The sequence below is a fragment of the Mixophyes fleayi genome, chromosome 6 (genome assembly GCF_038048845.1).
Source record: "Mixophyes fleayi isolate aMixFle1 chromosome 6, aMixFle1.hap1, whole genome shotgun sequence".
In the NCBI taxonomy this organism is placed as follows: domain Eukaryota; kingdom Metazoa; phylum Chordata; class Amphibia; order Anura; family Limnodynastidae; genus Mixophyes; species Mixophyes fleayi.
This window is the reverse complement of record NC_134407.1, coordinates 69,830,964-69,903,052: the sequence shown is the minus strand read 5'-3', so window position 1 is coordinate 69,903,052 and position 72,089 is coordinate 69,830,964. Positions and strand designations below refer to the sequence as shown.

Genomic DNA, 72,089 nt, shown 5'->3' with positions numbered 1-72,089 from the left:
GCAAAGGGATAAATCCAAGGGAACAGGAGCTAGGAACCAGGTAAGTTGCTCTGACATTCACCGAGTGTCAGAGTGAGTTTTATATAGGATGTCCAATTCAAATTCCCCGCCAAGAGTTTTGCGGTGTGACCGCCGAACCCGGTAAGTGTGGCTTCCGGGTCCGACAAAGCGGAGGGGAAGCAAGGTAAGGTAAGTTCCTTCACTTTGGTGCATAAGACTTTCATTCTATTAATGTAATCACTAGGAAAGCCAAATCTATTCAACACTTAATATAGGAATAATCAGTTTACTGTATCTAATGCCTTTTCCTCATCAATCCCCAGCAAAATGAGAGGGATCGGCATATTCTATAATATTAATCATTCTAGGTGTATTATCTCAGGAGAAAACACTGTTTGGTCTGAATGAATGAGGTAGAGTAAAAGGAGTCTCATTCTAGCTTAGCATATAAATGATTTAATAATTATAAATAATATAATCTATATTCAATAAAGATATAGACCTGTCATTTTTTATCTCTTCTATGGATTTATTAGGCTTAGGCAACACTGTGACATAGCTATGTGTTGGCATGTATGAGTGTTATCTGGTAAATCATTAATACCCCAGCCATTCATGGAATTGATAAAATTGAATCAAATTCTAAAGTAAAACTGTTCGGTCACATACTTTTTTCCACTTTCAGTAGACTGTATTGGTTCTTCTATTTATTTAGTTTTTACTACAATTGGATTATTATTTTTTCAGCTTCATTTAGGGTTACTGTTTTATGCCTGTTGTTGATAACTAATAATTAATATCCAGGTCTGCTGGGGAAGTCTGTTGTTTGTGAAGTCATAATATTCTTTAAATAAGTGGACTATATCTCTATCATTTCTCTGTACTATATCACATTAGAATCCACGATTCCCACAATATGCATTGATATATTTTTTGTCCTTGTAAGTTCCCTCACTTGTTACTATTTTTCAAATAGATTTTTCCATCTCGGCATTGAAAAGCTCCCAGCATTGGAGGTCGTTTCCTCACATTTCCAATAATAATATTATCTAGGGATATGTTATGTGTATTTTCTAGTGATGTTAAGGATTGTAATATTTTGCAGATTTCTTATTAATTTTTTGAGAGTTAATCTTAATGAATCCCCCTCTTATTATGCGCATAAGTGCCTCCCACCTTGCCAATGTTGGTGAATCTACTGCAGGTTATTTTCCTGAAATTCTGTGATCTTTACCATAATTTAGTAGCATACATCTGAATCTTTAAGTAATATATAATCCAGACGCCTCTGCCGTTCACAGTAGATACACACCATGAGCTGAAAGTGACAAATAACAGGAGCACAATCAGTCTAAGCTATACTAGAATACCATATGTATGAAAGATAAGCTTGATTAACATAAACATAATCTATAACTTGCGAACCCTTGAGAAAACAATGAACTCTTTATCCTTTGAATGTGTAAATCTCCAGACATCTATCAGTCCGTGGCCCCTAATTATTTTGTTACGTTTGTTCAATTGGCCGGTCTCCAAAGAGGATTTTCCACTTGAGTGAACCAGAGATGGGTTAATACCTATATTTAAGTCAGCCTCTATTAGTAAGATTCCTTGTAGAAAAAGCATTGGGTTTGAAAGTGCATTGGACACAAATTAATCCTGGGGGTAAATGTATCAAACTGAGAGTTTTCCGGCGGGTTTGAAAAACCATTCAAATTCTAGCTATCATTTATTTAGTACATTCTACAAAATGATAGCTAGAATCTGATTGGTTGGTCTAGGCAACATGTCCACTTTTCAAACCCACCGGAAAACTCTCACATTTACCCGCTGATCTGAAATGGTTCCTTATATGCAGGCTAATGTGTTTTTAGGGTAGTATATACCCCAGTTAACAAAAATATACCTTCCAAATTTGTCTTCTGTTTTTGTTTTAAAAAAAGTGGAACATATCTACGCATGAACAAGGTTACAACTCTTTTCTTTTTATATGTACTGTTGTGGGATACATGTGGAAAGTCCTGGTTACTTTGGTCCTTGTTCTAATTTAGATTGTGTTTCTTGAGCAAAACCTTATTTTACCTTTTAATTTGTAGAATGTGACTGTTATATAGTTTAAACCTACAGTAAGTATAGAGAGCTGCATTAGAGGTTACCATCACTCTTAATTAATGCCACAGTTCACAAAAGCACCATACTGTAGGGAAAACATACATAAAACTGCGGAAAAGTAGAAAATACAAATGTGGACATGAAAACAAAGTGTATGAAGGACCCTGCTTATGAGAGCTTCCATTCTAAGTGGAAGAGGGCACTTCTGAAACAAGAGGAGCAAGTGTGGCTCAGATGGGAGATTGGGACTGTTGTGAGGGTGCACTGGTGTGAGGAGTATCCGCAAGGATAAGGTAAGCTCTGATAAAGAGATAGGTTTTCAGAGGGCATCTCTAAAGGTTTGAAGGCTGTGGGAAAGTCTGATTGGGTATGGTAGGGAGTTCCATAAGTGGGTAGTAACACTGGAGACGTCACAACTATATTGCGTACCTGCTATTGTTGGCGCAACTCAGAGGAAGGTGCGGAATCTAATGTGCCCCTGGTATTCACCAGGAGCCCCCGCAAGGAAGTTTGGACTCCGCTGCAGGGACACGCAGGTCGCGGTCCTTCCAAGAGTCAACAGCGAGATACAAAGAGGTGTCAGACAGGCCGGGTCGGTAACGTTCTGGTAGTAGAGGTACACAAGGATATCCAGAATGGTGAGACCAGCCGGGTCAGTAACTTTCAGGTAGCGTAGTACAAAGGCAGAATCCAAATAGAGGTGGTCAAACGGTCCGGGTCAAAAGGTCACAGGCAGCACAAGGATGGTCAGGAACAATGCAGAAAACTGGCAATAAACACAAACGCTGGAGGCAGGAAGACCTGATTCTCTAGCGCAGGGGTCATGACAGGAAGTGCCTATAAAGCCCAGGGGACCAATAAGATTGTAATGGGCGGCAGCGCTAATCAGCTGCTGCCACGCTATCTAATAGCGTCCTGTTGCCTAGCAACGGGAAACGGGACGCACATGCTCAGACGGCCGCGCCGGGCGGCCGGGACTTCTGCGTCTGGTTGCCTGCGCGGGACAATGACGTAGGCGGCCGTCCCGAGGAGACAGCGGGACGGCGCCTGACAGAAGAAGACTTGTAGGCCAGAGTGAGAGGTGGTTACCAGAGATGATATGATATTAGAGATTAATCTGAACTAGCTACTCTGTCAGTCTCTACATTAGCTGCCTGTATTTCAACGAATTTAATATAAAATTCTTCTACTAACATACAAGGTGTCACGGGCACTAGGAGTCTTTACCCAGGGATCACCAGGTGATAGGCTTACCAGAGCAGTATAGGTGGTAATATGGTACTCTGGTAGCAGGGTGATCACGGAACAGGAAATAGCAGATGATGAGATGCTCAGGAAAGTCTATGACTAGCAGCACTGGCAATATGGAGGTAGTAATACACGAGGAACTGTATGGACAAAGGACACGTGAAGGTAGTCAGTGGTCTGCGGTAGCAAGTTGTACCACTGCTATAGTGAGGAGGAATGTCCAACAGAAACGAGGAGGTGATGAGAGTCAGCGGTCTGCGGATAGCAAGTTGTACCGCTGTCTGAGTGAAGGAATGGAATCCAAGTGGAGATATCCGGGGAGTCAGTGGTCTGCGTTAGCAAGTTGTACCACTGCTATGTGAGAGGATACTGGAACAGGTGAAACTGTAAACAGGAGTCAGTGGTCTGCCACTAGCAAGTTGTACTACTGAATATATATGTGAGGAGGTGCACGGGGAGAGACTGCAACACAATATATACACGGGCACCTTGACTTTGATCCACAGTAATATGCACAATATAAATGTATAAATGACTGAACAATACTGCCAATATAGAAAGTCTCTTGAAGTAGTCCAGCATAAGATAACACAGTCAATGATGGCAATAGACTCAGCGGACAGCACAGTCCAGAGGAGAACCAACACAGTCCAGCAAGGTATGCAATACACAGCACAGTCAATGAGAAGTATGCATACCGTGGTTCAGGAGGCAGTCAGACAGGAGTGCAGAGATACCTGAACGGCAGGAGGCCGGCAGGATGCGAAGTCCCTGGATGGGTGAAGCGGTGGTCTAGTAGGTGCAGCGCACGGGAAGGTAGACCAGCAGGGAACACAGGAAAGCGTGGAGAGCGGATCAGCAGTAGATGGATGAGTAGTGCTGAGGAGTAGCAGCAGCGGGTCTCTGCGGGAACACGGAGGTAGCCAATAGCAACCAGCAGGTGCAGTAACGATGGGACACGGGAGAGCAGAGTTGAACAGGCACTGTTGATCACGGAGAATAGCGGGTAGCAATAGTGGAGGCAGACTCAAGGAAACACGGGAACGTTGACAAGGACTGAAGACTGAAGCGCACAGAGGCAGCGGATAGGAATCAGCCAAACAGTCACGATGAAACACAGACGGGTTGCAGGTTGAAGACTGTAGTGCACGGAGGCAGCGGATAGGAATCAGCTAGCAGTCACGATGATGAAACACAGACGAGTTGCAGGTTGAAGACTGTAGTGCACGGAGGCAGCGGATAGGAATCAGCTGGCAGTCACAATCATGAACAGGTGAGTGGATGTGGTTGAAGCCTGTAATGCACGGAGGCAGCGGATAGGCATCAGCTAACAGTCCCAATGATACATAGTAGAGTTGAAGTGATTAGAAGACTGTAGTGCACGGAGGCAGCGGATAGGAATCAGCTCACAGTCACGATGATTCAGTAGATGGTAGAAGTGGTATGGGAACCACAGTAGCAGAAGTGGTTTGGAAACCACAGAGGTAGAAGTGGTTTGGAAACCACAGGAATCAGCAGGGCTGAATAAACAAGGAAACACAGGAACACCTTCAGAGACTCATGGGGAATGAGACTCCAAGATCAGGCAACGTGGTGTTGACCACAGGTGCTTAATATAGGGAGGTTGCCTGATCTGCCAATTAAGTTAAAGGAACATACACTGAAGGTTTGGAAAGGGCTGCGCATGCGCAGTCCCTCAGGATAGAGGACGTCCACGGTTCCTAATAGTCCGGGAAGAAGCACTCACAGTCCGGTGAGTGACAGTACCCCCCCTTTTAAAGGTGGGCACAGAACGCCTGGAACCGGGCTTGTCCGGATTTTTGGAATAAAACTTCTTCAGAAGGGCAGGAGCATTAAGATCTTCAGCTTTGATCCATGAACGCTCCTCAGGACCAAAGCCCTTCCAATGAACGAGGAAACGGAGGACTCCTCGCGAAATTTTTGCATCCAATACCTCAGTAATCTCGAAATCCTCCTCCTGATGAACTTGAACTGGCTGCGGTGCTGAGGAAGGAGTCGAGAAACGGTTGATGATGAGAGGTTTGAGCAAGGACACATGGAAGGCATTGGAGATCCGAAGATTCTTAGGAAGAAGAAGTTTAACACATACTGGATTGATAACTTGAATGATCCTATATGGACCAATAAAACGAGGGGCGAATTTCATAGATGGAACCTTCAAACGAATATTTTTGGTAGATAACCAGACACGATCTCCAATTTTTAGTGGTGGAATAGCCCGCCTCTTCTTATCTGCGAAAGACTTATATTTGTTAGATGTCTTCTTTAAACAGGTTTTGACCTGAGACCAGATATTTTTGAAGGTCTGACAAGCAGTCTCCACAGCAGGAACTTGGGTGGGCGGGAGGGCAGGAAATTCCGGAAAAGACGGATGGTGACCGTAGACCACAAAGAATGGAGTTTTGGATGATGACTCATGGTACATGTTGTTATGGGCGAATTCAGCCCAAGGGAGCAATTCTACCCAGTTGTCTTGGTTGGCTGAAGAGAACATCCTAATAAAAGTCTCAAGATCTTGATTGACTCGTTCCGTTTGTCCGTTAGATTGCGGATGGTAAGACGATGAGAGTGCTAATCGTATGCCCAAGGTTTTACAAAGGGCCCGCCAGAATCTGGAAACGAATTGTACTCCTCTATCTGACACAATCTCAGACGGACATCCATGGATGCGGAAGATTTCTTTAATGAAATGTTCAGCCAGAGTAGACGAGGAAGGTAAACCGGACAGAGGGACGAAATGAGCCATCTTCGAAAATCTGTCTACCACTACCCAAATAGTATTGTGATTCTTACTTGGTGGCAAATCAGTAACGAAATCCATACTAATATGGGTCCAAGGCTTGGACGGAATGGGTAGTGGTCGCAGCAACCCTGCTGGAGTTCTGCGGGAGGATTTGAACTGAGAACATAAATCACAGGAAGCAATAAACTCTTTGACGTCTCTCCTCATTGAAGGCCACCAGTAACTACGAGAGAGAATCTCAAAGGTCTTATGTTCACCGGCGTGTCCAGAAAAACGAGAGGCATGGAACCACGAAAGGATTTTCCTCCTCAGAGTAGGAGGCACGAGGGTCTTCCCAAATGGTAGCATTTTGGTGGATGAAGCAGCCAGAGAAATACATTTGGGGTCTAGAATAGCATGGTTGGGAACCTCTTCTACATCAGAGGACGTCACAAAAGCTCGAGATAGAGCGTCAGCTTTCTTGTTCTTAGCAGCTGGTTTGAAGGTTATAATTAATTCAAAACGGGAAAAGAAAAGAGACCATCTTGCTTGACGAGGGTTCAAGCATTGAGCAGATTGCAAATATGACAAGTTCTTATGATCCGTGAAGATCGTCACCGGATGGCGAGCTCCTTCCAACAAGTATCTCCATTCCTCTAATGCAGCTTTGATGGCCAGCAACTCCTTGTCCCCGATAGTATAGTTTTTCTCTGCGGGCAGAAGACCCCGAGAGTAGAAGGCACAAGGATGTAATTTTTGTTGCTCCGAGCGTTGGGAGAGAATAGCTCCTAAGCCCACATTAGAGGCATCTACTTCTAGGAAGAAGGGGAGTGTCACATCAGGTTGTCGCAGAATGGGAGCAGACGAGAAGGACTCTTTGAGGATTTGAAAGGCTTGGAGAGCCTCAGATGACCATTGCTTAGTATTAGCCCCTTTCCGAGTTAAGGCCACAATGGGAGATGCAATGGATGAGAAGTCTTGAATGAAGCGTCTATAGTAATTGGCAAAACCTAAAAAACGCTGGATGGCACGAAGAGTAGTTGGCTGAGGCCAATGTAGTACAGCATTTACTTTGTCTGGATCCATCTTCAGGCCAACTCCGGAAACTATATACCCCAAGAATGGAATCTGGGGTAACTCGAATGAACATTTTTCCAATTTACAGAACAATGAGTTTTTCCGTAGTCTGGAGAGGACCTCTGCCACATGTTGGTGATGAGAAGGCAGGTCCTGTGAGAAGATCAATATGTCGTCCAGGTAGACAACGACACATACATATAATAAGTCCCGAAAGATCTCATTGATGAAACCCTGGAAAACCGCGGGGGCATTACACAGCCCGAAGGGCATTACTAAATATTCGTAATGCCCATCTCTGGTGTTAAACGCGGTCTTCCATTCGTCACCGGAACGGATTCTAATTAAATTGTAGGCACCACGAAGATCCAACTTAGTAAATATCCGAGCTCCCTTGATGCGATCAAATAGCTCAGTGATCAGCGGAATGGGATACCGATTCTTGATAGTAATGGCGTTGAGTCCACGAAAATCTATACAAGGGCGTAATGATCCATCCTTCTTTTTGACGAAGAAGAACCCAGCTCCAGCGGGAGAGGTGGAAGGTCGAATGAACCCACGCTGGAGATTCTCCTGTATGTACTCAGATGTGGCTTGAGTTTCAGGTAACGAGAGAGGATAGACCCGACCCCTGGGAGGAGTCTTGCCAGGTAGAAGGTCGATCGGACAATCCCAAGAACGATGAGGAGGAAGACGTTCAGACTGAGCTTTATCAAACACATCGGCAAATGAAGCATACTGAGGAGGGAGTCCCGGGGAGGAAGATGAGATGGAAGATTGCTGTACTTTAAGAGGAATAACTTGAGAGAGACAACGATGGTGACATTCAGGCCCCCAAGACGTAACTTGAGGGGTGCGCCAGTCAATCTGGGGAGAGTGACATTGAAGCCATGGAAGGCCTAAGACAATCGGACTTGTCGTAACAGGAAGAATTAAAAACGAAATTTCTTCATGGTGTAGTACACCAATCTGAAGGGTTACTGGAGACGTACTCTGGGTGATGAGACCATTGATGAGACGTGATCCATCTATAGCCGTCACAGTAATGGGTGTTTTTAAAGTGATCACTGGTAGGGACCATTGATTCACTAGTGATTTAGAAATGAAATTTCCTGCTGCTCCGGAATCAATCAATGCCTGTGACTCAAAGGATTTAGTAGCAAAGGAAATCGTAACATCGAAAGCGCAGACTTTAGATTTCATAGACAATGGAGAGGACTCCAGGGACCCTAACTTCACCTCTCCAGAACTAGTTAGGGCCTGGCATTTCCCGATTTCTTAGGGCAAGAACTGAGCATATGTGTGGAATCAGCACAATAGATACAGAGTCTATTCTTTACTCTTCGTTTCCTCTCTTCTAAAGATAATTTGGAACGTCCTATCTCCATGGGAATCACAGAAGGTGAAACTGGACGAAATTGAGGGTTTAAACGAAGAGGTGCTTTAGCAGAAGTTGTTTTCTCAGATTCTCTTTCACGAAATCTCATGTCTACACGATGGCAAAGAGAGATCAAATCTTCTAGTGACGAAGGAAGCTCTTGGGTAGTCAGTGCATCTTTAATTTTATCGGAGAGCCCCTGCCAGAAGGCGGCAACTAATGCTTCAGTGTTCCACTGAAGTTCAGAGGCTAAGATCCTAAATTGAATGACATACTGTCCTACTGTATGGGAGCCTTGTCGCAAACGAAGAATGCTGGAAGCAGCGGAGGTCACACGACCTGGTTCATCGAACACACTTCGGAACGTGGAAATGAATTTGGCACTATCTTGTAGAATTGGATCGTTTCTTTCCCACAGAGGGGAGGCCCAAGCCAGGGCTTGTCCAGAAAACAATGAGATAAGATAGGCTACTCTGGAACGATGGGTAGAAAAATTTTGAGGTTGGAGTTCAAAATGGACTGAACATTGGTTAAGGAAACCTCTACAAGTTTTGGGGTCCCCGTCATATTTTGACGGAGTAGGCAGGTGAAGCGTAGGAGCTGTAGACACCTGGGATGGCACTGGGGAAACGGAGGAAAGCACAGGAGCTTCAATACTAGCTGTAACAGTCTGTCCAGATGTTCCTTGGGAGGTTAACGATTGGTAACATTGAAGTAACAGCTGTTGGCGAGCATCCTGTTGCTCCACACGACTGACCAGATGCTGCAGCATCTCTTTAGCGGTAGGTTCCGTATCTGGGTCTGTCATGGCCTGATCTTACTGTCACGGGCACTAGGAGTCTTTACCCAGGGATCACCAGGTGATAGGCTTACCAGAGCAGTATAGGTGGTAATATGGTACTCTGGTAGCAGGGTGATCACGGAACAGGAAATAGCAGATGATGAGATGCTCAGGAAAGTCTATGACTAGCAGCACTGGCAATATGGAGGTAGTAATACACGAGGAACTGTATGGACAAAGGACACGTGAAGGTAGTCAGTGGTCTGCGGTAGCAAGTTGTACCACTGCTATAGTGAGGAGGAATGTCCAACAGAAACGAGGAGGTGATGAGAGTCAGCGGTCTGCGGATAGCAAGTTGTACCGCTGTCTGAGTGAAGGAATGGAATCCAAGTGGAGATATCCGGGGAGTCAGTGGTCTGCGTTAGCAAGTTGTACCACTGCTATGTGAGAGGATACTGGAACAGGTGAAACTGTAAACAGGAGTCAGTGGTCTGCCACTAGCAAGTTGTACTACTGAATATATATGTGAGGAGGTGCACGGGGAGAGACTGTAACACAATATATACACGGGCACCTTGACTTTGATCCACAGTAATATGCACAATATAAATGTATAAATGACTGAACAATACTGCCAATATAGAAAGTCTCTTGAAGTAGTCCAGCATAAGATAACACAGTCAATGATGGCAATAGACTCAGCGGACAGCACAGTCCAGAGGAGAACCAACACAGTCCAGCAAGGTATGCAATACACAGCACAGTCAATGAGAAGTATGCATACCGTGGTTCAGGAGGCAGTCAGACAGGAGTGCAGAGATACCTGAACGGCAGGAGGCCGGCAGGATGCGAAGTCCCTGGATGGGTGAAGCGGTGGTCTAGTAGGTGCAGCGCACGGGAAGGTAGACCAGCAGGGAACACAGGAAAGCGTGGAGAGCGGATCAGCAGTAGATGGATGAGTAGTGCTGAGGAGTAGCAGCAGCGGGTCTCTGCGGGAACACGGAGGTAGCCAATAGCAACCAGCAGGTGCAGTAACGATGGGACACGGGAGAGCAGAGTTGAACAGGCACTGTTGATCACGGAGAATAGCGGGTAGCAATAGTGGAGGCAGACTCAAGGAAACACGGGAGCGTTGACAAGGACTGAAGACTGAAGCGCACAGAGGCAGCGGATAGGAATCAGCCAAACAGTCACGATGAAACACAGACGGGTTGCAGGTTGAAGACTGTAGTGCACGGAGGCAGCGGATAGGAATCAGCTAGCAGTCACGATGATGAAACACAGACGAGTTGCAGGTTGAAGACTGTAGTGCACGGAGGCAGCGGATAGGAATCAGCTGGCAGTCACAATCATGAACAGGTGAGTGGATGTGGTTGAAGCCTGTAATGCACGGAGGCAGCGGATAGGCATCAGCTAACAGTCCCAATGATACATAGTAGAGTTGAAGTGATTAGAAGACTGTAGTGCACGGAGGCAGCGGATAGGAATCAGCTCACAGTCACGATGATTCAGTAGATGGTAGAAGTGGTATGGGAACCACAGTAGCAGAAGTGGTTTGGAAACCACAGAGGTAGAAGTGGTTTGGAAACCACAGGAATCAGCAGGGCTGAATAAACAAGGAAACACAGGAACACCTTCAGAGACTCATGGGGAATGAGACTCCAAGATCAGGCAACGTGGTGTTGACCACAGGTGCTTAATATAGGGAGGTTGCCTGATCTGCCAATTAAGTTAAAGGAACATACACTGAAGGTTTGGAAAGGGCTGCGCATGCGCAGTCCCTCAGGATAGAGGACGTCCACGGTTCCTAATAGTCCGGGAAGAAGCACTCACAGTCCGGTGAGTGACACAAGGCCATCAACAAAATTGCACCGACATACATTTCCTCACTTGTCTTGAAATATCTCCCTACTCGACACCTCTGTTCTGTACAAGATCTACGTCTCTCCTCCACTCTCATCACATCCTCCCATTCTCGGTTACAGGATTTTTTCCGGGCTGCACCTACTTTGTGGAATTCCCTCCCTCGCACAGTAAGACTTTCCTCTAGTCTTCAAACCTTCAAGCGTTTACTGAAAACCCACCTCTTCAGACAAGGTTATGATATTCCTCAACCATCATCTTAATTTCCCTAGATTAGCCTATTGCCATCCTCTACACTGCTAACGCAAGACAACAACCTTCTGACCAACATTGCAACACACACAGCCCACTCAGTACTTTTACCTTTGCAGTCTGGCTGGTCCATTGTGCAATATGATGTAGCACATGCCCTTGTGTTTCTAACTCCCATTGTCCTATAGATTGTAAGCTTTCGAGCAGGGTTCTCTTACCACTCTGTCTATATGTATTACCCAGTATTGTATTATTAATGTTTGTTCCCAATTGTAAAGCGCTACGGAATTTGCTAGCGCTATATAAATAAATGTTGATGATGTTGATGAACATGGGCCTGAATAATTATGGAATGTAAATGCCGATACGAACCATATTTTGCATTAAAATTGCACTGTGCTTGTCCAGAAATGTACTATACAACTGATTACAAGAACATCCATTTCATCTTGGAGCGCAAAGGACACTCACGACAAGCTATGATTTCATGGGTGTAACGGGGAGGGGAATGAGTGTCAATGTGCAGTAAGTGTGTGCCAAGCTCGAGTGCACGCGACATTGCCCAATTCAAGCTATGAGCATCTCTAAGGTATGTTTTATTCAGTTGTACCAGCTACAGGTTGGGTGTAAGTACAGAGTGATAGTGAAGACGGTCGTTATGCATGCTAGAACATGTGTTTGCAATCAGGAGAAACTGTAAAAATGTATTTTATATACAATAGACATTAATAACATGATCAATGTATTTCATTATAAGAAAAAAGAGACATTTTTTCCAGCGATTTTATGATCAATGACTATGGGCCTGATTCATTAAGGAACTTAGGCAAGTAAGTCTTCTTCCTTAAGTTTTCTTTTTTTCAAATAAGCTATCAAATACTAGATAGCTTATTTGAACACTGAAATTTAAAGTTGATATTTGTGTGCTACATGAAAAAAAAACAGCCAGTATCTAACATATGTGCAAAATAATAAACTAATTTGCACCCCTTGCATTGTAACATGGTTTTGTCCAGAAAACTTACTCAAATTCTTGCCTAAGTTCCTTAATGAATCAGGCCTTATATTATTAACAGGTTTTGTGTGTGTGTTCTGCTGAGCCTTTATATTTTACATATGTATTGGATGTATCCTGCAGTGTCCTGTCTTTCAGAGCAAAGCGTACCTAGACCCGTAATTTCTTCAGATCTGAGTATGGAATTGCATATGCCCAAATCACATGCGTTTTTTTTATTTATAAAAAAAAGTACATAATACATTCATTTTGCATGCCTTAATGAATCAGGCCCTGTCTGTTTATCAGTAAAGAACAGAGCTGTGTATTACATAGATGTGTATTGCATATGTCGCCTTAGATAATTTGTCACCTGCATCCACCCTGTGTGTCTCCCAAAGACCATATATGTGTATTGAAAATGGTTTTTGTCTTTGTTTGAAGTCTATCTTTCTTGAATCTGCACCCAATAAACCACAACATTGTCATCAATACCATTTATTTTTAAACAATATTCAGTTAAATGGATGTAAAAAAAAGAAGTAGCAGAACTTCTTAATCCACTAACCGATTTAACATTTAATCTAGCTTCTGCATTCTAACATTACTTTCTCTTATACAGCACTGTGCAAAAGTTTTAGGCAGGTGTGGAAAACAATCTGCTAAGTAATAATGCAGTAAAAAAGAACAAGGAGTCCTGGAAGTGATGATATAGCCCCCACAGAGCCCTGATCGCAACATCATCAAGTCTGTTATTGAGATTTCCGAATTTAAAGTGGCAATGGCAGGAACCACCGCCTAACAATGACCCTAACCCTTAGATTAAATTGTCCATTTGCCGGGTCCTGACATTGCCGCTTCAAATTCCGAAATCTCAATGTCGCTCTCTTTAGTGACGTCAAAGTTAAGTGCCGCCATTCACTATGGTCGCAATTTATACCAGTCTGCATTACAGTGTATTTGGAATTGTCCTCTATATATGTTAATGTCTGCTTTTAAACCATGTCTTATGTTGTTGCAATCGGAATTGTTTTGTCTATATCCTCGTTGTTGGTCTTAAAAGTGTCGTAGCAGCGAGTACCACCACAATCTGTTACCCTGCCAGTCTACAGGACTTCTACACCTATGAGTAGCACAAGTATGCTACAGTATACAGGGAGTTCATCCCCTTTGTAAAACAGTGAACATTTACATTATGACAGCTGTGACACATTTTTTTTTTCTTTTTAATATAGTTTTATATGGTTTATGTAATATGTTTACTTTCTATTTTAATAAAAAAAATATTATTTTAAAAACAAACAAATCCCCAGAGTATTTCTTTTGCCAACCTTCATATACTGTCCACGCAGAACTTGAAATATAGCGTCACAGGTCTCAGGTATGATCAATATAGAGCATTGTGAAATTGCTTTTCAAAGTGAGCCAGATGAATTGCCGATAATGCCACTACTTAAGTTCACCACAATCATGAAATAATGGTTGGATTAGGAGTCTTGAAACATACATAAAGTGATGTGTTTCATCTGCCTGATGCAGACTTTGAATCTTGGCTACAAGTTTCTATGCGGAGGAACTGATTTGTAGCTATACAATTATCTGTCCGGACAGTAATGTTGGTGTGCACCACAGAGAAAACCTGGATTGGCTACCGCCACTGAGCCAATACAGATCCAGCTCCCAGCTCTGGGTTAGTTTTCAACAACAAGATATTGCAAATTGGCAGCAAGCAATCATGGTTGAGTTCTAGAGGGTGTGCAGATAATTCTGATTCACTCACGCTCAGTCCTCCCGCTGTTGCCAGGAACTGTATTGGGCAGCACTGTGGCTTCGTGGTTAGCTTTTCTGCCTCACAGCACTGGGGTCATGAGTTTGATTCCCAACCATGGCCTTATCTGTGTGGAGTTTTTATGTTCTCCATGTTTGCGTGGGTTTCCTCCGGGTGCTCCGGTTTCCTCCCACACTCCAAAAACATACTAGTAGGTTAATTGGCTGCTATTAAATTGCCCCTAGTCTCTCTCGGTATGTGTGTGTGTTAGGGAATTTAGATTGTAAGCTCTAATGGGACAGGGACTGATGTGAGTTCTCTGTACAGCGCTGCGGAATTATTGGTGCTATATAAATAGATGATGATGTATTGCTAAATCTGAACATTCTCACCCCCTATGTCTCTTTATTTGGAACTATATCTATTGGATAAAGAAAAGACAAATATTAACTTCAGAGTTTTTGAAGTAGCCTACTACTAACTATAATATTCACTTCATCTGGTTGGTCATCAGTGAAACAAGCTCTCCTATTGCTGATAACTATATGTTGCTGCTAATTTACATTAGTCTAGATGTTTTTAGTTTTCATCTAGTATTTATTTTAATGTTAATAAATTGTGTGTATTTTATATGTTCAATTGGTCCTACATGTCTATTTTTATTACTATTTATGGTGTTTTATACAGAGTTTAATATGTGATGTAGGTGTCATCTGCGCAGGTCATTGTTTCGTTTTAGTTGTTATTCATGTTGAAAGATTAACATTGCTTCCTTTGAACAGCTACATTTGAAATCTCTTTGAATTTATTTATTAATTCTATTTATTTTTTTACACGGCACTTGTACTTATTCCTAGCACCCAAGATAAAGTTTATGGTTTTTGGATTTTCTATTGTAGTGTTCTTCCAGTTGTCAAAAATCTCAGAGTAGCAACCAGTCTCTGCTCTGCAGATATGGGTCTCCTTAAATGGGTGCCCTTGTTCTGGATAATGGGGGTGACAATTTGGAGCAGCTCCTGGAATGTGGATTCAATCATCCTTGAAGTCATCAGAGTTGTTGTCCTGTATCTCTCGTACCAGAGGCATATGTGAAAAAAAGACTTTCCTCTAGAACCACTCTTTGGTCCAACAGGTGCGATTCTTTCCCTCCAGGTCTGTGCTCTCTCCATAGAGAGTAGCAAAAGACCACGAGCTTGCTGTTCGTCAACTATGGCCATTATAATAAAATCATAAATGCAGTTGTGAACGCTACACAAAGAAGCAGTATAGAATAAATGCTGATGACGTATTTCCTTTTCCTGAATCTGAGTTTGTGTGATAATTTTTGCTGCTGGTGTTCAGTCCTTTTTTTAAAATTTATTTGGCATATTGCTGCAGGGAGCCCATATATCGTTTCAGTGTGTGCGGAATAACAATTTTTTGAGACGTTATACCTGACAAAAATCGCTAGCTGGATGGTTAGTTGTGTAGAAATTGTTTAAAACGTGTCTAGTGTGTACATATGACTGACTTGAACTTCACTTGTAGGTACAATCATTGTAGATAACACATTGGTAGGAAGATTCTGTATTGTGTACCCAGTGTACAGCATGCCTCCCTGCCTTCTGTTCTTTACTGAGGTCGCCATGTTGACGAAAGTCACTTGTTCATTTAAACATTTTCTTTGTTATTCTTGCCCATTTTGGAGCTCTGCTTTCCTGAGCACTTGTGCAGTAAAGTAAATTAATTTTAGCAGCCTTGCCGATACATCTTCGACTGCACATTCCACTATTAATAATAAACTATCACAATCTTCTATTTAAAATGTACTTTAAACCTGAAATAAAATACATATCCTGGAATAAAGTCCACAATCTTATTGAGTCAATAACAGATGTACTCCTTCCTGCCTAGACCTATTTCTAACACCCAGCAACATACTAAAAAATGAATGTCAAATGTCAATTGCCTCCCATTGGAAGAATGCTAGTTCCTTCATTAACTGACACAATTAACAGTATTTGGCTAACCTATCGTATAGAAGGCATTACTGCCATTTACACCACACTTCTCATTGCCCCCAGGGCACATGGTCCCCTTGGATATATTATTATGAGGCCAAACCACCCCTGAATACCATTTAGTTCATCCTCCTTTTCAGCTTATTTGAAGTATGCTGCGACTAACCCATACCCCCCTTCCCCCCTCCAGATTGCCCACATATTATTCGTGAGGGAAGGGGGACACCCTAACTTATGTTTTTTGTTTTTTTCTTGTACGGTTTTCAATTCTGTTGCTTCTCCCTCCGCATGGTTTTAGTATTTTTGGAAACTTGGGTATCTGTTAACCCCTCTTAGAGATAGTGTTCTTCTCTTCAAATATGTTCATACATATTAAAATGACCCCTCCCCTGTAACACAGCATGCACCATCCAGTTGAATTACGTCTAACTCTAAGGGAGGCCCTATGTGAGCAGCTTTGCACATGTAAAGGAAAACAAGCATATTGTGCACCTGCCCTCTGTTGATGTAACTGCTCTATTCCAAATAACTGACAGCCTTATCTATACAGCCACCAGAGAAGTTAAACAAAGTAAGCAGCAATACAAATGTAATTTCCAAACAGACTTTATTAATGACAAACCACACAATAAACTTTGGACAGCAGGGTGGCACAATCTATTTTATTGTGTTCCCTAAGACTCATCTCAGTTCAATCAACATATTTAGAAGATTTGACCTACTTAAGATTCTTTCCCCAAACTATCCACCATATTACAAGTAAGAGCAAAATCATACTCTTTCCTCAGACATCAGCAAAATCTTCAGGCCTTAAGCTGGGTACACACTACACGGTTTACGTCCAATAATCGGCTCAATCAGCCGACATACGATCGCTCGTTCAAAAGTCCGGTCAGTGTGTGCAGTGACACAATGGTTGAAAGTCTGCCCAAATGGACGATTGTCGCCTCATTTGGTTGGTCATACCGTTTAATATTTTCGTTCCAATCTCGTTTCCGCTGTGCAGTGTGTATAAACTTCCGACCGATCCACGACAATCCTCCGATACTTCCTCGACCTGGGGGGCGTATGTATGTAAATTTTTGGATGTGTGTCCCAGTCCCACGTGGTGCGGAATCCGCACATCACTGACTTGTGTTTTTTGTATTGATGGATATTGCATCTGTCTGGCTGCAGACCATTACACTTGTATAAAGCACGTGTGTTATTACCCTTTGCGTCTATGTTGGCAATGTATTCATATTTACTCTTTATAAACTTTAACCTTTATAACCTATTAAAGTTATATTAACCTTTATTAACTTATAATTGTGAAGTACCCAGAATAAACCACACAGTGTTCAAGCATCATTTTTATTGCAGGAAAAAGGTACAAAAATTTTTACACACACAGCTGTCTAAAAGATCCGCATGAGAAGTGAGCGCGCCCATACCAATCAGAGCGCAGAGTACTGCAGAGTATTTTTTTTAGCATTTAGTATTTTTAAAGGTGCTACTGGTTTGTGGCAGAACAGGTCTTGATGTCGCTTAGGTTTCTATTCCCTTTGATTTCTTTATCTACGATACAAGGAAATAAAAAAATGTTTACCATTTAACTTATATATCTGTAATTTATATTCAACGACATAAATACTCTCATTTTCTCACCTTGCACACTGCTCGACATCATTCTATATTTTGGTCCCTGTGGCGAAATCGCAATAATAGCGGGCTTAACCTCCATACATTCTGGAAAACAGGCGCCATTTTGGTTATTATAACGGTACAGGTATGTGCCCAAAGCATTTAGTTGTTTACACATGTTCACTGAAATACCTTCGTGTAGAACTTCTTTAGTATATTTTTCTTTTTCAATTTTTTCCTGTTTGCTAACAGGTGTAACATTAGTGGTATCAGTGGTATCTAAACAGGCCTTCTCAGCATTAATTCTTCGTTCGGACATAAAAAAAAATAGGTTACAAATTAGTTTACATTGCTTTATGTGACACTAGAATGAAATAAAGTCCTTCTAACAGGTATACTACACGTGCTACTGATCTTTTTTAATGCCGTTGTCATTTTTTGGCCCTTCCAGCACCATCTCTGACTCTGTCTCCATCTCCATAGCTACAACCCCCACTGACACCTTCTCCTCAACCTTAACACCCACTGACACTTGCTCACTTGCCATGTTCTGATGCTCCTCGACGCCAAACAGGTTCTTCTGTCATTTTATACACTCAGACATGGGCGTTCGTTTCTGCTGTGGACCAATCAGCGATGATGCACGCCGAGAATGGAGCATTCCATTACATACGAAGGGATTTTATTATTAGGGAATATTCATTGCACTTTAATGTTTTTCTAAATTTTATGTATGTTTCTAAACTTCTATTTTATAGGAATGAATGAAGAGACAGTGTTGCCTTCTCTTTTTCTGCAGCTTTGGGTGTTAACTATAGCCAAAGCTCTGCCCCTTTAGGCTAATGTATTTGGTATCTCGTTACATTTCCCGCAAATGTCGCTGCAGTGTGTACGAAATTAAAATCATTGCTCATGACAACATGGCTGTAAAAAGTCGCTAAAGGGACGTCCGCTCTTCCCTTTATCGTCCTAAACAAGGCAGTCCATGGACCGAGCGATCGGACCATCGATCGCATGTAAAATCGCTCGGCATAAAAAGTTGGTTGAAATTTCTGTAGTGTGTACCCGGCTTTAGAGCTGAAAGCTCAAGACTTTCTTTGTACAAAGGACAGATTCAAGCCTGTGAATGTGGGGGCTATGATATCACATGGGGAGGGCTGAGAATGTGTGGGCTGTGATATCACTGGGGAAGGGGTGAAAATGAGGGGGCTGTGATATCACTGGGGGAGGACTGAGAATGTGGGGGCTGTGATATCACTGGGGAGGGGTGAGAATGTGGGGGCTATGATATCACTGGGGGAGGACTGAGAATGTGGGGGCTGTGATATCACTGGGGGAGGGGTGAGAATGTGGGGGCTGTGATATCACTGGGGAAGGGGTGAGAATGTGGGGGCTGTGATATCACTGGGGGAGGACTGAGAATGTGGGGGCTGTGATATCACTGGGGGAGGACTGAGAATGTGGGGGCTGTGATATCACTGGGGAAGGGGTGAGAATGTGGGGGATGTGATATCACTGGGGAAGGGCTGAGAATGTGGGGGCTGTGATATCACTGGGGAAGGGCTGAGAATGTGGGGGCTGTGATATCACTGGGGAAGGGGTCAGAATGTGGGGGCTGTGATATCACTGGGGGAGGGGTGAGAATGTGGGGGCTGTGATATCACTGGGGGAGGACTGAGCATGTGGGGGCTGTGATATCACTGGGGGAGGACTGAGAATGTGGGGGCTGTGATATCACTGGGGAAGGGGTGAGAATGTGGGGGCTGTGATATCACTGGGGGAGGACTGAGAATGTGGGGGCTGTGATATCACTGGGGAAGGGGTGAGAATGTGGGGGGTGTGATATCACTGGGGAAGGGGTGAGAATGTGGGGGTTGTGATATCACTGGGGAAGGGGTGAGAATGTGGGGGCTGTGATATCACTGGGGGAGGACTGAGAATGTGGGGACTGTGATATCACTGGGGGAGGGGTGAGAATGTGGGGGCTGTGATATCACTGGGGAAGGGGTGAGAATGTGGGGGCTGTGATATCACTGGGGAAGGGGTGAGAATGTGGGGGCTGTGATGTCACTGGGGGAGGACTGAGAATGTGGGGGGCTGTGATATCACTGGGGAAGGGGTGAGAATGTGGGGGCTGTGATATCACTGGGGAAGGGGTGAGAATGTGGGGGCTGTGATATCACTGGGGGAGGGGTGAGAATGTGGGGGCTGTGATATCACTGGGGAAGGGGTGAGAATGTGGGGGCTGTGATATCACTGGGGGAGGGGTGAGAATGTGGGGGCTGTGATATCACTGGGGAAGGGGTGAGAATGTGGGGGCTGTGATATCACTGGGGGAGGGGTGAGAATGTGGGGGCTATGATATCACTGGGGGAGGGGTGAGAATGTGGGGGCTATGATATCACTGGGGGAGGGGCTTTGATGCCGCAGATTGACACCAAGCACTAATATTATTTTTTTGGGTTTACATACATCACTGTTCTAATCTGGGAATTAGCAAGCTACAGCTGTTCTGCCAACCAAGTTAGTGTTGGATGTATGCCAATTGTTTTGCGTAAGATAAATATTTCCATACTGCGCATACTCACAAAACAATGAGTATGCATGTCAGGAACCAGATTTTTGCATATAATTGACTTACATCCACTTATGCCTGGAACGTGTAGGCTGAGTACAATAAGGGTGTTTGTGGACACAACCCCACATATGCCTTTTAGGAGGTGTATGACTTCTGGAGTGCTGATGCAATGATGATGATGAGAACTATCAGCAGCACAGCCTAGGGCTGGGCATAGTATACTGCTCATTTGAGATGTAGAATATATAATATTTCATACTATTCTATGCTTCTTATTTATACTGAGTGTCTTACCTACCTAAGTGCACAAACTATTTTGCTGGGCTTGCAAATTATTATGAAATGATACACAATTACCCTATATCCACACACAATGAACACAAGTGACTACAGGGCAGGCTGGGCCACCCCCCAGGCCACACAGACAAAGCCTATTTTGGGCAGGTGCAAAGAGCAGCCCAAGTCTCTATTGCTTGGTGGCTGGCCCCTCCTCCGGGACTAGTCCCCTTACATCATTGGCTGCCGCGGATCTGGAGATCCGTCCCCCCTCCCTCCCCAATGCGTGGCTCGAGACACTGGAATCACATGGGAAGCGCATCATATGACAGGTGCCATCCCATGTGTGAGGAGTACATCGCGCTGAAGGAAGTAGGTAAGTGGGGGGTGTTAATAGAATATGTGTTGGAGGGAGCATTATATGTGTGTGTGAGTGTGAAGGAAGCATAACAGCATTGGGGGGGGCATGTCAACATTGTGTGTGTGTGGGGAAGGGGAGCATGGCAGCATTATGTGTGTGTGAGGCGGGGCATGGCAGCATTGTGTGTGTGTGTGAGGGGGGGAGCATGGCAGCATTGTGTGTGAGGAGGGGGCATGGCACTATTATGTGTGTGTGAGGGGGGGGAGCATGGCAGTATTGTGTGTGTGTGTGTGAGGGGGGGGAGCATGGCAGTATTGTGTGTGTGTGTGGTGAAGGGAGGAGCACGGCAGCATTGTGTGCGTGGGGGGGGGTGTGGCAGCATTGTGTGTGTGTGTGAGGGGGGAGCATGGTAGCATTGTGTGTGTGAGGGGGGACATGGCAGCATTATGTGTGTTTGAGGGGGGGCATAGCAGCATTATGTGTGTGTGAAGGGGGAGCATGGCAGCATTATGTGTATGTGTGAGGGGGGACGAGCATGGTAGCATTATGTGTGTGTGTGAGGGGGGGGGGACATGGCTGCATTATGTGTCTGTGTGTGAGGGGGGGGGGAAGTATGGCAGCATTGTGTGTGTGTGAGGGGGGAGCATGGTGGCATTGTGTGTGTGAGGGGGGACATGGCAGCATTATGTGTGTTTGAGGGGGGGCATAGCAGCATTGTGTGTGTGAAGGGGGAGCATGGCAGCATTATGTGTGTGTGTGAGGGGGGACGAGCATGGTAGCATTATGTGTGTGTGTGAGGGGGGGGCACATGGCTGCATTATGTGTCTGTGTGTGAGGGGGGGGAAGTATGGCAGCATTGTGTGTGTGGTGAAGGGGAGAGCATGGCAGCATTGTGTGTGTGTGTGTGTGTGTGTGTGTGTGGTAATGGAAGCATTATGTGTGCCCCGAGCCCCCCAGCGCCTTAATTCAGCTCTGGGTCAGGGTGTCAGATTGACACCCAGTGCTTTGCACCTCCTCCAGTACCACCCCTAATATTATTTGGCTTAGGTTAACCCTAAAACAATTAATAACCCTGTTAGTATATAGGGCAAAGCAAAAACAAGCGCTTTTGCTGGCAAAAATACCAGGTTTTTAAAGCAAACAGGCCATTAACATTTTGATAAAAGTTCTGTAGGGAGAAGGAACATATAAAATGCAATATATAAAGTGAGATTTGTTTTTTGTTGTTTGTTTTATTGAAGATTAATCATTTGTACTAATAAAATATCGCTGGATTAAGCAACACTAAAATAGGCTCCATTTATTTTGATAAATTTATATTGTACCGAAAATAACCCTTTAATGATGGACTGCTACTTATGGGCCAGTGCTGTGTGCTTGCCCCCTGGGCTAAAGTCTGCCAGCCAGCCCCTGAGTGACTTAGCTTCCTAGACTGATACAAATTACCACAAACACTATACACAGTACATGTATATCTACACTGTACTCACACTTTGTACCCATACTACCCATGTGTATCTCCTATATAGAAACAGTCCCTGATCAGTAAGCTACTGCCAGATTTGCAAGTATCTCAATATTTTGGAAGATATTCAGAACTTATGCAAACTGGTTATGTTCCCACACATACCTACCAACACTTCACATACACATATTTATAGATTGTTTGGAAGAGTATAGGGGCAGGGTGTTATGGATCCAAGTGAGGGATTGTTATGAGGTGTACACAAACTGACATTTTCCTTTTTGTATAGTGGCGCAAAAAATAACCTCGTTTATGAAGGTTTTAATTCATTCCTGCAACAACTGCGACTTTGAAAATGTATAAATGGTGACATAAAAAAATAGGTGGACAAGACATAGAAAGGCAGAGACTCACAATCTTCTATAAAAAGCAGATCTGCAGGGATAAATTAATATGGCCTCAGTTGTTACTTGAAGTCCAATTGTTGCAGCAACAATATTTCATTTTCAGAATATAAAGCATCAGACGAATAAGTGACTTGCTCAAGGTTACAATGACCTATTGCTGCTACACGTTTACCAGAGTCATCCATAAACTATAGGCTGCGCGTGGCCTTTTAGGTTGGGTGGTGCACAGCTGGCCCAGGACAATGTCATGAGGAGCAGAAACACAGCTTTCCTGGGCATGCTGTAACAGATATGTGTGTGTTACTCTTCTCATGCATATAGCTTCCTAAGGCAACGTGGAGATGAACTGCTCACAGACTGGAGATATTTGCATAGTCAGGTGTGTACAGCTTGAATGTGAGACATAATGTCACACAAAATGGGTGTGGCGTAGAGTGAATAGCACGTTCAGACAACTAGCCAAATACATATCCTGTTTGTTCAGTCTTCAAAAAAATACACGGTGTGGTACATAGACAGGAAAATGACTATATCAACCACTTCTAACATAGTACAAGGATCACTGGGACATTGACAACTATTATTATACCACAATAAATCCACCTTTTAAATCTGTCATTATTGAAAAATCACATGTAGGAAGAATAGGCCATGTTTCCAAGCTGGTATGCTTAGCCTACATTTATCCTGTCTTATGTCACACCCTTGGATGGGGTTATCTATGCCCATTGTGGGATGAGTATGTTGGTGGCAGAGTCTGAAAAGAAAAGAAAAATATCTGTAGGTCCCACATTAGTTCTCCAAACAGAGACACCCTGCTCAGTAAACCTTATTATATATGGGTGTGAGAGATTTTAAATGAGTTCAGTTAAGAAAATGGTCAGCTGTATGCAACTAATCTTTATGTTTATTATAGACAATGTGTAATATGTGCACATAAAGGAACTGTAATGAAAAAATACAATAACTCTCTGTACTAATCAAGAGTGTGCTGCATATAATAAAAAGAATAACATTAATTTAATGTTATTGGTTTATTGATTAGAAATCACTCTCCTTACAAAGGTCCCCTATATATCGCCAAGTGCCCAGCCAAGAAGTCAGGTATGGTTCTCTAGTCACTCGGTTAAGGCTAGGTAAACATCTATGCAATTAAGGTGTAGATCACACAATCCACAACTGTTTGGTCAGATACTGCAAAAGTGTGTACACTCCCACAATGGGTTTTTTGTGCCAAAACACATCGCATCTGTTGATTTGGTTTTATAAACTACCTAAATATCATGATCAACGATGGAACAATGTATTTGAGCAACAGGTTATAAGAGATGAAGATCTCAGATCTGAAGGTAAAAGGTAAATTGTGTACGCATGAATCTGCATTTTCATCTGGACTTTCAATCACTGGTGAAATCGTTAGAGACATTGCATCTGAAGTATGGTCACGTAGGTGTGTACCCAGCTTAAGCCTGGCTCCAGCAACAGACAACACCCTGTGTTATAACAAAGATTCCTATTGTTTTCAGCATAGTGAACAATGACAGGCAATGAAATCAGCTGCAGCTTCCAACAAGAAAACTGTACAAATACTTAAGGGTATGTATTAATATAAATTATATAGTCTAAAAGATTAAGTCCTTCTTTTTATGGTAAAACATGTAAGTAGTCAGTAAAATAATAAAAAAAAAAACATTAAATATTTAAACCTCAAGCTGCCAGTGGCAGCCATAGAAATTAGTGCCTGGCTCCAACACTAAAGGTCCCAGCAGGCTACAGGGTATAGAAAGGGAGGAGCTTGAACTTTTGATTACAGAGTTAAAGCACCCAAACTCCAATGCAGCCTCTATACCCCAGTGTCCCCCGCATGGATGAAAGGGATAGGAATTTATGTTTACAATGTAGACTTTCTGGGTCTACTTTGCACATTGCAAACGGAAACACTGTAAACAACTAAGATAAATGTGTGTGTGTTGTGTGAACTCTGCATAGATTGTATTCCTAAGTAAATTATTTTTATGACATATAAGACTTTTTAATAGGAATAAATATCTATTTTAGCTAGATTCTATAGGAAAATAATTACACTTAAAACGGTTTTGTAAAATTAAATACCCCCTGTACTAATCCACTCTTTTCACAATAAATTAATATTCTGGTGAGGGGGGCCACTAGAAACAGGTTGATAGCAGTCTAGTCCGCCATGTGGACAACATTACAATGTATAGTCTACCCCCATTAACTTGGGTGACATGTCAGGAGCAGATCATGTGACTCAATGTCCAGCAATGTCAATGTCCAGACTCTATTTATTTTGTTAACAATATACAAATACTGCATACATTAGTATTTTACTGCTAGATATTAGATATTAAATGTGTTTAAAAAAAGCAAAAAGAAAAAACAAGTTAAATCTGTTACTTTTCTCTTAATGTACAGTTCCACCTAACTCCAATTTTCGATTATTTGGACAGAAAGTAGTAACATTCAACATAGTAATGATAGTTTCCCAATCTGTAACATTGCAAATTGCCTGGCTAGGGTTCAAAAGCAGGTGTTGTCCTTGTACATGGCATATTCTGTAGAGCACAGTGACCCAAGAACTCTGTTAATACAAATACTGGGATGTTGCAGCAGTCAGGGCATTGATAGAATCAAACACTCTGCGCCCAGTCATATTAGAATATTCTAAAGAGCATCCCAAAATATTAGGTAACCAGCACTTCACAGTGTCGAAGTCAGCAAATTGGATAAAGTCATTTCAATTAAAGTCTAGCAAAACTTGGTTGTCTTTGTCTGAAAAGATGCGTACGGTACGCTACGACGTACAAGGGCACGCTACGGCGTGAAAGGGCGTACGCATCCACTACACGTGGCAGCAACAGTAATTGGTCTTTTACCATACATTCGCACAAACACGCATACTTATAAAATAGTACACATTAATGGTAGTTGCAACACATAGTCAGTTATGTCGAAATAAAGTAGTATTTATATGTTATATCAGAGTTACATGCATATTAGTGAAATACACGGAACAGGTTGAAGGAATCACATCATGAGTGGTATCATAATGAACCTCGTTACATATCCTACTGTTTGGTTCACTCTGCGAGGGAATCGCAGAGTGCATACACAAGTTCTGAATGATAGGGAATTATGAACTACTTAAGACTAAGGAATCTTGGCGGGAAGAACCGAGCATACCCCCTGGAGAGGTGACCCCCTCTTTTGAATTCCTTAGGATGAACTAGCCAATGATTGACAACCCCTTGGACCTTCCTGAGACCTGGACCAATAGATGCAAGCTATACCATCTTCATTGTATTACTGTATTTGATTGTGTTTATAAGCAGCAGCCTCACATCCAGTGTTCAGACATCTTGTCCCCAGACTTCAGGATTGAATGACTGCACTGGATCCAGAGCGCCTGCGATAAGTAACGGCTGTATTTATTATCACTTCGCTTGAGCATATTATTCTATTATTTGCGAATAAATCTTTGTGCGTTGGAAACACAAATCGAGGTTTGACAATCGTTATTGGTTAGCGACAATACGCACATAACAATTTGGGGGCTCGTGAGCTTTGGAGGTTTCGTTGCCGATGATACGCAAGACCAACGGATTTCGGTTCCGCAACAAAGGGTGGAGACGTGTCATATACGGGTAAGAACGCATTGTGTTCAAAACCTGATTTTTACTCTGTGTTGTGAAACCGAATGTCCGTTTTGCATTATCGAGGGCACGCTAACTAGAACCTAGGGACAAAAGAGAAAACTGTTTCTTTTTTCTGTCATTGTGTGTTTTAACTGTATTGCGTTGCTTAGCGTATGTGTATTTCCTGCTGTGCGTATGCGAACTTCCGGTAGATTTGCCACGTGGTTAAACAATCGTCTTGATAGTTATTATATGTGCATAATATAATTACTTGTGAAAACCTCTGGGACATTATTACTATTGTTGGGAATTCTTTTATTTTCTGCGCAGAAAAGGTGTATGTCGTGTGATTTGTTGACTTTAAATACACTAAGGTTTTATCTATTGCAAAATAGAGTGTCAGTTGCTGTTTGACGAGGCAGGTGCCCAACTGGTGTACGGTATACAAGGCAGGTATACCGGGGGGGCGGAAACTGAATAAGTTTTCGCGACGTGCACCCAAGGGTAATCGCATCGCTTACGGATTAGCTTTAAGCGTTGCGATTGCACCGCACGGCAAGGAAAGCCGTGATTGTGACTTGGGAGTAATGGGGAGGAATTACATTGGTAAGGCTGGTAATTGACTTTACCGGATGCTACCAGTTATAATATATGTTGAGTAATAAACTCAACAGATTTTGTTGGAGAGTCAGGGGTGATCAGGAAGCTGATAACCCTTTAGTCCGCATTGATATTTCTGTATTAGGGGTCCTTGTTTAATACAAGAGGAAGCGAGTGGACACGGCTTGTAGCAAATACGTCCACAGGCCGGTAAAATATCTCTAGCGGTAGTGTTGAAAATTAGTGGCTGAATATTGTGATATTTCTGGGACCCTATTGTTCAATATGGGTGCTAAGCAAACGCTAGAGAAGGCCAAGGTACTGCCTAAGGAAGGTCCTATTGGTTCAGCGAGATTTCTCATGTGTAAGAAATATGGTGCATACGCAACTGCGTATTGCGACACGTGGGTCAAGATGACCAAAGGTTGTGATAGGCCTTTCCCAACAATAGGGAGTTTTAATGCAGAGGTACTAAATACTGTAAAAGATAAAGTATGGTTGATTAACTCAACGAAAGTGAGGAATAAACATAATGATTGTTTAAAATTGTGGCAAATGGAAAGTAACACGTGGCAGAGCAGCGAATGCAAAGCGGAAGTAGGCATAGCTAAAAGTGCGCGCACAACGGAAGTAACCGCTGAGAAGCATGGCGAACTCAGCGCAAGCGCTCCCCCACCACCTTATGTGGCGGGAGCGGTAAGTACAGCCGGTATTAAAACTGAGAAAAGGAAAATTGCTAAGTTGTATCCTGTTTTAAGCCAGTTTAAATCAAGTGTATCTCAAGATGAAGATGAACCCACTGTGATTTCGGCCATTGCCCATGCTGTTAGTGTACTAGAGGCTCAGCGCAAGTATGAGAAAATGGCTGAGATAGGTGAGAGTAGCGTGATCACTAGGAGTGAAAGCGTTCTAAATCTAGAACCAGCAAATCCTGTAGTGTCCCCTGAAGTCAGTGTACCAGAGGGTGCGTACCCAGTCTGCACAATATCAGTTCATAATGGGAAACCGGATAAGGATGGTGTAGTTCCTTTAAGAAATGTTACAATGCATTGTCCCTGGACTAGATCAGAATTACGTTCCATTATGACTGAACTCCCAGATCCTAGAAAGGAGTTAGCTAAATGTCAGAAATTTGTTAAAGACTTAGGAAATGCCCACGAACCAACCAATAAGGATTGGCGTGTAGTGTTGAGGGCGTGTCTTTCTCCCAATACTAACATACAAAAATTTATTGAAGATTGTTTGTTGGAGGAAGATGACACCTTGACTGATGAGATTAACCAAAAGAATATAGAAAGAATTGTCAAGCACTTAGGCATATATTTTCCAGTAGTGGTAAATTGGAGTAAGATTTTCACCATAAAACAAAAAGACAGTGAAACTGCAGCGGATTATTTTGGTAGAGCTCTTGCATCAATGACACAGTTTAAGGGGGTATCAGATATAAGGGAGAACCCACATCATAGGGAAGTAGCGGTAACAGTACTGATGGATGGTTTAAAGGAAAATCTAAAAACAAGAGTACAAACCTCAACCCCTGGTTGAAGAGGCAGCACGGTAGATTCTCTTAGAGAAGTTGCTGTGGAACATGACAAAAATATCTTTAGGAAAAGGGAAGAAAAGAGTGACAAGTTGATGAGGGTGAGTATACAGGCATTAGGGGGAATGCATACACGACCACCAGCATATAACCCACATAACGGGAAACGCAGAATGTTTAGATGTTACAATTGCAAAGAAGAAGGACATATGAGAAAAGATTGTACAAAGGGAAGGTATAATCCTAATGAAGGGTCACATAGATATCCTCCAAGGAGGGATTCACATAGACTAGAAGACTCACATTTACCCGCGCTTATTACAGCAGCAAATGCTGCGCGGGAAATCAATAGTCAGCGCTAGGGGTCAGGTCATACCTGTAGTCTACAGCCAGTGAGGTTAACTGAGAGTCAGAGTGAAGAACCAAAAATGATAGTTGACATAGCTGGTAGGAAACAAACTTTTCTTGTAGATACAGGGGCGGCCCGATCTGTGATAACCTCTCCTTTCAATCTACAGGTGACCAGTAAAACTATTCCAACTATGGGGGTAACGGGAAAAGTGTTACATTATCCTCTAACTAAACCTGCTGAAGTTACTATCGGGCCTCTGCATACTAAGCATTCGTTTCTCTTAGCTGCAGCGGCTCCTACTAACTTGCTAGGGAGAGACTTGTTATGTAAAATGGGATGTGTCATATACTGTACTTCTGATGGTGTGTTCTTATATATACCGGAGAAGGTCGCACATGAGGTACAGGATATATTGGACACCCCTCAAAGGTTAATGTTACAGTCTACTGTTATTGAACACAGTCCATCTCAAGTAAAGGAGATGTTGCTGGAAATACCAGGTTCCCTATGGACCAGAGATGGACAGGACACTGGACTGATGGCAAACGTAGCCCCTGTCATGGTCAATCTAAAAAGTGGTAGGATAGCTCCAAAAATCCCACAGTATCCATTAAAACCGGAGGTGGAACTAGGGGTATATCCTGTTATTGAGAGGCTGTTACAACAAGGGATTTTAATTCGTACAGCCAGTACAGCAAATAGTCCCATTTTCCCTGTGAAGAAGAATGGGGGGAGGGGCTATAGATTAGTCCAGGATTTAAGGGGAATTAATAAAGTTGTTGAGAGCCAATTCCCCGTAGTGCCGAATACAGCTGTCATCCTCATGCAGATTCCACCGTCTGCCAGTCATTTTACTGTCATTGATCTATGTTCTGCTTTCTTCTCAGTCCCTCTTCACCCTGACTGCCAATACCTTTTTGCATTCTCCTACAGGGGAGTGCAATACACATGGACCAGACTACCCCAGGGGTTCATTGACAGCCCCAGTATTTTCTCCCAAGCCTTACATGACTGTTTGCAATCCTTTCAACCCCACAATGGGTCTGTTCTAATTCAATATGTGGACCATTTGTTGTTGTGCTCTGATTCTTTTATGTCATGTTTACATGATACTAAATTATTGTTGCTTCATCTTTCACAAACAGGGCACAAGGTGGCAAAGGATAAATTACAGCCATGTCAGACTAAGGTCAAATACTTAGGACACTGCCTCACTAAGGGGCTAAGACACCTGACAACCGACAGAATTGAGGCCTTACAACACATGACTCTGCCGCAGAGCCAGAAGCAGATTCGTACTTTCTTGGGGATGTGTGGATACTGTAGATCCTGGATCCCAGGTTTTTCTATTCTGGCATTACCATTGCAGGAGCTAGTCTCTTCCTCAAAACCAGAACGTGTTGTACACACAGAAGAGTCAGAGCAAGCGTTCTTTAATCTTAAAGATAGTCTGACTAGAGCACCTGCATTGGGAATACCTGATTATGAAAAGCCTTTTGAGCTATTCTGTACAGAAGCTGATGGTTGTGCAGCAGGCGTCCTCGCACAGAAACATGGTGACGCTAGCAGACCGTTAGCATACTACAGTGCACAATTAGACAACGTGGCAAGATCACCCCCAACATGTCTCAGAAGTGTAGCAGCAACGGCTCTTCTGGTAAGTAAGAGCGAGGACGTAGTATTAGGACATAATTCAACTATCTATACACCCCATGCTGTATCAGCTCTGTTAAATTCAGCCCAAACCAGACATGTCTCTTTAGCTAGATTCACAAAGTGGGAACTAGCCCTGAAGGCACCCTCAAACATCACCATCAAACGATGTAGCACCTTAAATCCAGCTACATACCTTCCGTATGTGTCTCTAGAGACACAAAGGGTGGGAGGTGAGGAGACCCTGGTTGATGATGAGTTAGGCAAGAATACTGACACGCATGACTGTATGGAACACCTGAATGAGACCTTTACTGCAAGGCCCGACATACGTGACACCCCCTTAGAAAATGTAGATTTTACGTTTTATACAGACGGAAGTTGCCATAGACAGACAGAGACAGGAGAGCTATGTACTGGTTACGCTGTGGTAGACGATCAGGATGTGGTAGAAGCTGAACCCCTTGGCCCACCTCACTCAGCCCAGGTGGCGGAACTAGTAGCACTAAGGAGAGCATGTGAATTGGCAGAGGGTAAATCAGCCAATATATATACTGACTCTAGGTACGCCTTCGGGGTAGTGCACGATTTTGGGGCCCTTTGGCGTCTTAGAAACTTTACGACAGCAGCAGGTACGCCAGTGGCACACTCACAACACATAAAAGGACTTCTGACAGCGATACAGTTACCCAGAACAGTAGCCGTCATAAAGTGCAAAGCCCATACTTTTGAAGAAGACCCAGTGTCATTGGGCAACAACAGGGCAGACGAAGCTGCTAAATGGGCAGCAGGGCAACCTATGACTGTATCGACCGAGACTATGATGGTTTTTCAGACATTAGACATGCAGAAATTAATTGAAATGCAAGATTTGTGTTCCCTGAAGGAAAAGGCGGTCTGGAAGGCGAAGGGATGTGGTCAAGAGTCCCCAGGACTCTGGAGGGATGGACAAGGTAAGCCTGTAGCTCCCCGAACATACTATCCAAGCCTGGCTGAAGCAGCACACGGCCTGACTCACCTGGGTAAAGAAGGTATGTGCAAACTGGTGAGAGCATACTGGTGTGCTCCCGGATTTTACTCTCAGGCTGGTAAGAAAGCAATGTCATGTCTTACTTGTTTGAGGAAAAATGTTGGGAAAACTATTCCAACTGAGCCATCCCACATCCCTCCTACAGACGGACCTTTTTAGGTAATACAAATTGACTATATCCAATTACCACCGTGCAGGAATTTAAAGTATGTGTTAGTTTGTATTGATGTGTTTTCCAGTTGGGTAGAAGCATATCCGGCAGCCACTAATACTGCTGTGTTCACTGCAAAGAAAATTGTACAAGACTTTGTGTGTAGGTTCGGTATCCCTAGAATCATTGAAAGTGATAGGGGTACCCACTTTACTGGTGATATCTTCCAAAATATGTGTAAACTCATGGGAATCGGTAGCAGACTTCACACCCCTTACCGACCACAAGCCAGTGGTAAGGTGGAGAGAGTAAACGGTACTATAAAGAACAAGCTTGGTAAGATAATGGCTGAAACTGGGTTGGCATGGCCTGAGGCTTTGCCATTGGTCCTCCATAGCATTCGAACCACTCCTAGACCTCCTCTTAATCTGTCCCCCTTTGAGATACTGTTCGGACGACAACCTCATTTGATCGTGAGTCCACAAGACGACTTGAAGTGTAATAATGAAGTGACTGTACAATATCTTATAAGAATGAGTAGACAGCTAAAACAACAACAACAAAAACTAAAAATGCTGTCATCTGGTATGCCAGAAACAAACTATCATGATGTTGAACCTGGAGACTATGCTATGATCCGCAATTTCTTACGTTCAGGTTGTTTAACAGACCGTTGGGAAGGCCCATACCAAGTGCTGCTGATCAGTACTACATCACTGAAGGTTGCAGAGAGAGACACTTGGGTCCATTCCACCCACTGCAGGAGAGTCCATAATCCGGAGAAAGTGAAAGATAAAGCTAAGACCGACGACATAGAGCTGTCACTTGTGAGAGTGTTCCGGGAGACCTAAAACCTGCAGTCGAGACACCTGAACCAGAGACGTTGCCTCAGAACTATCTTTCCAGCGATGGAGTGGCGGTTTTTGTTTTTCTTTTGTTCCAGGATTTTCCTTGTTTTTACTCTTTCTAGGACATTCTATTTTTGTGAAGGAGGATGGAGGACGGAGGAAGGTTCTGGGAGTGATACTGATGTAATGGAGGCAGAAGAAAAGTTAATAGGATACTCAGAGCAGCCCATTATCAAACTTGGTCCAGGGGTTATGAAAAGGTCTGCTAGCTCAGGAACTCGGAGGCAGTGTGAGGGGCTATTGTCTGATGAGTATTGTATCTGCAAGTTCTGCGACTCCCTAGTTGAGGAGAGATGCATCCAACGATGCCAGTCCCCCAGTACTCTGAATATAGGCGGGCATCCTTTGGAGGATTATCACTCCCTGGTAAGGTGCTAAACCAAACTGAGTGTTGGGTGTGCTCTCACGTGCTGCAAGGGCAGCATAATATAGGACTAGTGCCATTCCCTCTAAACATATCTGAAGTACTCGAATTGAGGGGTGGGAGGCCCATAGACGGGAGGTACAATAACACTAGGTCCCCTAGTCTGACGCTTCGACAATACTCCATAGGCAGATCTTTGCTGTGCCTAAACATATCTAATGCAAAGCGCCTGGAGAATTGGGAGGCTGACCTATCAGATCAGACAATGGCTCGCCACACTCATTTTAGAGGGAGACTCATAAGGTCACTACTAGGCAGGAATGTTGATGGAAGTCACAGATTAGGGCGTATAACCAAACATAAGAAGGTATCCATTGGAAAAGTCTCTACAGATAAATGTAAAAATGTCATTAATGCCGACACGTGTCTAGAACAAATGGAGACACTGGGCATGGGTAGTTTTATCAAAACTCTGTGTGATATAATTCATGGGCAAACTGTTCCTTATGTTCTCCCTGATGATGTGTATTTTGTTTGTGGGAGGAAAGCTTATTCCTGGGTGACTCAGAGTTCCAAGGGCTTGTGTTTCTTAGCTAAACTAGTTCCTGAAATCATGACTATTACTCATGAAGAAATGGTTGGTATTCACAAGACTACATCACCACCATACATACACACACAGTATGAACACCGTGGCAAGAGAAATATGATTCCTGGTGAGGAACCCATAGCTACGAAATTGATTAGTGAAACTGCTGGTTTCCAAGTTATGGTTGCTCTAGATCTCACCAGGACCGCTCGGGGAACATTAAACTTTAAATATATCCAAGACCTAGCCAAATTAATAGATAATATCACTGAGATGTATGATGACACTTTCAGGTATACTGGAAGGGCGCTACAAGCGTACAAGAAGGAGTTGGTGCAACATAGACTGGTACTAAATTATCTCACCTCTATTACTGGTGGGTACTGTGTGACACTGGCCACCCAGTTCGGTGTCAAATGTTGCACGTACATTACTAATAATACAGATGATCCTAAAGAGGTTATAGACCGGAAGATGGATGAAATTTTGCAGCTGAAATGGGAATTTCGAAAGAGCCATAATTCTTCGTTATATGAGGTCGGGAAAAAGGTGGCGGGTTGGTTCTCGTGGTTGAACCCTGTGAAATGGTTCTCCGGTCTGGGGGAGTGCGTACAGGAAATGGTTGCTAGTGTAGGTAAGCTCCTTCTCCTTATACTGGGTGTCATCTTAGCAATTGGTTTAGTTGTCAAATGTGTTCCTACTGTGTTGAAGTGTGGAAAACGGTCTCATAGGCGTAACACTGAGAAAGAGACTGAAAGGGTGGTACCAGATACCGAGATCATGGTCTGTGAAGAAGTATTGTATAATCCTGAACTTGAAACGGTGATTGGGTGATAGTTTATTACACTATCAAAGGGTGGAGCTGTCAAAGTCAGCAAATTGGATTAAGTCATTTCAATTAAAGTCTAGCAAAACTTGGTTGTCTTTGTCTGAAAAGATGCGTACGGTACGCTACGACGTACAAGGGCACGTTACGGCGTGAAAGGGCGTACGCATCCACTACACGGGGCAGCACCAGTAATTGGTCTTTTACCATACATTCGCACAAACACGCATACTTATAAAATAGTACACATTAATGGTAGTTGCAACACATAGTCAGTTATGTCGAAATAAAGTAGTATTTATATGTTATATCAGAGTTACATGCATATTAGTGAAATACACGGAACAGGTTGAAGGAATCACATCATGAGTGGTATCATAATGAACCTCGTTACATATCCTACTGTTTGGTTCACTCTGCGAGGGAATCGCAGAGTGCATACACAAGTTCTGAATGATAGGGAATTATGAACTACTTAAGACTAAGGAATCTTGGCGGGAAGAACCGAGCATACCCCCTGGAGAGGTGACCCCCTCCTTTGGATTCCTTAGGATGAACTAGCCAATGATTGACAACCCCTTGGACCTTCCTGAGACCTGGACCAATAGATGCAAGCTATACCATCTTCATTGTATTACTGTATTTGATTGTGTATATAAGCAGCAGCCTCACATCCAGTGTTCAGACATCTTGTCCCCAGACTTCAGGATTGAATGACTGCACTGGATCCAGAGCGCCTGCGATAAGTAACGGCTGTATTTATTATCACTTCGCTTGAGCATATTATTCTATTATTTGCGAATAAATCTTTGTGCGTTGGAAACACAAATCGAGGTTTGACAATCGTTATTGGTTAGTGACAATACGCACATAACAACAGTATAACAATATCTCTATACATTTCATGAAAAAGCAGAAGTGATATATAGATTATATATAATCTATCCATGTGTTTTTCCCCCTCCACCCATTTACTTTGGAAGCACATATAGACATCTATTGGATTGCCATTGCATAGATCAGGGTTTCCCAAATCCAGTCCTCAGGACCCCTAACAGTGCAGGGTTTCCGTATCTCCTTGCTGGAGCACAGGTGTATTCATTACTGACTGACACATTCTAACAGATCCACAGGTGGTATAATTATTTCACTTATCTGGAAAACCTGCACTGTTAGGGGCCATGAGGATTGGGTTTGGGAAACCCTGGCATAGATCTACATTCATATCTATATAGCAGGGATGACAAAATATTATAAAATATAGGAATCAGTCCAATAAATCTAGGCTAAATATTGAGCAGTTAAAGCAGAGTGTAAATGGAGAACCCCATTAATCACCAATCCCTAGAAATGAAAGTACAGCATTTTTAGGCTTCCACACTCCTGCAATGTGTCCTCTTCTGCTGTACAGTAACTGAAGAGTAGACTCATGAGCACTACAGAACATGCTGGCGCTACATAAATATGGCTGACAGGATAGTTTTATCATTTAGATTTTAATGGTTCAGAACAGTCAATGAGTAAAGAGAAGCGATTAACTACATCATCTTGCCTGTAAGAGCCCAGGGAAGTACAATTTGTACAGTTTGCTAGCACCGAGAGTAGTGTCGGGGAGCTGTCGTTGTAGCATCACATTTAGCAGCCTGTAGCATGTGTAAACAGTGTGTCACTGCTCCCAGACTCAAACACTATTACATATTTTTACACAGTACTAATTTTATATGACTCCCATCACCCACTCCTGAATTTTAGCATTTTCACATTTAATAACATCAATAAGAAGGCAGCAGCACAAGCATGCATAATAAAAAGGTCATGTGAAAATAAAGCCATACCTACAAAAAAAAAACCACTATGGAAGTCAGTGTGCCCCATCAACTAAGTTTAAGCTTACGACACATTAAAAATGACTGAAATGTTGTGCAGCAGTGTTCCCTGTTACTGTTAATGCAGCTTGAGTGTCCCCTGCTGGTAACTACATGTATTTGCAGAGCTTGCTTTGGCGAGTCAGGATCCTGCTGGAACAGCACTGCAAGATTCGGGAGAGGATTTCAAGTAAAACAATGCGGAAGCAGAGCGGATACATTTCGGTGTGGAATAGAGGTGTGTGGATAGGCCGCAACGCAGGTGACACATTACAAAGGAAGCATTGTGTAGCCAGTTGGAAGCCATTTTATTTACCATAAAAAGGAAAACAAATGATTGTTGTAGTCATGCTAATCTGGCTTTTGGGAAAAATTACAGACAAAACAAATACAAAACAAAATAAAACACAACTTGGCTCTGTCCTTGAGAAAATACCACGGAGACACCCCCACTCCCCCAAGACTCTCCAGGCTGCAAATGACAGATACCCCAGGAGTTCCCCAGGGTGGAATGGTGAATCTGGGAGTATGAGCAGAGGAAGGACTTGTTGTCAAGGCAATAAATATGGGTAATCCCGAATAACAAACCCTGTCACATATTTCCCCTAGATATATAGCAGGCTGAGCGAAAACCCCACATTCATAGGTCAGTACTAGCATTTGAATGTCCATCTCTATAAACAACTGCACAGATCTAGTTTAAATATCAAATGAAGCCAAACTGACTACATACAAGCAGCTCCATAACGGTGTGACTGAGTACACTGGCACATCACACAATAGCCCATACACTATAAACTGGGTGTTTCAGATCCTTCTTGCCCATGAAAGGCGGACTTGCACTGAACAACCTTTTAGCTCGATTTGGTCCTATAGAAATTTGCACTGAAGTGAAAGCAGTGAGAATTTACAGATAAGTGCCTTCATGTGTGACCTTATTGCTGCGTTATGCAGAATAAGAGCATTTTATAACTTGCATGTGGCTTAATCCAATGCTGGGATGACACATGGCAGCTCGTTTCAAAAAGAGGCACACACGTTTTATCAATGAAGCATAAGACAACGCTCCCACTGTAACATATTCTAAATCATTAAGGCAACATGGTTACAAGAACAAAACAAAAAAAAAAACATTTGCTAACGAGCTGGGGTAGACCAGGCAATGATCATAAGGCAGTCATGAGGTGCAACACATAGGAGAAGAGAGTATAGCAGAAGTCTCTTAGAACTCCCAGTGCAAGCTGGCTGCTAATCATTAAGCCAAGCACCTTTGCTTGAGTTGGCATGATAAAGCGAGCAGTAAGAGAACACTCCCTCCTCCCAGCAATCCTGCAGCATACATAAAATACAGAAAGGCAGAGCAGGGCGAGACAGACAGTGCCCACACAAGACAGAAATGTCAATCCCACTTGGCATTTTTGGAGGTCATCGGGGCGAGCTAGAGCCAGGAGGGGGCACCACACGGTATGGAGTTGGAACACAATCCGGCAGCAGTTGGAGGAAATAGGGGTGTTCCTCTAAAGGGCATCTCTAGCAAGCCTAGTTCTTCCAATCTTTACTGATATTCAGGTTCCACTCCCAGGACAGGTGATTGCATTTATCGTCGTCAGTGAAGTGCGACTTCATGGTGTAAGAGCCTCTGGCCAGCAATCCTTTGGGAGCTTCCTCTATTGGAGTGAGAAACTCGTAGTCATCCACACGGGGCCCATAACTTCCCACCATATAAGTTGTCTTGTCCACTGCAAGAAATGCTTTAGTTAGAGCAGTGGTGGCTAAATCATGCTCTCCGCAGTTATGTATTTTTGCGGACTAAAAAGCAAATACATTTTACAAGCTACAAATATACGGGTAAGCTATTAGGTTTTAGAATAGATGTGTTGCAACAGGGAAGAAAACAAATTTGCCTCTATATAACTAACTTCTAGTACGGTTTTCTGTTATTTTGTGAATGTCTGAAGTAGGGTATTTACAGTGTACCTTATTCCTGCCCCAAGTTAGCAAGTTCATATTCCAGGCAGATCCAATAAGCAAGATAATGGGTTCATGCCAACCCTGTATTCATTCTGTAGCACAATCTACTAAAGACAACCATCACTTACATCTTACTCCTTTCCTGTTTGTCTGCTGCTGATATTTCAGTCCAGACACTATTTCCTTGTTGACCTGTAAAGATACCAAACAAAACCCTTTTTTTTATTATAATGGCCACAACAAATAACTACAATGAAAGCTCCATTTCTTGTCAAGCACTGATCAAATGCATGGAAGACACATACAGTGGGCATATTGCTCACCTTAAAGCTGATTTTAATTCTGTGCTCAGCACCTTCTTTAAGGGTGAATGATTCTTTCTTAAACTTCTCCAGATCTCCTGCCACACAAACCAAACAACATAGCTCTTAAGACACAAACAGTTACTCGGTGGACAGCTCTCACTCAGAGAGCAGAATGCAGTTATATCAAGTGTTTAAGCCCAAAGCAGAAAAAATAATACATTTACTGAGGTAATCAGAATTACCTGTTAGATCCAACTCCAGTGGGCCAGGAGCATCTGCGCATATCAAGGTCAATTTGGTTACAACAACGTTTGAAACACTTGGATCTAGTGGGAGGAAACAAATATAAAGTTATTTTAACTGCCATCAGGAAATCACTGTTTCTGTGGTGTGTCCTTTATCGGATTCTAACTCATATTACTTACCCACCGAATCAGGAACAGGACCAAGCAGAGCCTCTTTGTACTTTCGCAGACTCTCATCATCCTGGTCAAGCGCCTGAATCTCCTGAATGGTTTTCTGGGCTGGAGGCCTATAGTTCACAGAATGTTCATCTTCTTCATTCTCTGCTGCTATCTGTGCAAGTTGCTCTGTGGTGGGTTCGTGCTCAGCCATGTTTCAGAGTAGGCACCCTGGAGTAGGGAAGGCGGGAGAAAATTAAATGGTAAATTTAAGTACTCCAGAGACACATTCTTTTCACAACACATGTTGGTGTCTCACTGCAGTTTGTATTACTTCATAACTTGACATGTTTTTATCACTAACATACAAATCAACTTAGATGAATGTTAAACATTAGTGTTAGAGTACCACACTTAGCTAACCAGAAGAGGGCTGTGTACCGACGAGACGCACAACAGTGAATGTAAGACTTCAGGCAAAATGTTGCCCTATTGTGTAAGAGCCCATCTAAAATTAAGGCACAGATAGATAACTTGTAAAATGCCAAGCTAACCACTTCATATTTATCCTTTATTTATTTTTTGTTTAGCAATGGTAATTTTATATTGTCTATATTTTGATTTTAAGACTGTTATATAATAGAGTTTATATTATGTAATATATAATAAATAGGAAAAATTGGTGGGGGGAGCTGTCCTCCCAGCAGGGGATATACCCCACTATAAGCAGTTTTTCAGGTCCTGGGTCACCTAATTCCCACCACTATGACAATTAACACAAGATGGCGCAACGGGTAGGCATTTGCAAAGTGTCTTTATTTTCCAACTTGTGGTCTATGATAGTGGTTTAAAGCTTGTCTGTGTTTTGATGCAGTTGATACTCACTGGTTAAAACATAAAAATAAAAATAAATAAATATGAGAAAAAATGAAATGCAACCCTTATCACAAATTATATAATTAAACTATAGTACACAATCTGCAATGCATATATTTAATGATTTTAAACTATTTTTGCATTATTAATCATATATGTTAAGTCACAAATAATACTCTATGTAATAAGTGTTATCATTGTGGCAGATAAAAAAAATGCCAGCTGTAGAACAGCCATTCATGACAACACTGGGCTTCCAATAATTGATGGCTGATATCGATGAAAATCCTGAGATATATGTTTTAATTGACGCATTTTTGCTTTGGCTTGACTGATTATGATTGCAGGTTTACTGTATATATGTAATATTTAGAGACGTCTGATCTCCTGTATATATGTAATATTTAGAGACGCCTGATCACCTGCAGATATGTAATATTTAGAGACGCCTGATCACCTGCAGATATGTAATATTTAGAGACGCCTGATCACCTGCAGATATGTAATATTTAGAGACGCATGATCACCTGCAGATATGTAATATTTAGAGACGCATGATCTCGTGCAGATATGTAATATTTAGAGACGCCTGATCACCTGCAGATATGTAATATTTAGAGACGCCTGATCACCTGCAGATATGTAATATTTAGAGACGCCTGATCACCTGCAGATATGTAATATTTAGAGACGCATGATCTCCTGCAGATATGTAATATTTAGAGACGCATGATCTCGTGCAGATATGTAATATTTAGAGACGCATAATCTCCTGCAGATATGTAATATTTAGAGACGCATAATCTCCTGCAGATATGTAATATTTAGAGACGTATGATCTCCTGCAGATATGTAATATTTAGAGACGTATGATCACCTGCAGATATGTAATATTTAGAGACGTATGATCACCTGCAGATATGTAATATTTACATTAGGTACTACACAGTGTAGTGTAGTACCGTTGTATTTATACAACGGAAAGAATCAGTGCGTGTATATCTGTGAGTTGTACTGTTAAGGGGAATACAATGCTGCATATTGTGTGCTATATAAGGACCCCTAGCAGGTAGGTGACATGTATGTTACATGTAGCGATGATATGAGCACCACCATGCTGCACGCCCACCTACCGTACCCTGGACATATGCCACTTACCGGTGCCGGTCCTGTCCCCCGCTCTATCAGCTCCCAGCCCTCAGGAATGGCGGATGAAGGCCGTACACACCCCACTGCACAGCACTTCCGGGATGTGCGTCACATCGCCCACCGGCCGCCATCTTGGTACTCAAGGCTGAAGTATTCTGTAAATGTGCTCAGACATATAAAACGAGAATTATGTAAATATTCCGTCTAATTGCGAAGGGGAAAAATATGCCAAATGCTGGAGGCACCGGAGCCGACATTGATGTCTCTTACCAAGATGGCGCCTTCCTCTTCAGTAAGATTGTACTGTGAGGTCTTCCAGATCGCTGTTCACTGACTAAATCATACAGTTCAGTCTATAGTGGGCTGCTTATTCCTGTTGTACATATTCTGTAAGAAAGTTAAATGTAATGTATATAAATGTTCTCAGGAAAACCCACCCTGCTAAACCCTGTCCCAGGATTGCCCAGCTTTATGTCTGAGTGTTTTATCACAATAAGTGTGAAGGTGTCACTCCTTGGCAGTGCAAAGTGTTAGAGCAGCAATCCCACATAATAGTTTATTTTCTTTAAACAATAAGTCAATTACCTTTTAAGCATGCACCCAATGGTAATTTTTATTAGCTGTTCTCCTACACATCATCTGTTCCATATCTGTTGTCCTCCATAGAGTGATTAAGATCACACACAGGCTTACAGGTCTCACATGTCATTTGAAGGGAGGAGATATTGATAGCTCAGTGGGTCCAAACTCTCTCTGCTGACTGCATCATGGGCGTGTGACTGGTTGCCATGGTAGTCACATGGCACTCTGCATAAATATACATTATTAATAGTAGCCTGAAGAAACAATCCAAGGAAAATGGTAATTACCAATAATCTTTTTATAGCTTGCCACAGTGATTTATGTTAAAAAAAAAACCCAACAAACTAATTTTCCATGGGATAGCTGCTGAAAATGATAGGTGCACTAATAAAAGTAGCTTGGGATTGGGTATGAAAAGTGAGTTTCTAGTCATATACAGTTAAATGGTCGACATGTAAAATATAGGGAGGGTTGTAATAGAGAAAGTCAAAATGTCCACATAAATCTATATTTAAAATGGCAATACATATAAAAAAAATAATGGCATGTCCCACCAAACAGCTTAACCAATCCTAGTGCTGGCAAACTAGGCTGGTACTAGAAAAATCGGTGGGCCAAAAAGCATGGTGTCCCTCTGATTTTACTACTACCAGCACTAGGATTTTCCAGCCTGGGCTGGTGGTATTATAGCAGTGAAACCCTTGACCAGGGGTTCCCCTGCCAGAATGCCAAACCAGGCTGGTCAGCACAGGGTTGGATTCTCTGGAGAGATTGGGTTAGCCCAAAAAAATGCAACCCTACCCCTAGGTGTACCCAGCCCTGTTCTGATAGCACTACGGCCTACAACTGGGTGGTAGATGTGGGATAATAATTTTATTATGTATAAAAGCATTTGGTATCTAGTGCACTACAGGACCCAGCATGCCCAGTCTGCCATTAATACCCCTTTCACATCAAAATCCCAGGTCAGACACGAGTGTGTTTATGTGTGTGTTTTTTAGGGAAGTCAGACTAAGCTCCAATGGGGCAGGGACTGATGTATGTTCTCTTTACAGAGTTGCAGAATTAGTGGCGCTATGTAAACAGCGGATGAGGAGGATTTATTTCTTACCTAGATCCAGGGTCTTCATCTGTAATAAATCCAGGAATCCTTGACAAAATGAAAAACCCTGATAGACTATGCAAGATCAACTCCTAAGAGCTGCTGGCACAAAATGAGCTCTTATGGCATTAGTCATATTTATAACATGGGGATTTCCCATGGCTTGAACTCAAGCCCTGAGAGTTCAAGAGTCCTAGTGCTATCAGCATGGGGCTGTGTAAACCTAATGGAACTGTCCGTATTTGTTTGGGCTGACCTGATCTCCATAGGACATCCAGCACCATGCTGACCAGTCACATTGTGACTGTCGACCTTATGATTGTAGCCAATTTTCATTGTCAACATTTCAACAACATCCCTTTAGTTTGTGTGGGAGATATGTACTACAAACAGTGTCCTAGCATTAAGTGGAGTAACTGAATTTACTGGGTATGAAATCAGCAGTCTGTAGGTGGTTGATGATAGAAAAAGGTAGGATTGTAAATATGGATGTTGTTAACTGTGTTATATCTGGTAGAATGCTTTGTGGAATTTGTTTCAAACATGTTTCGCAATCACAATTCCCCACCAACCACCTACAGACCCCCAACTTCTGTGTCAAACTACTCCAGACATCCATATCAAGAACATCCAGTTTTCCCCCAGCTACAATTAGCAAAGTATCAGTTTAAAATGTTATTGTATATTTTTAATATGCATTTTGTAGATTCACATTCCAAGAAAAAGGACACAAGAATATAGAATACATAATTAGAATATACAGTGCTGACTCCTACAAAGCCTGAGTCATACTGCTTCACCTAAGCATGAGAATCAGTGTCTAGTTTGGCCCTGGTGGACTAGATCCGATTATTAAGCACTCAGGCTACTCTGCCATATTACATATGGCATTACCAGTGCCTGTCAGTGCATTCCGAGTATGACCCCACACAAGCGGATAACTGTCATCTTCTGACCGCATATACCAACATGTCCAGTGGTCATATTATTATCAGTCTCATTTTGTTCTAAAATCTTTTACATTGATAAAGCTTTTAAAAAAAAAACAACAAAAAATCAGTCGTTGGATTTGCCAGTGCCAACTCCTTGGGACTATAAGGGGCCAATTCAATTTGGCCACGTTATTCTAGGAATAACACGGCCTACGCACTATTACCGTTAGTACAGTAATTTTAAGGCTGATTTTTGCTTGCACCTCTTGGGTCCGCAAGTAAAAATCTGGGTTAAAATTACTGTATTAAAGGTAAAAGTACTAACGCTGCGTTAATCCTAGACCAGTGTTGGCTAACCTGTGACACTCCTGGTGTTGTGAAACTAAAAGTCCCAGCATACCCTTCTAGCAATAGGCTGCTAGATATCAGCAAAGCATGCTGGGACTTGTAGTTTCACAACACCTGGAGTGTCTTAGGTTAGCTAACACTGTCCTAGACTAACATGGCCAAATTTAATCTGTCCCCAAGTGTTGATTTGCCAGTGTTCTAATTTTATGCATACTAGTTTAGGCGTTTTGAAGTATAGATGTGCAACTGTTATAGTATAGACATACCTCAATACTTTTAGGCATGATATTTCTTTTTTTGATGTCCTACTGTTGTGTTCCTCCCCCACCCCTTTTATTTTTTTGTATCCATATTTGTTCCTTGCAACTCAATAAAAAAAATTCTCCTGTTAAACAACAAAACAGAGCAAACAAGTCATTGTCCAGATATTCAAGTATTTGTATGTAATTCTGTATTTCCCACACACTAGTAAATGGTTAGAAAGATATAAGTATATGGTTGGTGCTTATGGGCGATCACCTTATAGGCATATGTTGTGTATATTGACGTTTAAGCTGTTGTCCTTTCAAGAAAGATTTTTGTAAAATGTGTTAGAACTGTGTAGGGTGTAGTTTGTAGCATAGTGTAGGTGAGTTGCAATGTTCACACTAAACCGCATACTCTGGAAATCACAGCAACTAAAACTTTTTTTTTTTTTTTTTTTTAAATCATTTAAACAGCAGATGGTAAATGCAACCCTTCCGTGTGGAGTTTTCATTAGATTCCTCATCGCACTTAAATTTATTGATGTATATGTGCTGTCCTGCATTCTTCATTAAATACATTGTACATACATACTTGTATTCCTAGCTTCTGTGCTTTCAGATAGTATTCATATTGTGGATCAGACCTATTTATTTTTGTTTCTAATTGACAGCACACCAACGGGTAAATGGATCACAGTGCGATTTTGACAAATTGCAGATTCACACTTATATCGCTGCCTAATCTAAAAGACCAAGTTTTGCCTTTATATAAATAGCTGTTAGTATCATGGTGTTGATCATGTAACTGTGAAACATATGTATCACACCCCTCTGAATGCATTTGTATCCAATGTAGAGAGCACTGCAGAGCTAGGCCATATGCAGCTGCTACAGAATTAAAACTGCACCACCACCTAGTAAACTGGTAGTGTTGGGAGTTGTCAGACACATGAAATAGGAGCCCCACAAAAAATATATATAAAAAAACAAAAAAAAAAAACAGCTGCTGATCCAAGTTAGGGAAGGGGGCCCCTGCACTACCACCTTTCACTCTGCAATTGGCAAGAGGGAAGCAAAAAAAACACATAGAATGCAGGTTTTGTCTAGACAAAGACTTTCATCTTTTCAAGTGAAAGATTAAGATAGTAAAATGTGGAGCAGAAAATGTAGGTCCCTCTGATGCAGTATAGGTGGGCAACAGTCCATTAGAATATTTTCTGGCTTGATTAACAGTCCTCCATAGGGGGTTAGGTAAGAAGCCCAGAGCAAAGAAATACAGACACTTATCCTGCCGACATGTAAATGACGATACGTCAATTCCCCCGGTACAGATAAAATACATTGTGAATGCAGGCATAAAATTGGCAATGCCAGTGGGTCCAGAGGTACCAACAACAGTAAATTGTTTTAAAAATAAAATTTAAAAAAACATGCTCCTTCCTCAGTCATATTAACCTTAGTGCATTTGGAGTAAAATGAGGGGCACAAACAGCATGGGATCCCACTACATTCTCTTTCAACCAGCCCTAGCCACTTCAGGCTGGTGATAATATAGCAGTGGAACTCACAGAAGGAGATGACCTCTGTCATGCTAACCAGCCCCAGGATGATCAGTGGAGGGCTAGATTCCCTAGGCACTTTTTTCTTTTGACATTTATCTTTAAGACTGCTTGTTAATGGCAGCCCCAGCAGACCCACTGCCATTGCCAATTTCACAATGTCAGTATTTTATTGTAGTCAGGGAAATTTAAATAGCAGCATTTGGACTGTCTGCATTTTTGTGTCAGTATTTTTTCTGTGGGAAATAGGACTACCACCACTCCATAATAAAGTAGGGATATGGTTAGTGTGAGTTAATGTCAGGGTGTAAGGACCATAAATGGTATGGTAGAGAGGGGAGTTGGCAGGACAGTGTGTGTTATTACAGAAGTTTTCCTCAGATATTCCTCGACACAACAGGCCAACTCTGAGCAGTTGGAGGGGTTATACCTTCCAGTGATGTAACAGTCCTACCTGCTACATTATTCTCCAGATGAATGCAGATTCCCACCTCAGCTATATGCGTGCCCTGTTCCTGGCATGTCACAAGTTAATCTGCACAAAATCAGTGAACCCATGTTTGTATATTGAATGGTCGCTGTCTTAAATACAGCTTTTCTGTTCTTTACAATAGTAGTTAGTTCAGATGGTTACCCTCTTAATACAGTCTAACCACATCATATAAAAAGTAGAATCTCATAATCAGATTATTCCTCTTCAGCATTATGAGTTACAATACAATCCATCTGCGTGTAAGTCATTCAAATGGACGACTCACCCCTTTATCAGATCTGCTTACTAAACTTAAAGTATTAATATCCACAGGTACCCAGCTGCTGCATGGTTTAATGTTTGTTTCATAGGCGTAACATCTTTGTTATGTATTTATCTTACTCTAGCTGAGCAAATTGCAACTATGATTTGTCCTTTTCTTTGAGACCTTATACATTCTTTTATGCAGCTTGTCTCATTAAATGCATTAAGATACAGCTTACAGTCAAATAAAAAAACCTCTTTCAATTCTGGTAGGGGTAAAGATGTTTTTGTTTTTTTTGTTTTGTTTTTTAAATACCTTTCCAATACCAACGTTGATGGTCCCTGCATTTGATGCATTGGCAGTGTTCCACCCCTTACATAGAGCCAGCCTATTTCATGATCACCTTCAGCAGTACTCCACTGTCTGGTAAGGGGGAGCTGACAAAAAAAAGCTCTGACTAACCACAAAGAAGACCAAGCAACACTGGATATAATCAGGAAGGGAAGATACTTGGACCCCAGTGTACGTTTGGGTAAGATACTAAGAAACATTCATATTTAAAAAGTTACACAGAACGGAAATCGTGAGAACAGTTTAAGAACACAAGATGATATAGTTACAGCAAGGAATAGTGTGGCCTTTGTTTTAACCTGTATATAGTGTATGATGTTAATGTATATAGTGTGGCCTTTGTTTTAAAGAGTTTACACTAATAGCTAACAATAAGCCATTACTGCTTTCAGTACTATATACAGATTAAGTTTCAGAAAAAGCAGCACATTTGTTTCACATCCACAAAATAAATGTACATTTCTAAATGTTGAATTGATTGCATGCATGTGAAGTGGGGAGGATATGTTCGTACCAAAAACAAATTAAAGACAAACTAATTGATGCAGACCCAATGGAATTTAATAGTTACAATACTTATTGTGCCTGCACCTTGACAGAGGATTATTTGATAAAAAGAGCATTTTACATTGGCATAGAGAAACAGAAGAACCCTTTCAGGTCCAACAATACAACCTTTAAAGCACATAATGTGCAATGTCCAGCCAAGAATATAACAAACTTGTATTTTATTAGAAGTTATAGATCAACCTGTCCATGACACGCACAGTAAAATTTGTCCCAGAAAATAACTCCATACCAGGAGGAAAAAAAAAAAAAGTCCGCAATAAAACAAAATTCTGCAACTTTACATGAGTTTAAAACCTATTTGAAATAAACAGGGGGAGAAAAAAAAAAAGTTTGTAGAAAGTATTTCCAGAGCAAAAATAGCACAGGAACACAAGGAGGAATTAGCTAGTGTCCATCTGTAAAAAAAAATAAAATGAGGATTAGAAACCAGGATAAGCAAAAACTGAACAGCTGTTATAGCACCACTTGCTAATATGACAGCTGCAGCAACACAAGACATGTTACACTGCACATCTTACATGGGGAGGGGAAAACTAATAGAAACAGGGGGACAGATAAGACACCACATGCATGTCCCTGTAACACTCCAAATGGAACCATGTTACCTATACAAAACGCTTTCAAGTGTCTACATTGCATGTAATTTGGCTTAGTTGATGTGCAGGGTCTTTTAAATTAAAGTAATTATGTAGACAAATGTTAGGTCAGAAGCAGAGAACTTTAAATTCCACCTGTGACCCATTCCTAGTAATGTTAAAGATAGATATATTATATAATGGTCTTAGATTCTGTTTGGGTTTTTTTTTAAAAAAAAATAAAAAAAAAAATCACAAAACAATGTGGCTATAATAGGTTGGTGTTTACAATTTTCTTTTGCTACTTTATATTGCCGTTAGTTATAATTCTGCACTGCCATGGCAACCAGTCACATTGCGAACTACAATGTGACTGGTTGCAGGACATTGCAGTACGTACTGCAACAGCCTCCTATGTTCACATGCATGTATGTGAAACTAGCTGCCATTTTTTGCAATGACACATTGATTTGTAAAAGGAGAGCCAAGAAAAATGGCTGACATGCATTAAAGACAAAACACATTATCTGGGATTGCTGTTTTAAGATAACATCCATCTATTGTTGGCATCTAATGTTCCTACCACAAGCAGACAAGCCAATAAATCATACATAGACCAAGTTACCACTCTAATATTGTGTATGGAGGTGTGCCAACAAAATATAAGTGATTACAAAATAAGATAACATGGCAGAAGTAGTGTGTAAATATTAAATTGTTTCTTAAAAAATACAATAAAAAGGCAAAGATGTATACAGATATGATAATCATAAAATATGATCGTAGCAAAGCCAGAACGATCAGGATGTGATACAATATGTAACAAACTACTGAAAGATGACGGAAATAAAAAAAATGCCTAATGGTGGTAGTTTATAAAAAAAGGCAAACTGTTATGATATGTATTACAGGCGGGAATTATACATGAAGTTGAGTTATTTCAATAGTTTGTTATTTAATAAATAATTTAGTATTTACACTTTTGTCATATGTTCTCATTTTTGTTAATCACTTATATTTTGTTGGCACATCTCTTTATACACAATACTATATATGGTTTCTAGGGATTGGCACCCTTAACATAGGTTGCGACAAATTTCCATCATTCTGATATTTTGTAGCACTAGCGCACAAGAGTTATGTTGTTTCACTTTAGAGTTAGCACTCTGGTTGTATTCAAACTTGATGCAACAATGCCATCCACTGTGCCACCCAGGTATCAGAGTTTGGACTAGAACAAGACTGAACATTCTGAGTACCATGACAGAACTTAAACTAAATCATACATTGCAAAATTCAAGACACATTGTCTTCCATCTACTGTGGTACTTACCCTAGCATTGTAGGCATCAAGCTGGGCATCTAGTTCTTCTGCCGATAACTGTTGCTTTGTGTTTCTGGGAGCACCCCTTCCTCTACCCCGATTTCCACCTCTGCCCCCTCGTCTGTTTCCTCCACCAGCACCAAAACCTGCTGGGCCACCCCGTGGTCGTGTCATACCACCTCTGGACAAGCTGGGGGGAAAAAAAAACCCGTCAGTTTGAGAGTGACACTTTCCCAATGGTAAACAACAGCATCTTAACACTGAGATTTCTACTCACCTCTGTACAGGTCTCCTCTGTGCCTCTATTTGTGAAGTGACCAACTGGATGCTCATAGGGCGACCTAGAAGACAGACTAATGTTAGACATTGACCTCAGGAAAGATGAAAATGGGGAAACAAGTCAACCAGTGTTCTCCACAGAAAATGTTGCCAGTCGGATGGCATTGAGCAGCAGTTGGGTGGGAGGGTATTTATAATACCTTGCAATAATGAAATTTTTTTTGGAGGTTATTGTCCACACCTGCCAGGACTGGTGGCCAGTGGTCCAACACTGCTAGCTGTAGTGCTCAGTGTGTTTCAAAGGAAAAATATTGGTTTATGCTATTACAATAGGACTGTTGGGCTCCAAAACCCAGGTGGCAAGTAAAAACAACCAGGTGGAGCACCCAGGAAATAGGTGCTGGGGAGAACACAAACTTACCATCAAGTGGCACCCCATTATACTGCTTCATTGCTTTTAATGCATCAGCTTTTCTTTCAAAGTGCACATCAGCTGTACCCAAACTTCTCGCAGATCTGTCATAGTGTACTGCTGCTTTCTTCAGTGTACCAAATTCAGCAAAAAGCTCCTAAAACAAAAAAGTTGAGGCATGACTACACCAGACCCACCACAAAAGAAAAAGAAAAAAAAAAAAAAAAAAAACACCCTTCTGTCAATAGGATTTGAAATGTAACTACCCTCACTTCTGCATAGCATTAGAAAAACTATGAACGGGAAATAGCTAACAATACATTTCACTTAGTATTTACTACAAATGACATCCTTTATCATGGATCTCTCACCAACATTCAGACACAGATGAACGGGGTTTATTTAACCTACATTGTGTGGTATTAACTTGTAGTTTGGTAAAAAAAAAAAAAAGCTACATTATCTCCAACACTTGAGACTATTACAAAATTCCGAGGTGCCAAGAATGTACCTGTATGTACACAAGTAGAGGGGCCCTCTACATACCCCATTATATGTAACCTGATCGGACTGACGAGAACCCGCACTCACCTGGATATCGGCGTCTGATACCCCAAAATCCAGATTAGACACCAACAGTTTTCCTCCAGTCTCCACTCCCGCCCCGTGTCCAAAACCGCTGTCAAACAGGTCGTGCTGCCACTTATCCGGGAGCTGCTTCGGCTGAAAGACAAGAGACCAGGGTGAGAGCTAGCTCCGGGCACACAGCTAACGTACAATCCCTTCCCACCGGAGCCGGCCAGGGTACAGGGCGCCCCAGGCTGGGCAGCCCTCCTCGGTCCGTGCGGCTTCCAAGCTCCTCTCGAGGGGCCTAACTCTGCCTGAGCCTCGGGTAGGCCGCAGGCCCTCCCTGCCAGTCCCAGCCACTCCTACCCTGCTGTAAGGTGTCGGCCGGTTCCTTCCGCCTCGGCTTAGCATAGTCCTTGTGCGGGCCGGCCATCCGGCTCCCCGGCCACCGCCGCCTGCTCCTCCTCCGCCGCCACCTCCTCCTCCAAGGCGCCCTCCAGCACCTCCACGGGCCGCACCACCGCGGGCCCCTCGTCCTCCCCTGCCCCGGCCGGCGGGCCTCTGGCTTCGGTTCATCTTGATGATATCGTCCAGGGACATGTCCATCTTGTCCCCCATGGCTGCCGGTGTCCGGTACTATACTATCACGTGTCCGGGTGCGGTTTCCGCTCTAACAATACAACGGGCAGAATGAGCCGCGCTTATATAGCTCCGCCCCGTAGCGCTTTACGTCACTTCCTGTCACTGACATGACGCGCTGCGTTCCCCGACAGTCACAGTGGGCTGGAAATTCTCACAGAGTGATTGTCATACGTCACAGTGGGCGGAGCCTCCTCCCACCATATCTATCTATATATACTTCTGCATATGTCCATCTATATACACACTATAATATAGTCATTACATAGCAATTGTCACATGCTGCAGGAGAGCTTAGCCCCCTCCTTCCAGAACATACCATATATCTATATATATTTATATCTGTATATGTCCATCTATATACACACTATATAGAGACCTCACATAGTAAATACTACATGCCACAAGGGGTCTGAGCCTCCTCCATAACACACCATATAGTTATCTATCTATATACACACTATAATATAGTCATTACATAGTAATTATCACATGCTGCAGGAGGGCTGAGCCCCCTCCTTCCATAACATACCATATATCTATATATATTTATATCTGTATATGTCCATCTATATACACACTATATAGAGACCTCACATGGTAAATACTACATGCCACAAGGGGTCTGAGCCTCCTCCATAACACACCATATAGTTATCTATCTATATACACACTATAATATAGTCATTACATAGTAATTGTCACACGCTGCAGGAGGGCTGAGCCCCCTCCTTCCATAACATACCATATATCTATATATATTTATATCTGTATATGTCCATCTATATACACACTATATAGAGACCTCACATAGTAAATACTACATGCCACAGATGCATCTTCAATCTTTCGAAGAGAGTTTTAAATGAACATGAAATAATGTTATTAAGCAAAGGGCTAAAGTATGATCCAGTGAATAAACCAGACTTGTTTAAATTGCTTGTAGATCTTAATCGTTTTACGAGAGATTTGTGTAGAAAGAGGTATTTTCTAAATAAAAAACTGAGAAAAAGATATATTATTGGTATCCCTATTATACTTGATGAGACAGATCAATTAGGGATAGATCTTATGTACACATACATACAAAGGATTATGGACATGCAAAAATAAAGGACATTTATTCCTGTGTAATAGCAACATTTCAAGACCTTTTTGCTTAAAAAAGAGACTAAGCCACATAATCATACATTTCTACTACTTTTCCCACTGTTAATTCAATTGCATTACTGATGATGATGATCAAATGATTCCTTAGTATAATAGATTGATTTGTATATTATATATGCCACGTGTTCATTCTGCCAAGGACATACAGGAGGAGTAAATCGATGTACAATATTGTTTGACATGAATGGCTAATATCAAATAAGTTTCCCTATATAAAATAAGTTTCTATTTCTGTCCATGTTGTATATTATATCATGAAAAGTACCACACATAGAGGATATTTTTGCTTCAAAGTACAATATTAAGGTTGGGGTTTGTTATGACTATAATATCTGACTTTCCTATATCTGAACTGATCGTGGAATAGGAAAGTGAGATTGTAGATAACCAGAAAGTATAGTCAATAGAAGAGTAATTATAAAACAACACCCTGTAGTGGTGTAATGACAATGAAGAAAGAGGCTTTAGGTTGATTTGCATTCCCAAGCAATAACTATATAAACAGTCTACCAGGTAGGGCATGATGTACACAAACATGTAAAAACAATCAGATATAGTGAAAGTACACCTGCCCAACAGTGGCTGAATAATGGGATTGTCCACAGAAACCCAGTAAAATAACCCACTTGAACTGCCAGGCAAGGGTGGATAGGGGCAAGCCCACTTCTCTGTATACAGTATAATTGTTTTCACACAATGAACAGAGTAATGTAAATCTACTCCCCGCTGAGACATTCAAACTATGGATCAAAATAATGTCATTATCAATGTGATAATTGCTACAATGTGAGAACCATTAAATGTAAATAAATTGCAGAAGTGGAAAACTCCCTTTTGTGTTGTTATTTCCATACATATTGATGTGAGTCAAGATAAGGGCGTCTGAGGTGGAGCAAACTTTTGCACAAACCCATGGAATGAATTAGACAGATAGAGGTCATTCCTTGTTAGGTGCAGATTAAGTGCAACTGTGTACTGCAAAATGTGTATGGTGTGTTGTATACACACTTTTTATATTTTCTGTGCTTAACATAAAAAAAGGTCTGAAAAATTAATATATCAATGTTGTAAAAGGTTATTTTATATTAATTAATTTACCACAGGTAACTGGAGTAGGTGCAAATATAGGCAGACAATTGTTTGATGTTGGAAAGTATGTAAAAGCTACAACAATAACATAATTGTTATGTTGGTGCCAGATAAATGAAAATGTGTAATGTCGTTATAAAGCAATTCAGTATACTCTTATTTTATATTTACTAAGGACTTAGTAGCACCTAATATGTTTTTCAGGTGCATTTCTTGCTTTAATTGTTTAACAACAAATCAAACTTTATTTTTATTTATTTTAGCGCTTGGGGCAAGAAGGAAAACTGCTGCCACCCTAACCCCAAATGAACCTAAAATATTCATAAACTGCACCCCCCTTCAGCATTGCGCCCTGGGCGGTAACCCCTCTTGCACAACGTTAGTTACGGCCTTGAACTTATGTCACACATGCACAGAGCCATTTTCGATATTAAAGGAAGGGAGAGCACAAAGCCTGCCAGAGAGAGATCCGAAGATCTCTCTTCGGTAATGCTCTCCCCATAGGACATCGGCCTCAAGCTCTGGAAATCTAGGCTTTTTGGAGCTTGATAAGTTGGCCCAGACCGCAGTCCTTATTGAGAATTATGGGGACTGTGCTATTATGTAATACTTAGCCTAATGCAGGAGACATCTATGCTATCTCCTGTGCTAGCCTTTTGTTAAATAACTAGGATACTAAATTATGCTTAAACCATTCAGCCATTTCTGCATGGTTTAAGACTTAGTAAATAGGCCCCTAAGGGTGTACAACATATGCCAGCAGTGCCAATACATTGTACCAGCATTGCCCGAACTTACCAGCAGTGCCCGCAATGTTTTAGAAATGCCAAGACGTTCTATCCAAAAGTGTCCAATATAACAGCAATGCCCAACCACATATTACCAATGAATAGGCAAAGTAGTCACACATATACCAGCAGTGCCCGATTTATGCCAGCAGTGACAATGCATTTATCAGGGTCAAAAATATACCAGTGGTGGCAACATATCATGCCCAACATGTACTAACAATACCAAACATATACAGCAGCACCCAACATTTACCAGCATTGCCAACACATTTTATTCAGATGTGCCAAATATATATTGTTTACCATATACAATGCAAAAATCTATACCCAGCACCATCCAACACACTTTACCAGCAGACAAATATCTGCTGCCCAGTATAATATTCAGAACCATATCAGGTACCCAGTATAAATACTGTACTTTTTGACCTTCACTCTGGCCTTCTCGCCATTTATTGAGTTCTATTTCCTTCCCTGCACTGAACATGTGCAGCCAAACGACATTCAGAATAGGACAGGAACCCAGTGAATGAATAGGCTGATATCTGGTCTAGATCCGGTGGGAAGAAAACAAGTAGTGACAGGGAGAGTGGGAAAGGCCATTGGGAACGATCTATAGCAGGATCTGCCTCCTTGCAACTGCCCTACTTCCCACTTGCACCCTAAAACTAGACCCATCAGAGGCAAGGATTAACATCAAGGTAATTTATAGCACCCAGTTTGAGGATGGGGCTTTGTAATGGTATGGAAGTGTATTATACTGGTGGCGGAAGACAGGAATTAACATTAATATTGTTTCGCTTGATGTGACAGGTATTGAATAATTTAACACGTCACGATAACTAAGCACTGGTAATTACTTTGATGTTAATCCCTGATTTTGATTAGTCAAAATTGGGGATTCCCACACTTATGGTGATGTGTGTACTCACTGAGCCAGCAAGCCAGTAATAAATGGGTAATAGTCAGGGGCAGGAGCTGGTCCAATAGTGGGCTACCTTGGGCTGGTTCATTGGGCCACCTACATTTTTTTTCCTATTAAAATAGGCTGCTGAGTAGTCTTACCTCCAGGCTAAAATTTGCCAGCCCTTCCCTGGTAATAGTAGAGTCCAGTATATTTATTTATGCAGGAGCAGTCAGCACCATGTCATATGAGCCAAGTAGCTACTTTAACACAAGACTATTTTGTTTTGATCATTTTATCTACTAGCTAACTCAAAATATATGATTATGATTGTCTATCTGCATTTTTATGCCAGCTAATAGCCTCAGGCTGTTAGAGATTTATAGTATGACAAAAGCTATTGTCTGACAGGGCATGCAGGGACTAGTAATTCCCCTTTAGCTACAGAACCACTGGTTAGCAGACCCAGGCCTAATGTGATGAAACAATGAGGCGCTAAAAGTACCATACTAGGTAGGAACTTCTACAGACAGCGTTATACATTTTCTACGCTCTCCTTACACTGATTCTCCTGTCTCCTTATGCAGAGCTCATTCTGAGAACCACAGCACACACAACGTCTTGCCCATACTAAACATGTCCGGATGTCCTTCTTTTTCAGGCGAAGCCACACCCACACAGGCGTAACCAATCGAGTTCCAGAGACCTTCTTCCGAGTATAGAGCGGAGGGAAGGGAAGGCGTGAGTAGTCGCTTTAGAGTGGGTAGTCTGTATGATAAGGGATAATTGATCTGTCGATGTTATACTCATAGTGAATGTTTGTCAATATCTCCGAGCTCCACAATGAAGGTGCATATTAAGGCCTGGAACGGTGTCGCCTCATGGCTGTGGGTGGCAAATGATGAGAATTGCGGGATCTGTCGTATGGCATTTAATGGCTGCTGCCCTGATTGTAAGTGTTGCTAGACTCACTCCCTCCCTCGCACTTCTGCATATACAACAGCTTATATAGATATGTGTATTTTATTCCAGCTCACAGCTGTGCAGCACTTGGAATATGTTGGTGTATAATAATAATATAGTAATAATTAAAAAATACTTTAAAGTTGGGAATACACTGCTGCAATTATTGTGCAGATCACACGATAAACGACTGTTTGGTCAGATATTGCAAGAGTGTGTATGCTTCCTCCATCATGTTTTATCTTACCAAAGCACATCGTATCGTTTTATAAACTATGTAAAAATAACAATCAATCATGGAACAATGTTTGCAAATGTGGAAGTGTGTACTCTCACTCACGACCAGCAGCGTATGCAGATATCTGTAGCGATGGTTTTGAGATCAAAATCACAGATGAGAAGGTAAATTGTGTAGGTGTGTACACATGAATCCGCATGCTCATCTGGACTTGCAATCGTTAAAATCATTACACAAATCGCATCTGAAATCATTTTCAATAGTGTGTACCCAGCCAATATTCTGTGCTCCATCCTGCTGCAATTTACTACTTCTCTCACAGCATCAGTTGAATTGTGCCCTCACCTCATAATGTTTTAAGCATTATATTAACTCTTATTGAAGCTTGCTGTAAAGTAGCCAATTTTTATTTCTTTATGCTGACAAACCCTACTTGGTCCCAAATCCACCAGTATGGGGCATGTATAGTGAACTATGGTAGCGAATAGAACATAACGTTTCTATAGATTACTGTTTTTGTTTTTCTTTCTTTTGCTATTGACAACAACAGTTTACTGGCTGTCACTACATTTACTTACAATCATTAACTGTGATTTATGCATTGCTTACTTTGTACTTATACTGGCATCTTTCCCATTTTGTGCTTTATGGGAAAAATGCAGGTATAAGAATAAAGTAGGGAGGTCAGTGCATAGATCACAGTTGATGATTTTGATTAAATCTGCATAAATCTATATGAGAAATGTATTCATAATCTAATGCCTGATGGATCTTTATTGAAAGTACCATGAATATTATGAATTCAGTCCAACATTAGGATCTATTTAATTTTTAGTCCGTTTAGTCTGTGCAGCGCATTTCCAAGCACTGTGTTTACCTATGTACCCCAACACTTTTTCTATACACTACTGTTGTACATCCAACTTTCCTGCTTCTTCTATTGTGTATTGCCCCATTACCTCTGAGATTTTGCCTATTCTAATAGCTCTGTTATCTTGCTTACAGGCAAGGTTCCCGGAGATGACTGTCCTTTGGTATGGGGCCACTGTTCCCATTGCTTCCACATGCACTGTATTCTGAAGTGGCTCAATTCTCAACAAGTGCAGCAGCATTGTCCTATGTGCCGACAGGAGTGGAAATTCAAGGAATAAATCACAGCACTTGTTTTCAATAAAGTACCTGCTTCGTACATAAGGTTCAGTAGGCTACATATTGATCTGTACAATCCAGGACTGTGTTGTGAAACTACAAGTCCCATCATACCTTGCTGGCTATCTGCTGGTAAAGCATGCTGGGGCTTGTGGTTTTACAACACCTGGAGAGCCACAGGTTGGCCAGGCCTGGTCTGATCCTTTGAGCCAGATGTAGGCAACCTGTGGAATTGCAAGTCCAAGCATAGAGGCTGGTAGGGCATGTTGGCTTTTGTAGTTTCCCTACAGCTGGAGAGCCAGTTTTCCAAAGCATACTATGAATGTTGGTTTATGGTGATCATTTTATCTTGTGGTTTATGGGATAAATTATTCAATTGGTTGGGATACTAGAACACTGTTTACATGTCCTGTGCTACGTGCAGCTTATTTGTATAGACAAAAAAAAAATTGTAGCCAAAAACTCCTTCCTGCATACTGCGTTCCTTCTGAGTAATATTTCCAGGAAGATGAGAGATTTAGCATACAGAGAGACCAGTAACACCTGCCCCTCCCAACCCCCTATACTATTCCAGGTGCCAAACCCCCTCCTTTTTATTACAATACCCTGAACAATATTCTGCATATAAATTTGCAGATGCTACCTACTTTATTTTTAAATTACAAATCTCACTAGCTGCAAAGAAAACAATCATTTCAGTGTGCAAATCCAATAAATCAATTTGACATGTTCTACTCAAAAAATGTATTCTTGGGCATCTCTTTATTTACATGAAAAATGAAATGTATGTCAACATTAACTTATTGCAATTGATCCACATGGATAGTGAAAACATTGCACTGTAAGAGGTTAAGGGGCAGATTTATCAAACCTTCTAACAAGGAAAACTGGATGTGCTGCCCATTGCGACCAATCAGATTCTAGCTATCAATTGTCTAGTACATTATAAAAAATTATAGCTAGAGTCTGATTGGTTGCCGTGGACAACACCTCCAGTTTTCCTTGTTAGAAAGTTTAATAAGTCTACCCCTAATTTTTCCCTCTGCAACACTGATAAGATTTATTTTATGTATAATAAGAATAAATGTCTACAATGATTTAGAATTCAAAATCCTTAACAATAGTCTCTGAAAAGCTAGAGATTATTAAACTGCAAGTAATTTTGTACGCATTTTTCAGCAATACAAAATCCAAAAGGAACTATATTTTACTGTCACAAGACAGATGTGAGTCCTGCATTGTAGGCGATATATAAACCAATAAATAAAGACATACAATACATTTATACTTGAAAATGGTAATCTAGTGCAACCACCTCTCACAACTTTTGTTATGTGGCGTCTTCACCGCCATATGGATCAATAAATACCTATGTGGTCATTGCTGCCAATACTCGCAATAACCAATAGCTAAGCTGACCGAGCTGATGTCAGTGTGTCTATTGCTAACTAGTCTGAGGTCCATTGATAGTGCGTTTTGCTTTCTAATGAACAGAGCTCTGAAGGGAACCACAGGTGGATGACAATACTATTCATGATTAAACCTTTACTTTCCTCACTGCAAATGTCCGACATACATACAGAGCTCTAATTTTCAGGCTACAATCTTGTTTTTGATTTAGATCTCATAAGACATCGTCTTTCAGTCAATTGGTGGGTACTTTACCACAAAATATTTCTCTTAAAGGTTAAAAGTATCACCATGCTTATTACTGAGCAAAGTTCCTACTCACTGTCAGCGTTTCTATGTGTCCCTTGGTATGCGAGGAACATTATATTGTGAATCACATGGTTATTATGTTTGTGGATAGATCTGAATGCGCAGTGTTTGGAGGGCTCCTTACAGTGCCATAAAGAGCTGTAAAGAAACATATATTCCAAGCATCGGAAATGAGATGTTCACATTATTGGGCTAAATGCTCATACAGAACAGCTGCGTTCCCTGTTTGTCTTTGGGGAGGTGGATGATGCCAGGTTCATTGACACACAAACATATTAATATTTAAAATGCAAATCTAGATGTGAAAACATCGGGGACTGACAGAACTACTGGAGTCAGATAGAAACTAATTTGTAAGATAAGGAATTTGTACTTTTCCATATTACTGTATAATATAAAGTACATATTCTTCCTCTAGTATTTTGGCAGGCAGGTATCAACAACCTGTGTCTCTACTGCTGGCGTGGAACTACAAGTTCCAGCATGATTATGTACTGGTCAACCTCTGGCTCTCCAGCTTGCTAAGGCAGGATTTGGCAGGGGCAGTCTGGGTCTTGTGGTGTTAGAATTGCTGTAAAACCACAGGTCACCTAACCCTGTGTTGTAATACGCCCTTTATGCAGGTGACACAGAGACTTGTGAGTCATTGCGATGCTGACAGCCCATTCCAGCACATTTGCTGAGATAAGAAGCAATCGATTAATCATCTGTCGGCTTATCTAGAAGTGTCAGAGCATGGGCTGTAGATAGTGGAAATGATTAAAGGGTAATATTCAGAAAGCTTGTTATGCTACATGACAGCTGATGTAGGAGACATGGCATAATCCCTATGAGTATTTCCTACAAATCAATTAAGTGTTTATTGTTTGCAGTTTTTAGAAATGCTCTGATTTGTGAAATTGAACAATATATGACTAAAATATAAACGTCTCCAATATATTTCTCCTTTGACAGAATGCATTCTTTCCCCTATCCGTTTTATTTAGCCCGGGGAGCAGAGATCTGTACATTCTGTATCTGTCAATGTGAAACTTGGCTTTTTGGGTCAATTGTCACACTCTAATCAGAACTACCAATTTTTTATCACTTACTAACAAGTCAAATTATATCTGTTACTTGCCAGAACATCTCCATATACTTTGCCCTGGGCTGCTCAGTGATTTCCTAACTATCGCAGAGCTGTCATAGCTTTAATATGAGAAATAAGTCCCCACCACCCCCAGTCCATGTCCTCCTCCCCCCTCTGGTTTGAGCTGGCATGCACACCCCACTCCTCTATAAAAGCGAGCCACTCTTCTATCACTCTGAACTGAACATCACAACAGCTGCAAGCTCTAGACCCTCATCATGCTGTCTCTAGGCTCCCGCTCCTCACTACGACTGACCTTGTTATGCAGTGTCCTGGGTCTGCTGCTGTCCTGCCAGGGCACAAATGCCTGGTATAAACAGTCCACTGGACCCAGCTACTACTCTGTGGGAAGGGCATCGGGACTGCTCTCTGGTATCCGCAGATCCCCTGATATCAGACGTTCTGAGCCTGAAAGTGCAGGGGAGAGCGCAGAGAATATCGAAGACACTTTCTTGAACAACTTTGGCAGCCAACGACAAGGAGCTGTACTCAAAAGTATGGTGAGTATGTGATCAGAGAAATATTTTCTTCTAAGATAATTTGTAGAAATGTTAGCACATGTACTAAGCCACACAATTGTTTCCCATAGAAAGAAGTATCTGCTCTGTCTTGTAGCAAATGAAAAAAAGTTGTGTTTTTTTTAAAGCAGGTTTCGTTGCTTGACCTTTGGTAGTAAGACCAAGGCATTTGACTATTCACATAAATCCACAAAACATTCCCTGTTGAACAGGGGCTGATTGGCAAATTTTAGCCTGGAGGAAAAGACTCAGGGCTAGATTTACTAAGCTGTGGGTTTGAAAAAGTGGGAATGTTGCCTATAGCAACCAATCATATTCTAGCTTTCATTTATTTAATACTTTCTACAAAATGACAGCTAGAATCTGATTGGTTGCTATAGGCAACATCCCCACTTTTTTAAACCCGCAGCTTGGTAAATCTAGCCCTTAGTAGTCCATTTAGAACATATTAAAGGAAGAAAAATGCAGGTAGCCCACTATGGGACCAGCGCAGATGCCCCCCATCCCAGCCAGCCCCTGTTGTTGCGGGTTTTTGAGAAAACTATGGTGACACTTGTAGATAACGTCTCATCAAGAGAATTAAAAAATGTGTGCAGGAATATTTCCCAGCAATGTAATGTGTATTTCAAACAATAGAAGTATGTTGGGGTCCTTGGCAGCTATTCAGCTTCAGACTATATTAAATAAGTCTAATGCAGCAAGTGTGACCTGTAATCTTTAAGCACATAGTAAAGACTGATTTGAGTTCTGTGTCATGAACATGTATTGCTTCTGTAATCAGGAACAGGCTGCTGAGCATAACGCAGTGGTAGGCTTGGTCCAGATCTTCCATTGTCCCATATGGAGCACACACTAAGAATCATCCATTACTATGCTCTACAGATAGTACATATGCACAAGCTTCACAGAGAAGGTTAGATAAAAGAAATAGGGCTCATGCTCATGAGCACTAACTGCTAATATACACGAAGTGTGTATAAAGACATTAGAGAAAAAGTAAAGGTAACTTAGGGCTAGATTTACTAAGCTGTGGGTTTGAAAAAGTGGGGATGTTGCCTATAGCAACCAATCAGATTCTAGCTATCAATTATTTAGTACCTTCTACAAACTGATAGCTAGAATCTGATTGGTTGCTATAGGCAACATCCCCACTTTTTCAAACCCGCAGCTTAGTAAATCTAGCCCTTAATCTATTCTACAAAGGGAATTGCTGGCTGTTCTGTTTACCACTATAATACATGTGACTGCTTATCTGTCTAACCCACTCTGCATTGTCTGACACATCTCTCCTCTCTGTCCTGCAGGCGCTGTGTGTAAAAGATGTCTCTCCCAACCTGCACAGCTGTGAGCTTCTCCCCGACACTTCCAGCACCTTCCAGTGCAAGGCTCAGATTTACCTCTCGCTGGACAGTTCGGACTGTCTTACACCCTGACCCCTAACCCAGAGACTCTGCCGTGCACCATTCCTAACTCCATGGGACCCCCGCCCTTTAGCCTGGGGGCCACACACTTGTGTAGATTTGTACTTGATTCTGTATCTGCTGCTTTAGAACATATTTGTTTAACTAATAAACAGAATAACTAGTGACTTGCTTTCCTGTGTCTGTGTGTATCAATAAGTGCTGATGAAAATAAAGTCATTATTTACATGTGTATTTGTAAATGAAACTGACAGTCACAGTCTCACTCAGACTGGTGCTACACCCATGTGCTAAACACTGCCATTCAAATTCCATCTTCTCCCTTTCTCAGTGCAACATCCTAAACCGAGTGGTCTCTGGTGATCATCCCTGAAAACAGCAGTGACATCGTACTTTTCTTTCTCCCCATCCTATCTTATAAAAACATAATGCAGTAGAGTCCCTCCATAGGGTGGAAACTGTAAAACCTGTAATAATATGAGAAATGTAGTTACCTGCCTCCTGGTGAGAATTCATACAAAAGTAAACAGATAATCCTCTGTCACAACATACATCTCTGTCCTGGGTCTCAGTTACTGGAAGTGGATCTGACAGTTGTAGTCCGTTGGTAGAAAATTCATGTAAATTAACCCCCCTTCCCATCACTCTCGCTCTTCCATCTGCAGGAATCTAAATATGCATAATAATCTGCTTTTGTGTGGTTTATTCACATATTACATTGGCTCTGACATAAATCAAATCACATCAAACGATCTCAGTTTATTAGCTGCTGTAATTTAATGCATAAATAAGACCTTTTTCCCCAACTGCCTACTTGTATTGGATATTGTCTCATAAACAGACACCTGCTGAGTATTGGCAACCAAAGAGACCTCCAGAGACCAGCACTGTATTCCAGGAAAGCGTCCAGTAAAAGAGATGAGCAGCCACATATCAATACATGGGAGCTACTGTCTGTTCTGACAATCATTACCGTAGAATGTAAAAGAGCGAGGATCCCTCCTCAGGGACACTGGGTGACATTATCAGCTAGCCACTGGCAGAGTGATTAGCAGACCCATAGCCAGGGTCACGGTACATCTAACGTGCAGCTCTAATCATCAGATCAATTCAGAAGCAATTTTCCACTTTCTGATTGGAATAATGAAGAGAACTGAATGTGTACATTTAGCCTGCTGTCACCTTGGCAGGAGGGGGAGGAAGGGGACTTCTGCTGGCATTTTTAATTTTGAGGGGGAGAGGTGATTAGGGCTTAACTAGTTATGGAGCAAGGTTACATGAAAGAAGGGGATGGGGAAAGCGTCAGAAAGTAAAAGGAGATAAATAAAAGCGTGTTTGTGGAAAGATAGAGAAGAAAGAAAGGAGCGGGGGATGGAAGGAAGTAGCCAGGAGGGGATGATAGACTCCAGGAGCAGAGAATGAGCAAGAAATATAAATTGCACTAGAGGACAATGAAGCGAATAGGAAAAATACAGGAGGGGGGGGGGGGATATATGGCAATTAGAAAGAAATTTAGAGGACATTAAGACCTATCTGGATAAAAAGCAACATATTCTATACAATAACCAAGTTACGTTTGACTACTTAAAGTTATATCTGACAAGTGCAGCTCTTTTTGCTTTTATTTGTTTTTGTTTCGTAGATAGATGGTTTGTACCATGCTGCTAAAGCCATGTCTAAGAAAAAAAACAAAACACCATTAAAGTCAATTTATTAGTACAACCCAGAAAATATGTCACACTATAAAGATGTCATTTGGGAGCAGGGGAGGGCCGACAAATTTTAGTCCGGAGGGTAAGACTCGACTCAGCAGCCTATTAGGAACATTTTGAAGGAAAGAAAATGCAGGTGGCCCAGTGATCCAGCCCAAGGTAGCCCACTATGGGCCTGGCCCTAGGGGGCAGACAGATGCCCCCCTGTCCCTGCTTAGGGGGAAGTGTATATGCATGTTACATACACTTAAATACTTATTGATCATTCAATATTCACCTCTGTACTGTGACTCCTGATGACAAAATGCACACATCTACCCTCCAACTTTTGCTAGTAGTTAAGGAGGGGGGGGACTAAAACATTCAATGAGTGACATAATGTCACTCATCCAATGTTTTTAATGCCCCCTGCAACGACCCCACATGGAGCGCCATCTGCTGGCTTGAAGAAGAAACAGCCAGCAGCTTCTTACATGTGAAAATGCTGGCTGCAGCTCCTCCATGTCGGTGTTATGCAGGGATTGTGGCGCTTAGCTGTGATGTCAGAGCCAACCGCCAGCCTCTAACCAGGAGCCGAGGATGTCACTGCTACTGGTTTGAGATGTTAGACCAAGGGTTGGCAACCTTTGTCTATCAGTGTGCCGGCTAAAATCTAGTCAAGCCCAAATATGCAAGTTGGGCGTGTGTGTGTGTGTGTGTGTATGTTGGCACAAACGTTCATGTTATGCCACACAGTAGTGCTGCCACTTTGTATTATGCCACATGATTGAGCCCCTAATTCATAGTTGTGCCCCCAAATCATATCATGACACATAGTTGTGCTCCCATACCATAAAACATAGTTGTGCCAATTCATAGAATGCCACATAGTTATCCCCCCAATTCATAGTAGGCCACTGTTGTCCCCCCAATTTATAGTATGTCATATAGTTATACCCTCTATTCATTGTATACCAATTAGATATGTCCCTCAAATTGCTGCTCTTATCTTTGGATACATGTCTTCCTCCAGAACCCGGGAGCTGCTTCAGTAAAGCATCCAATGACGGCTGAAACGGAGCTTCTGCACATGTGCAGAAACTCTGTTTCGGCCATCATTTGTATTTTGTAGTTATTGTATATTAGGGGTTCTGAATTTTAAACCAGTATTAACCTACCTCCAAAATGCCCTTATTTAGGCAACTGCCGGGAAGTCTGGAGGTATGCCAAGTGGTGCGCATGCAGAGAACAGCTGGTAAATGTTAGCCCTGGGGGCAAGATTCCACTCAGCAGCCTATTAGGAACATTTTAAAGGGAAAAAATGCAGATGACCCAGCCCAAAGTAGCCCACTATGGCACTGGCCTGGGGGGCAGATGCCCCCTCCCGCTGTGCTCATGACAATTAAGTAATCATTAAGGGAGGTGACGCTCTATGAAACGCATGGTCTATGCATACCCCAGGAAGTCATGACATGTAGGGGATGTGAGCAGAAACTTCAATCTCAAGCTACAGTTTCTTTCCATCCAGACCTCACTTCAAGGAAAGATTACTGTTATTGACATGTATGTGGTTATCTCATAACTGTGCGATCAGGCCCGCTTATGACGGCAGTGATTTGGCTACTCTGCTACGCATGCCCAATCCGGACCTTAATCCTGTTATTCAGCGCACAAGACGAGCAGCCGGATCAGCCCTATGGTGGCCGGCTTCAAATAATCTTTTTCCCTACATACGCTCTAATCAGGCCTGGATATGCGGAAAGGCCGTATTGAGAGGGATAGGCAGCACCTTGAATGGGAAGAGGGATTTATAGCAGAACAAAACTAGCAGACTAGGTGCTGCATACCCATGTCCAAACAAGGAGGCAGATAATACACTAAAAACAAAAAAGTAAGAATAGAAGATCAAGAGGGGCTCATTGATAGAGCACAGCCCAGGGTGCAGGATGATCTAATTGGAATGGCCAATGACATTTAAACAAGCATTGGATTGTCATAGGAAAAGTTCATGCCATCATGACATTCCATACTAATTTGGTATTTTCCCATTTCTTGTAAGGATGTTTTATAAGTCATGGCGTATTGTAAGGGGATGTTCCAGCTTCTCAATACATTTTTAAATCTTACTTACACCATATTAGACCTTTGATGGCAGCTGTCCCTTGAGTCCTCCACAGTTCATTTCAGCTCTTAGAGGTGATTAAGGAGACTGGTGCGGAGGAAGGTGTGTAGACATTGTTGGGTTAAAAAAAATAATTCAATACACACATACAGTGCAAAGGTTTCAGGCAGGTGTGGAAAAAATGTTGCAAAGTAAGAATGCTTTCAAAAATAGAAGTGTTAATGGTTCATTTTTATTAAATTCAGCGGGGTGTGTGTGTGTGTGTATATATATATATATATATATATATATATAAATACACATACATAAAACAGAAGTGTTAATAGTTTATTTTTTTATCAGTTAACAATATACAAAGTGAATGGACAGAAGAGAAATCTAACACGAATCAATATTTGGGGTGATCACCCTTCAAAACAGCATCAATTATTTTAGTTACCCTTGCACAAAGTCATGGGTTTTGTAGGATTATAGTCAAGTGTATGATTAACCAATCATCAGCGCTGTGGAATTAGTGGCACTATATAAATGATGATGATAAATCATACCAAGCAGGTGATAATGATCCATCATTTTCATATGTAGGTTGAAACACAGTCATTAAATTAAACAGAAACAGTTGTGTAGGAGGCTTAAAACTTGGTGAGGAACATCCAAACTCTGCTACAAAGGTAAGGTTGTGGAAGACAGCTTCATGCCACAGATCATACACCATGGTAAGACTGAGCACAGCAACAAGACACAAGCTAGTCATACTGCATCAGCAACGTCTCTCCCAGATAAAGATGTTAAAGCATACTGAGGTTTCAAGATATGTTGTTTAAGCACTTTTGAAGAAGCACAGTGGTCGGTCAAGGAAAGTTAGTACATCAAGATGAAAGAAAGATCATACTTACTTCCCTTTGAAATTGAAAGATGTCCATCAGTGACCAGGGGCGGATCTAGAATGTGATTGTACTGGGGGCGATTGTGTTTAAAGCACAATCACAGCAGCCGGACAGCACACTCTCCCTTCCTGTCACTGCCGAACGGACCTGCACACAGTATGCAGCCACCAGGGGCGGATCTAGAAAACTACTGTACCCGGGGCGATTTAGGGGGGGGCGATTTAGGCCCCGCCCCTTTCTAACAGTTTATGCTGCCGACGGCTGCACAGTATGTGCAGGTCCGTCCAGCCGTGACAGGCAGGGACAGTGTGCTGCCCGACTGCTCTGATTGTGTTTTAAACAGGGTATATGTAACATCAGCTCAGAACCGGAAAAAAAACAGTGGGACCCAGGTACACCCATTTACTGTTCGGAAAAGTCTGGCCAGATGTGGTCTTCATAGAAGAACTGCAGCCAAAAAGCCATACCTTCTAAGTGGAAACAAGGTCAAGCGACTCAACTATGCACAAAAACATAGGAACTAGGGTGCAGGAAAATGGCAACAGGTACTCTGGGCTGAGGAGTCAAAATTTTAAATATTTGGCTGTAACAGAAGGCAGTTTATTCGCTGATGGGCTGGAGAGTGGTACAATAATGAGTGCAGGCAACAGTGAAATATGGTGGAGGTTCCTTGCAAGTTTGGAGCTGCATTTCAGCAAATGGAGTTGGGTATTTGGTCAGGATTAATGGTGTTCTCAATGCTGAGAAATACAGACAGGTCCTTATCCATCATGCAGTATCATCAGGGAGGTGTCTGATTGGCTCCAACTTTATTCTGCAGTAGGATAATGACCCCAAGCACACATTCAAGCCTCCATCCACAGAAAATCTGTGGTTAGTTCACAAGATGTTTGGAACAACCTCCCTGCCGAGTTCCTTCAAAAACTGTGTGCAAGTGTACCTAGAAGAATTGATGCTGTTTAGAAGGTAAAGGCTGGTCACACCAAATATTGACTTGATTTAGATTTCTCTTCTGTTCATTCACTTTTGATCTAATTGATCAAAATGATTAACTATTAACACTTCTATTTTTGAAAGCATTCTTACTTTGCAGCATTTTTCCCACACCTGCCTAAAACTTTTGCACAGTATTGTGTTGTATGTATGTGTATAATATGTATGTGTATAATATATATATATATATATATATATATTATATACATATATACACACATACATACATACATACATACACATATATATGTGTATATATATGTGTAATTATATATATATATATATATAGTTCAGTAATCACTGTCTACATATACCTATTATACAATAAATAATATCACACAAGAGCTCATCTCTAAACTTCAATTACAGGATCTGTTTGCAACTCCTGAATCAACTTCCATATAGTTTGTTGTATTTGCAATTGTGTTAAAATTATAATATTCATTAAAGTTCAACAGCACCCTCAACTCCTATTCACATTATTTACTATAAAGCTGGGTACACATGGCGTAGGTCTACATTTGTTATTCAGTAATGTTAAGCTGCTGTGTAGAAGATTTCCTTGCAGTCTATGTCAGTGATCTGTGTCATACCAGGTCTGAGCTGCTGGCAGCAGGTGGTTGGTCTCATGTCACCATTACCATAGACGCAGAGCAGTAGTTTGTGACACGGTTTCCTTAATGTATATCAATGCCGTTTTGTGTTGTTCCAGAAAATTACACCCAGAGATAAATATGGATGAGTAGTGTTTGATAGCACAGATCCCTTGTTGTGACTTTCGACCTTGGTTGTGTTTAATTTGCCGCCTCCCCCTTCTTCTTCATGCCCTTATACTACGATACATGCATTCAGAACATTTCTAGGCTCATAAAAAGAATTTGTCACGCTAGTTATATGATATAGCCCTCTGTATCATCTTCATTACACAGACCCGGCTAGCTCATAATTGCTGGCTTGGTCCATTAGACTAATTTATCTATTCAGTCATGTATCAACCTAACCAATAAAATATATGGGGCCTACATTGTTTGATTTTATTAATATACACATTTCAGGCAATAAGAATACTATGTTGTAAATAAAAGGAAACCCGGCTTAACCTAAACAGACCTCATCTGTCCTAAGGCACATAGCCTATTTGAAAGATTACAATGAAGCCTGTGGGCACCTAATCCTAAATCACGGCCTCACATATATACACTGTAATCCACTGCGGTCTCTTCTCCCTCTGTAGCACCTAGCTCCTTCTCAAAATGGCTGCCGTAACCTGAAATAAGTCGGACGACAATCCTGATTTAACGGTCTGATATATAGTGATCATGACAGCTTTGTTTATAAAACTAGCATAAATTACTTAATTCGATAAAGATAACAGAAAAATAAGTGGGAAACAGAGCATTGCATGATAGGTGAAGTGAATCATGGTGGAAGGTATGTATTCTCTTAATAATATGGCAATGCTTAAGTTGATAGGAACTTCAGCAGACTTACATTTTGTGCTTTTACAAATGACAGGCAAGAGCACGGCTGACACCAAAACATTCAAATATGGAGTGTATTATTTCTTATAATACACAAGTTTAAGCTTGCTGCATTTGAGGTGATCCTCACATCTATGTCAGGCTTACTATGCATTACATTTTCATGTGATATTAGTGCGCAATAGAAGCAATCACATTGTTAGTCACAGAAAATAATAATAATAATAATGTACCTCCCGACTTTAAAATAAGCATATTAGAAGGCACCTAGAAGTTCTTCTGTGACAGTATAAAAACAAAGCTCTGAGGTGACCAACAGCATCCATTCTATTTTACAGTAAAGGGTCCATTTATTTCTTAGAACATGTCATGGACCGGAGTCAGGCCGTGCGGGAAACGAGGTACAAAGGAGTCAGGCAGAAGCGTAGTCAAACAATCCAGAGTGAAACCAGGTGTCACGGTGCCGAGGGACAGCTGGATCCTGGTAGTTAAGCCGGGATTGGCGTGACTTCAGCTAGAGGCGTGGAGTCTAACAAGTGAAAGGTGTTCGCCAGTGATTCCCACAAGGGAATATGGACTTCGCGGCTTCCACTTGCAGGTCGCGACCCCCTAGTGAAGTTCCCAACGAACCACAAGAGAATGAGCGAAGGATTTGACAGGTAGTAAACCACGGAAGGTATACAAGATGTAGAGCCACTGGAGATCTGTAGCCGTTACTACTGACAACTGGAGTTTAGTGATGATCTGTGAAATTACCACTAGGGAGTGATAATAAGGATGATCTGCAGCGTTGCCACTTAGGTAGAGGTTTGAAGGAATGTTCTGCAGCGTCGCCACTTGAAGTGATTAGCAGGGATGATCTGCAGCGTTGTCACTTGGAAGTGGTTAGTAGGGATGGTCTGCAGCGTTGCCACTTGCGCAGAACCGCTGACAGCAGGCGAGACACAGCTCTGGAGATGAGTCAGGACAGCCGCTGCGGATGAGCAGGTAAGACAGGCTGGCGGGGATGGAGCGGGAGAGCAGAGGGCGCACACGCCGGCTCCTGGGGAGAGACACCGCGGGAGACCGGCGTGTGACACCAGGAGAGTAGTAACACCAAAGGGAGATCCACAAGGAAGGTCAAAGAAAGCCAAATCAGGAACCAGGAGCCAGTCTGGGTGCTGGGAAGCACAGGAAAACGCTGGAGTAGAAGGGACATAGACCTTGATACTCTGGCACCCTAATGGTGCCAGTCTTCCTGATATAGAGGTACCTGCAACCTCATTGGTGGACCGGGAATTTGGCGGTCAGCGCGGTTGACCACTGACAGGAAGCTGGGGAAGGCGTCCCATTGCCATAGCAACAGACACGCATGTGCCCCAAACCCGGCCAGCAGAAGCGTCCCGTTGCATAGGAACAGGAATCGCCAGAAGAGTCGAGCGGTGTCCGTCCCTGGCAAAGGAGAAGAAGCGGGGCGGCGCCTGACAGAACAGTTTCAATATGAAAGAAAGACATTGCTTGTATGGTGGTCTCATATCCATTTGTAGTTGTATTGCACCTTTACTGATCAGTATCCATCTGTCTCAGAAAACTTTCACAACGATTCATGTGCTGCAAGTGATATCGCTGCCCTTCAAATATAATCAGGACATCACTATATTTCAATTTATAGATATTTTTTAACAAGATATTGTAAATATATTCAGTTTCACTTGTGTATTATACATTATTTACAGGAAACCGTCTATTTCATGCAGGTGGAAGTTCATTTTGCTAGTTTCCCTTTCATATTTTTTCTTGTGGTGATTAGAATTGCTAAACAGCATTCCATACCACAAACTCTCTCCTTTCACCCACCTTTCTGTTGTAGGATTTGGTGTTAATCATCTTGGTTCCAAAAGGTCTCCAAGCTCACACTTTCCTTTGCTGCCTGAAGCATTGATTAAAGACAGGGGAGTAACTGCTAGTCACTAATTGCAGCCATGTGAAAGGATGATTATTGCAAATTTCACCCTTCCTTACAAGAAAACCTATACATACACAACAGAACTGTAGCCAGCCAATAATGTTTAAAAGTATGTGGATTTGTCTATACCCCACAGGCTCAGATATGGAGGGTGTACTAAACATTTCGCTATTGGACATATAATATTTCCACTGACCTGGAAGATTAATTCTTGTTTGCCATCTTAAAGGACACCTAAACATACATGTAAAGATGTGTTGTGACATACACTAATGTATTAAGTAAAATTTCCCACATCCTTCTGTCATTACATATAATCTTATTCTTTACCTTCAATGCAATCTATTGTCCCAAGTATTCATGTATTTTAGACTTGTATAGACTGACTGCATTTCCCTTCAGTGAACTTACTGGCAGGAAGTCTGTTGTGCATAGAACAGAAAGCTCTACCCCATGATGAAAGACTCACCCCACACACATCCATGCATGTTACAT

The 72,089-nt window shown here is 41.8% G+C and overlaps 4 protein-coding genes and 1 long non-coding RNA gene across 6 annotated transcripts; 2 read left to right on the top strand and 3 right to left on the bottom strand.

The window, feature by feature from the left end:
* Positions 1 to 17,550: 17,550 nt before the first annotated feature.
* Positions 17,551 to 18,540, bottom strand: LOC142160290 (uncharacterized). Its single transcript, XR_012693136.1, has 3 exons — positions 18,032 to 18,540; positions 17,864 to 17,944; positions 17,551 to 17,773 (listed from the first exon to the last, which is right to left on the bottom strand). It is a non-coding gene; the product is annotated as an uncharacterized LOC142160290 (long non-coding RNA).
* Positions 18,541 to 36,744: 18,204 nt separating this feature from the next.
* Positions 36,745 to 41,277, bottom strand: ARHGDIA (Rho GDP dissociation inhibitor alpha). The gene is made up of 6 exons (XM_075216809.1): positions 41,172 to 41,277; positions 39,162 to 39,368; positions 38,979 to 39,062; positions 38,755 to 38,831; positions 38,560 to 38,623; positions 36,745 to 38,199 (listed from the first exon to the last, which is right to left on the bottom strand). Exons 2-6 carry the CDS (start codon positions 39,349 to 39,351, stop codon positions 38,000 to 38,002), a joined length of 615 nt encoding a protein of 204 aa, XP_075072910.1. The 5' UTR covers positions 39,352 to 39,368; positions 41,172 to 41,277; the 3' UTR covers positions 36,745 to 37,999.
* A 6,452-nt stretch (positions 41,278 to 47,729) lies between these two features.
* Positions 47,730 to 51,495, bottom strand: ALYREF (Aly/REF export factor). The gene is made up of 6 exons (XM_075216804.1): positions 51,112 to 51,495; positions 50,770 to 50,901; positions 50,188 to 50,335; positions 49,765 to 49,828; positions 49,497 to 49,677; positions 47,730 to 47,983 (listed from the first exon to the last, which is right to left on the bottom strand). Exons 1-6 carry the CDS (start codon positions 51,361 to 51,363, stop codon positions 47,969 to 47,971), a joined length of 792 nt encoding a protein of 263 aa, XP_075072905.1. The 5' UTR covers positions 51,364 to 51,495; the 3' UTR covers positions 47,730 to 47,968.
* Positions 51,496 to 55,982: 4,487 nt separating this feature from the next.
* ANAPC11 (anaphase promoting complex subunit 11) lies at positions 55,983 to 57,737 on the top strand. Of its 2 annotated transcripts, none has more exons than XM_075216808.1 (3): positions 55,983 to 56,079; positions 56,175 to 56,290; positions 57,545 to 57,737. In XM_075216808.1, the coding sequence occupies exons 2-3, from the start codon at positions 56,182 to 56,184 to the stop codon at positions 57,688 to 57,690; spliced, it is 255 nt and encodes an 84-aa protein (XP_075072909.1). In that variant the 5' UTR covers positions 55,983 to 56,079; positions 56,175 to 56,181; the 3' UTR covers positions 57,691 to 57,737. The 2 variants fall into 2 exon arrangements, with proteins under 2 accessions (XP_075072909.1, XP_075072907.1); XM_075216806.1 differs by having other exon boundaries at positions 56,023 to 56,097.
* An 800-nt stretch (positions 57,738 to 58,537) lies between these two features.
* Positions 58,538 to 62,647, top strand: NPB (neuropeptide B). Its single transcript, XM_075216805.1, has 2 exons — positions 58,538 to 61,036; positions 62,359 to 62,647. Exons 1-2 carry the CDS (start codon positions 60,755 to 60,757, stop codon positions 62,485 to 62,487), a joined length of 411 nt encoding a protein of 136 aa, XP_075072906.1. The 5' UTR covers positions 58,538 to 60,754; the 3' UTR covers positions 62,488 to 62,647.
* Positions 62,648 to 72,089: the final 9,442 nt, after the last annotated feature.

What these genes read in the sequence shown, in the direction of transcription:
- ARHGDIA (XM_075216809.1), bottom strand. Translation starts at nt 39,351, where the DNA reads ATGGCTGAGCACGAACCCACCACAGAGCAACTTGCACAGATAGCAGCA. An exon ending in GAATTAAAATCAGCTTTAAG is followed by an intron (nt 38,624 to 38,754) that starts GTGAGCAATATG and finishes GTATCTTTACAG; the next exon opens with GTCAACAAGGAAATAGTGTC. An exon ending in AAACAGGAAAGGAGTAAGAT is followed by an intron (nt 38,200 to 38,559) that starts GTAAGTGATGGT and finishes CATTTCTTGCAG; the next exon opens with TGGACAAGACAACTTATATG.
- ALYREF (XM_075216804.1), bottom strand. Translation starts at nt 51,363, where the DNA reads ATGGGGGACAAGATGGACATGTCCCTGGACGATATCATCAAGATGAAC. An exon ending in GGCCGACACCTTACAGCAGG is followed by an intron (nt 50,902 to 51,111) that starts GTAGGAGTGGCT and finishes CTTGTCTTTCAG; the next exon opens with CCGAAGCAGCTCCCGGATAA. An exon ending in CAGAGGAGACCTGTACAGAG is followed by an intron (nt 49,678 to 49,764) that starts GTGAGTAGAAAT and finishes TTTTCCCCCCAG; the next exon opens with CTTGTCCAGAGGTGGTATGA.
- ANAPC11 (XM_075216808.1), top strand. Translation starts at nt 56,182, where the DNA reads ATGAAGGTGCATATTAAGGCCTGGAACGGTGTCGCCTCATGGCTGTGG. An exon ending in TAATGGCTGCTGCCCTGATT is followed by an intron (nt 56,291 to 57,544) that starts GTAAGTGTTGCT and finishes TCTTGCTTACAG; the next exon opens with GCAAGGTTCCCGGAGATGAC.
- NPB (XM_075216805.1), top strand. Translation starts at nt 60,755, where the DNA reads ATGCTGTCTCTAGGCTCCCGCTCCTCACTACGACTGACCTTGTTATGC. An exon ending in GAGCTGTACTCAAAAGTATG is followed by an intron (nt 61,037 to 62,358) that starts GTGAGTATGTGA and finishes TCTGTCCTGCAG; the next exon opens with GCGCTGTGTGTAAAAGATGT.